The sequence below is a fragment of the Bos indicus x Bos taurus genome, chromosome 12, assembly GCF_003369695.1.
Source record: "Bos indicus x Bos taurus breed Angus x Brahman F1 hybrid chromosome 12, Bos_hybrid_MaternalHap_v2.0, whole genome shotgun sequence".
Taxonomy (NCBI): Eukaryota; Metazoa; Chordata; class Mammalia; order Artiodactyla; family Bovidae; genus Bos; species Bos indicus x Bos taurus.
Window position 1 is genome coordinate 20,282,288 of NC_040087.1, and position 72,089 is coordinate 20,354,376.

Sequence of the window (72,089 nt, forward strand, 5' to 3'; positions counted from 1 at the left end):
AATCACAGCGCCATGGAAACCCAGCGACTGGAGTTCTGCCCCAGGAATACATCCATCGACCTGGCAAGATGCAGCAAGAACATTCCCGATTGTAAGGAATGGGAAGTATTGGTGTGTTTGTGTCTCAGCTCTCCAGTGACACTTTCCCTGGGCCCTGGTCTGAGCCAAGAGCTCCCTTCTTGAGCAGAAGGTAGCTCCCTTCACAGTAGGTGATGTGTTTCCCCAACTTCTGTCAAGAACATTGGTCTTACCCTCTGGCCTGGGCTGCTAGATCATGATTTATTGTGAACTATCTTTGTGTGCTCACACTAAGTCACTTCAGTCATGTCCACCTCTTCATAATCCCATGGACTGAAGCCCATGAGGCTTCTCTGTCCATGGAATTCTCCAGGCAAGAATACTGGAGTGGGTTGCTATGCCCTCCACCATGGGATGTTCCCAACCGAGGGATTGAACCTGTGTCTCCTGCATCTTCTGCATCGCAGGTGGATTCTTTACTGCTTAGCCACAGAGAAAGCCCAAGACCTGCAAACGGCATTGTCTTGGCACGTGTTAAGAACCTAATGCATGGTACTGAACTTGGAACTCAGTGGTCATGGTCTTCTGAAGCAGGTTCCAGCTGCTTCAGAATCTCACGGTCTTGCAATGTACTTGGCTGAGTTGTAGGAGTTACTGCTGGACTTGGGTTTTGTAACGTCTGACCAGATCTGGTGAAGAGAGACTGAACCTGGGAGTCAGAAAGCCAACATTCTTGGCTTGGCTCTTGTGTGGATCGCTAAGGTGTAGTTAGCAATTCAGTTAACGTAGGGGGAAGGAGGCAGGTCAGGGAATGCTTCCCTGAGAAAGGGAGGTTTCATCAAAACTGAGGAATGGGTAGGCAAAGAGGAGCACTCTGGACAGAGAGTTTATGCTTTGAGGCAGCAGAGAGCATCTTGAAGATTGGGGTGAGTACAGAACATTTGAGTTTATCCCAGAACACATCACAGAATCTTGGAATTGGGAGAGGTGAGACATTTCCTAATTGTCGAATTTCCCACCCTACACAACTCAGTTTCCTCTTAACAAGAAGCTCACTGCTCTGCAAGCAATACATTGTGTTCAGAGACTGCTATCTCTGATAGAAGGTTCTTTCTTAGGTTGAGCTAAGACCTACGTCTGAGCCTCATTTTGTTGAGCATCTGCTTTTGGATAGAGATTATTTCTAATCACCCCTTGTCCTACTGAGGAAACTGATGCTCAGAGAGGTCAGTGTCTTGCCGGCATCAGCCAGTTGACAAATGAAGGATCTGGGCTCTGAAGCCCACAGAGCTCCTGCATTTTGCTGTTCCCTGCATATGCCTCCTGCATAGTTCTGCCCTTTGGGGAAAGGCAGACTGGGCTAGTCCCACCTCCAGATCCCAAGCCTTCTGTATTTGAAGATCCTTTCTCACTCCTAAATCTTCCAGTTTTTCCTGGGCTGAACCCTCCTTTCTCTTTCTAGAACTCATTCCTCACTGCAAAATGGAGTAATGATCCTTGTCCCACATTTCTGGCGGGAGTATGTGAAAGTGAAAGTCGCTCAGTCGTGTCCGACTCTTTGCGACCCCAGGGACTAGTCCATGGAATTCTCCAGGCCAGAATACTGGAGTGGTTAGCCTTTCCCTTCTCCAGGAGATCTTCCCAACCCAGGGATTGAACCCAGGTCTCCTGCACTGCAGGCAGATTCTTTATTAGCTGCCCACGAGGGAAGCCCCGCAGGAGTATGGATGAGGATAAATAGGATGAGCAAAGGGAAAAGCCTGGGGGCAATGAGAAGCAGCCTCTCCTGTCGCCAGCAGGGGCTGTGACAGTACTGAGAACACAGAGGTGGTCTGGGACATGGTGGCGGTGGGTGGGAGGGGGCGGCCACTGCAGCAGGGAGGCAGGAAACGTCCCAGGCCCACCCCAACACAAAACGAGCTCTGAGGGAAAATCACTTCCTCCCTCTAGGCCTCCATTTCCTTATCTGTAAAGGTGGTGGTGGGTGAAATCAGTGTTCCTCCGCCTTCTTCTCAATCCACGCTCCTCCGCCTCATACACACACTCATTGGAGATTCTGAGACAGCCCGCGGGGCCCTGTCCCCACGGTTGCTCATCACTGAACCAGAAGCTCCCAGTCTCCCTCTGTTGGTGTATTTTCCCTCTTGGGTCCATGTCGGCACAGGGGTCGCTGAGCATCAGTGGATCCAGCTCTTCCAAGAAGCTGCATAAGGGTCCCCCCAGGGCAGATGGGGGTCTGAGCCACCACCTCTCCCTTAAGTGGGGTGCTCTCTGCCCTATGGCCATCACCCTCCATCCCTGCCTGAGTCTGCCAGCCTCTTCTTTCCTGTAGGCTGAGCTCACGGTGTCAAAGGTGGATGTGGTTTGTGCATATGTTGCATGTTTGTGGAATGCCAGACATGCCCAGACTGAGAGGGTTATTCGGAGATTCTCAGCCTTGTTTATTGATCCCAGAATCTTGCATCTAACACCTCCCCAGAGTCAGTGCACACTGGCATACAGTCATTCGAACTACTTTAGTGAAACAATATGTTCTCCAAGAATTAAAAAAATAACTAATTGATATCTTGCCAATGAGATGACAAAGCCTCTGGTAAGAAGAAGAAAAGAAGAGAGAAATGGCCATTGGAAAACATGCTGATGAGATTGGGGGTTGGAAACATCAATGAAGTAAGAGGTAGATTACCCTGGCTCAAAAAAATGCCAAGCATGTAGGTGGCCACACGGACACATATTCAGGAGTTCCGACAAGTCAGTATTTACCTAAAACAGTCAGCCATTAAGTGTATGTTTCTCTTTAGTTGGTTCCAGCTAGTGACACCCAAAACATCTGGGCAGGAGACTAGGGCTAGGTCGCCTTTCTACAATAGCTTGGGGAGCAAAATAAGCATAGAGATTCCTGGGCCCTGGAGGTGGGGTCTGGAAATTAATATTTTTTTAACCACTTGTCTCCAATGACTCTCCAGTCTTGGACACCACTGCTCAGTAACACTTTCTAGGATTCAACCTGGCAAGGCAAAGAATTACAAGTTATAGATCTTATGTTGTCCGACATGACTAAACTGATGTAATGGTTTCTAAGAGTTCAGAGTGAGCTGTAAAGCCCACAGGAAAAATAAATAGCACTTTGTAGCAAGTTTCAGGCCAAGAAAATGGGATTGGTTCTAAAGCCTGGGAAACCGTTCCTTCAAGAGTTCCCTTATGGCAGGTGGGGAATTCTTATAACAGATTTGAGTGTCACCATGTGACCCAAGGGCTTCCCTGGTGGCTCAGATGGTAAAGAATCTGTCTGCGATGCAGGAAATCCAGGTTTGATCCCTGGATTGGGAAGATCCCCTGGAGAAGGCAATGGCTACCCATTCCACTATTCTTGCTTGGAGAATTCCATGGACAGAGGAGCCTAAAAGTCAGACATGATTCACTGAGAAAGACTTTCTTGCTTCAACTCTGATTCTCTCAAGCTGTATTCCAGAGAACCCCTGTAGGTCCCTAAGATGCTTTATGGGGCCCATGAAGTCAAAACCACTTTCATAATAAAATGAGGATGTTATTTGCCCTTGTCACTGGTTGGTATTTGTGATGATGGTGCAAAAGCATTGGTGGATAAACTGTTGGTGCCTTAGTTTGAATAATAGTGATATCAGTCTGTACTAAATGGTCACTGTATTCTTCACTGCTATATATTCATGGTTTAAAAAAGGAAAAAAAAAAGGCCAGCTTCACTTCAGATTGTTCTTTGTGATGCAGTAAAAAATGTCAGCTTTATTAAATCTTGGCCCTGAGTCTACCTGTTCTGAACCTTCTCCGTGATGCGGTGGGAAGCACAGGCATGCAGAAAGCACTTTGCTGTATACAGAAGTGTAGGGGGCACCTCAGGGAAAAGCACATCTATGACTGCTTTTGTGAGATGAATTAGCCACTTTTTTCATAGGACGTCATTTCTACTTGAAAGAACCACTGACAGACAAATAACGATTACTCAGACTTGGATATTTGGCAGACATTTTCTTAAAAAAAAAATAAAGAACAAAGTTAGCTTGTCATTTCAAGGGAAGTAACTGACAGAATTTGTTGCTAATGATCAAACTCAAGCTTTCAAGTGAAAATTGGAATTTTGGAAAACTTGCATCTGCTACTGTGAGCTCATTAGCTCCCCAATTCTAAGAGGCTCTGGTGGGATTGTGGTGATATTGACAAATGTGATTTTGATATTGTATAATGTACTGTATCATGTCAACATTCATAAGATCTGCATAACTCAGGGAGCTAGTATTTTTCGAATGACTAGTGCATGACAGCTCAAAATGATGGTAAAAGATTTATTTCAAAGGGTAACACAGGCCACGGAACTTTCACTTAATGGAATATGGAAAAAGTCATTGGTGTTTGGTTTCAAGGTCACTGAAACCAAAGTCATTGGTTTCACACTCAATATTGTAACTGTGGGCTTCTGAGGTGGTGCAGTGGTAAAGAATCCTCCTGCCAATGCAGGAGACACAAGAGACGTGAGTTCCGTCTCTGGGTTGGGAAGATCTCCTGGAAGAGGGCATGGCAACCCACTCCAGTATTCTTGCCTGGAGAATCCCATGGACAGAGGAGCCTGGCGGGCTACAGTCCATGGGGTCACAGAGTCAGACACGACTGAGCACTCATGCACACAGATTGTAACTGATCTTTGAGAGACGACCACTGGTGGAGCTTTGGTGAGGTTTAAATGAATCTCCACAATTATCTAAAAAGAGTATTGAAGTACTTCCTCCTATGTTTTCTTCACATCGCTCAACTCAGATCACAACAGACAGGGTGCAGAGGAGAACATTCAACTGTCTTTCAGCAATTCAAACATGAAATCGATTGCAAAAATCTAAAAAGAGTGACACTTTACTCTTTATTTGAAAAATGCAGTTATTTTTCATAAACATAAATGTTATTTGTGCCGACACATAATAAGCTTATTATTACATTATTAATTTAAGTAAATTAAAATTAATTTGCTATTAATTTTAGATGAATTTATAAGCAGCCATTGGTTTCTCAGTTTAAATTTCCAACATGGTAAATACTAATAAATAAACAAAAGTTCTTGGGGTTTTCGATTGTTTTTAAGAGCAAAAAGGTTACCTAACCCACTGTATAATACATGGAACTCTGCTCAATGTTATGTGGCAGCCTGGATGGAAGGGGAGTTTTGAGGGGAAATGGATACATGTGTATGTATGTCTGAGGACCCTGTACTTTTATAGTACTTAGTGCAATCTGAAAGATTTTCATTTCACTTATTTTTTATGTACTTGTTTACAGCCTGCCACCGCACCCTGGAATACACATTCCCAGAGAACAGAGCCCTCAAATGTTTCCGTCATCACCATTCCCAAGGCTGGGAATTCTAGCTGGCACATACTAAGGACCAAATGAATATTGTTGAGTAAATAAACGTGCCCAAGTCAAACAGCTAGTAAACGATCTAGGCAAAAAATAAAAGTTTATATGACTCCAGGGACCTTACTCTTCTTAATCTATTAGTTGCTTCTCACTGTTAAGTCTTGATAAAGGTTTTAGCCAGGAGGTTATGAAAGAGTGGTTCATAATTAGAAATCTATAAATCTAGGGTATATGAGAGAGCAATAAACAATGGAGACAAAGGAGGGGAAACATCTGTTTCTGATTATTTCATACAAAGTAAAATTTATGTCGTAAAGTCTGGAGACATACTTTGTTTTACCTGACCATTGCTTCTTAAAATTTGTCTAGGAATTGATGGGGTTTTCTTTTTTTGCTTTTAAAAGCACCAGGGAACTTGTTATTTAAATGTAGCCTGAAGGAGATCTTTGCACACAAATAATCTTGCCTTAATTTGCACTTGATGAGTTGAGTTTTCTGCACTACAGTTTTGTTTTTTAATGAGTTATAATATGCAATTTTTGTTGGGGGCTGAGCTTGTTAGATAGACTTTTTGCTTTTGGTTTAAAGATGCCTTTCCAATGCGATCACATAGGTGTCTAGTGTTCAAACACATCCTTTGAGACTTCAAGATTAAAGAGGTGAAATCTAGCAACACAAACTCAGGATACGGCCCCACCTGGTTCTCTGTCCCTGGACACATTCCTCTGATTGCCTGGCACCTTTCCCCACCGCTTGTTCAAATATCTCAGTCACCTTGTCTTCCTGTGGATACCAGGGCAGCCTGCTTGTTTGGGATGCTGTGAGGAGTGCCCTTCTGGTGCAGGAAGAGAAAATTTACCATTTATAGTGAGGTCACACCAAAGGTGGAAACTGGGAAAAGCTTGTATAGCATCTGCTTGCTATACATATGAGAAGCTGGTTTTTTCCCTTCTAGATTTACAGAGATACGTTGAATATCTCAACCAATCAAAGTCCTGATATTTAATAGCTGGTCATGCTATATCTGTTCCATACATAGGGGAAGGCACAAGGCATTCCATAGGGGCTTCCCTGGTGGCTCAGTGGTAAAGAATCCACCTGCCAATGCAGGAGACATGGGTTCAATCCTGATCTGAGCAGATTCCACACGCCTCAGAGCAACTAAGCCTGAGCTCCACAACTACCGAGGCTGTGCTCTGAAGCCCGTGAGCCCTAGAGCCCAGGCTCTTACAAGAAAAGCCGCCGCAATGAGAAGCCTTCACACCGAAACTAGAGAGCAGCCCCTACTTGCTGCAACTAGAGAAAAGCCCGTGCAACAGAGACCACCCAGCACAGGCAAAAATAAAGAATTAACAAATAAAAAGAGGCCTTCTCTCAGTAACACCACTCAGCTGCCTGTCACGGGCAGACAACGCCTTGCTGTTTTATCTCCACTGATGTCTAACTGCTCCGGCTATTCCTGGTTATTTTCAGTTATTTCCAGAACCCTGCCCACTCTCCTAGTCAGGATAGATTCTTCTGGGCCAATCAGTCGAACAAAGGCTCAGACGGTACAAGGTTCACAGTCAAAAATCGATCAACAAAAGCTTGTCTTTCCCTCCCTGTCCCGGGCAGGTCATCGGCGAGTATGGGGGTCCTTTGGGCAGGTCTGGACAATGGGGGTCGGGGAGATCAGTCTGGAGACAGAAGCAGAGGCAACGGAGCCAGGTGTCCTCTGGGCAGAGCAGATACCCTAGAAAAATGTCTGCCTCTTCCAGACAGAAGGCAGCGGCAAAGTGGCGCCTGTGAATGCCAAATATAACCTGACCCCAGCGCAGCACCTGGATTCTGGAGGAGCAATCACACCTCCTGGGCACCTATTATGTACTTTGGGGTACCTTAGGAGACCCTAGAAGACAGGGTCTTCACCTTTTATCATGAGTTTCAGAGAAGTGAAATGGCCTGCCCCAAGCAGCAGAAAGTGAATGTGTTAGTCGCTCAGTCGTGTTCGACTCTTTGGGACATTATGGACTGGAGCCCGCCAGGCTTCTCTGTCCATGGGATTCTCCAGGCATGAATACTGGAGTGAGTTGCCATTCCCTTCTCCAGGGGACCTTCACAACCCAGGAATCGAACCCAGGTCTCCTATATTGTAGGCAGATTCTTCACTATCTGAGCTATCAGGGAAGCAGCAGAGCCAGGACTCAGTCCAGTCCAGCAGGAGGCAAACCCTACCTCCCCTAGTCCTCTCCCCAGCCCACCAAGCACCCGTCTCTGGAGCACAGTGAACATCGGCTTCTATCTCTCAGCTTACATCTGTTCAGTGCTCGCCACTAACCAGGCATTCTTTTTCTAAGTGTCTTGCTTGCATTATCTCATTTAACATGTGAAACAACCCCTCTGAGGTTAGCTACTATTTTTTTTTTTTTTTTTGATGTTGAAACACCCAGGTCAGATCCAAGTACATCTGGACTTCAACTCTAAGCATTGTGGCCTCAGAGCCCCTGCTGAAACTGACCTTGACTTTCTGGGACATGCAGCCACACCCTTGAGAGTGCAAACCCCTCTTCCTCGAGTTGGTTCCTACCCACCCCTCCCGGCAATGTCCACCCGATGTTCTCTGTGCTCACCACCTGTCCTAGGACTGACCGTGCCCTGGCAGGCAAAGGGAGCAGGGCTGTGGCGTGTCTACCCCCATTGGCGATGGCAGAGCAAATGATACCAGTTTCTGTCTGCCTTGGGCCTTGGGCAGTAGTCCCCATGTCTGAGGTATACAGGCAATTTCTACACACTACAAAACCATCCAGGCAAAATGGCTTATCTGAGTCATTCATCCTCCGGTGTCTTCCACAGAACCAGGCCTTCTACAGGAGCTCAGGAAAACCAAGTTTAAAGAAATGCCCCTTGCTTTTCACTCAGACAGGTCTTCCCTGGTGGCTCAGCCACTAAAGAATCCACCTGTAATGCAGGAGACACAGGTTTGATACCTGGCTCAGGAAGATCCCCTTGAGAAGGGAATGGCTACTGACTCCAGTATTCTTCCCTGGGAAATCCCATGAACAGAGGAGCCTGGTGGCTCAGTCAGACGTGACTGAGCGACTAACGTTTTCACCCAGACTCTCGTTAGGAACCGAAATCCGTGCTGCCAGTCACTCGCCCTTGCTTCAGGCAGTGTGGCCTGTTAGAAAGGGGAGCTTTCACAGTCACAGGTCTGGGTTTGAGCCCCAGTCCTCGTACTTAACCTGGTGACCTTTGGCAAGTTTCCTTCTGGACGAAATGAGACAAAAACCTGCTTTGTAGTGTTCTTATTGGGCTACTAGGATCAATTATGGTAGGGGTCCAGCCCAAAGCGAGGGTTAATCTAAGACTATTCTTTTCCTTCTCCTTTTTACTGAGTTCACCCTTTACAATGTAACAACATTAAAAAAAAAAAATCTTCAAATGTTTCTGTTCCCAAGACAGGTTAGTGTTACAGTCACTCAGTGGAGTCTGACTCTTTGTGACCTCATGTACTCTAGCCCACCAGAATTCTCCAGGCAAGGCAGCTGAAGGGGCCAAAAGGGAGCACTTCAAGCGTCTGACATTTCATCTTGGCTCTGTTGCCCACTTGCTGCGCTGTCTTGGGCAAATCCCCTAACCTCTCTGGGCCTTAATTTTCTCAGCTGTGAAAATGAAGAGATCTGGGCTAGATGATCTCTGCAGCGTCCTCCAGTTCAAGTATTCTCTGATCATAATTACATAAGTGTTCCTCTCGAAATACTTGGAAATGAGTTTTCTTGGCCTATATAGTCCAGAACGCGAATTACCCCAGGGATGCTATGGAAAATGGCTCAGGCAGCCTTTCCCTAACTGAGGGGGTCAGGGCACACGTGTGAGCAGTGTGTGGTCAGAGGGGCTGAGGCTGTGGGGCCCGCCAGGCCCCTCCTCAATTCAGCCTCCTTTTTGCGAGTCTCCTGAATTCTCAGCTCCATCTAATTATTTCCTTTGTAAAATGTGGGTAGGAGTGAGGAAAGTTTGCACTAAGCATTTTCAATGGTTTTTACGTTACAAAAGCAATGAAAAAATATAGGTATTAGGGAAAAAGTCATAAGGCATTTTATCTTTCTAATTCAATTGGTATGAATAATTCGTTATTTTGTTCTTTTTTCATTTGCATCATTTACTCAGTGGTTATATAAATTTTGTCTTGTTTTGGGGAGGCTTTTTGCTTGTTTATTTGTTGTTTGTTGTTTTTACTTACACTGTTGTAAAGTTGCTTCATGATCTTTGCTTCATGATCACAAGTTGCTTCATGACCTTTGTTATAATCTGAATAATGGTACATGTTTCTTTTGCCATTCCATTTGTTAGTTGGTTTGTTTTTGAACATCTAAAGGATTTTTTTCTTTTATTATTTATAAATGTAAGGCTGTGTTACATATACATGCACACACACGCATATACATGTACATGGGAATCAATTCTCAAGAATAAAATTACTACTTCAAAAGATCTCCTCATTTTCATAGTTTTGGCACATGTTGTCAAACTGCTTTCCCAAAGGATTGCACTAATTTAAAATGCTGTCAGCAATTACCCGGTTTGCTGCATCTTAACCAGAATTGGTTATTATCATTTAAAATTTTTGGCGATTTAATAGGCAGAGCAGTACCTAATTGTTTTCATTTGCATGCCCTTGAGTAACTGAGGAAGCTAATAATTTTTCCAGATTTTTTTCAGTTCTTCCCTCTTCATAAGACCAGGAGATTTCTGAGACCCCATTCAACCCTATCCCCTAATGTTTTAAAGCTGGAGCCTCCAAGAAAGTGGAAGAGCTGCCTAAGATTACAGGAATCAGACAGGAGACTATATGGAGGTGTAAATAACAGTGTTAAGGGCTTAACAGAGAGAGGCAGAGAGGAAAACTGTAACAGTTATCTAAAGAAAAACCTAAGGAGAGATTCTGGCTACAATTAAAAGGGGGTATCCCCTCTTCTGTGGGATTTCAGCAGCTCCATTTATGTGCTATGCGAATAATGTAGATGTTTTATCTTCTGTGATTAAAAACAGCTAACTCATTCATGAAATAAAAGCTAACGCTGAAGCTCCAATACTTTGATGCAAAGAGCCAACTCATTGGAAAAGACCCTGATGCTGGGAAAGACTGAGGGCAAGAGGAGAAGGGGGTGACAGAGGATGAGACGGTTGGATGGCATCACCGACTCGATGCACATGAGTTTGAGCAAGCTCCGGGAGATAGTGAAAGACAGGGAAGGCTGGTGTGCTGCAGTCCATGGAGTCACAAACAGTCTGACACAATTTAGCAACAGAACAACAATAATACAGCAATTATTCACAGGAGAGCCCTATTTTAAGGCTGGTTTGGGGAATTGATAGAGAGACCTTCCTTAAAGACAGATTTGAGATACCAGGCTTCTTCTGTATTTACTTGGTGTGTTCAAGGAGTCTGATCACCCTAGTAACAACCAACTGATTGAGTCAAAAGGTTAGTAAAAGCCTTATAACCTTCAAAACACCAGAGGCTTACCAATTGTACCTGAGAGTTTTCAGTTTTCCTTTCATAGACTTACTTCAGTTTTTCCCATGTCTCTTCACCAAATTTCTCTATCACAAGTGACTGCAGACAGGTGTTGATGAATCCATACTAGAACACAAAATGAAGGAGAAATGTGGTTGATGAAGCATGGAACCCCTGGTGACAGATATCTGAAGGGTCACTTTGAGGAAACACACAATAGCCTCCTCTTGGGGAGATGAGTCGGACCTTTCCCTGTTTCTCATGAGTTGGTTGTGCTCATTCCCAGCTTAGGACAAAGCCATTTCCATAGAGAAAACGTATGAGCTACATTTGAATCGGACTAGAGCTAGAAGATGTTCATTGTAATCATCTCGGAAACAGGGAATCGTTTGGTTAGAACAAAGAGTTCAGAAGCATAAAGGTGGCAAGGGAGTGTTTAGAAGGATGAAGACGGGATCCCACCCACTGTCACATCAAAAAAGCAGTGAGAAGACAATTCTCTTTACAAAAATGAATCTAGGGCTGTGTGTGTGTGTGGCATGTATGCGTGTTCAGCTGCTCAGTCGTGTCTGACTCTTTGCAACCCCACAGACTCCCACTAGGCTCCTAAGCCCACTAGGCTCCTCTGTCCATGAGATTTCTCACGCAAGAACACTGGAGTGGGTTGCCATTTCTTCCTCCAGGGGATCTTCCTGACCTGGGGATTAAACCCATGTCTCCAGTATTACAGGTGGACTCTTTACCCACTGAGCCATCAAGGAAGACAAAAAAAGTGGAGGAAAATAGAGACAGATACCAATAACACAGAGCAAACACTGGAATTAACAAAAAGAATTTTCTACTAGTTTTGCTCTTTCATCTGTGAGATTCCATCTTCCTTCCTTCTTCCTTCTGATTAAAAAAAAATTTTTTTTTTAATAAAAAAGAGAGCCCATGAATGCCTCTGCTGAGTGAAGAGCAATGCAACCCACACAGGTCGCCCCACTGTCCACAACGCGGGGCTCCTAATCTGGGGGCTTGTGGATGAATGGAGTCTGCTTAAAAGCACCAAGCGTGCTCAGTGTTAAAAAAAGCATCTTCACAGAGTGAAGAATTCTCCTGTCTCACAAATATCAGCCTCAAGTCGTCTTATAAGTTTGGATTTTCATCTATGGGGATTTCTTAAAGGGAAAGAGGCCACTGCCACCAGGAAGGAGAGGGCTCTAAACCCTAGCAGAGGACTTCCCTGGTGGTCCAGTGGTTAAGATGCCAGGTTTCCACTGCCAGGGGCGCAGGTTCGATCCCTGGTCAGGGAACTAAGATCCAACAGGCTGCACTATGTGGCCAAAAAGTAAAAAACAGAACAAACCCAGCAGCTCTTTTCTGGGAACAGGTGTGTCCTGACGGCTGCGTTTCCAGCTCCCCACCATGACATGGGCTGATCCCTTTTGTTCATCGTCTCCCAGGCCTGCCCACCCAACTGTGTGTGGCCCATTCACAAGGCACACCCTGGCCTGGCCTTCACAGCACCCTCTAGAACTGTCATTGCCTATTCCTGCGGGCTTAGGCTCACCCCAAATACCTCCTGCTGCTGCTGCTAAGTCGCTTCAGTCGTGTGCGACTCTGTGCGACCCCATAGACGGCAGCCCGCCAGGCTTCCCCGTCCCTGGGATTCTCCAGGCAAAAACACTGGAGTGAGTTGCCATTTCCTTCTCCAATGCATGAAAGTGAAAAGGGAAAGTAAAGTCCCTCAGTCGTATCCGACTCTCCGCAACCCCATGGACTCCAGCCCACCAGGCTCCTCTGTCCATGGGATTTTCCAGGCAAGAGTACTAGAGTGGGGTGCCATTGCCTTCTCCACAAATACCTCCTGCTCTTCCCCAAACAGGCAACCCTTCTCCAATTGTCCTTTCCCCCTTTTGTTCAGACATCTGCGGCAAGTCTCAGCTCCATCGCCATCTCGTCTCTGAGACTGTTCTCACTCCCTGCACTGGCCACTGGCTGGCCTTCCCTGGGTCCTAGGCTCATTGCTCAACCCCCTGCATCCTTGTCACCACGGGGTTGTCTTGTTAAAATATCACATGCACACAACCCACATTTCCTGTCTATCAGCACATGCACCCATGTACACACACAACACATACAATGTTTGTGTACACACACACACACACATATACTATTTTCCCCTCTCCTTTACTAAATTATAAGCTCCTCGGAATCAAAAAGTAGATATAATTTATCTACGTTTCAACTAAAGTGCCAAGACAGTCTATGGCACATAGGAAGTATTTAATAGACACTAAATAAGTAAGTACTGAATTGAAGCCTCAAGTATGATCTCAGGAAAATCATTAAATACCTTTTTTTGTTTGTTTTTAGTTGCTAAGTCGTGTACAACTCTTTTGCAACCCCACGGACTATAGCCTGCCAGGCTCCTCTGTCCATGGGATTCTCCAGCCCAGAACACTGGAGTGGGCTGCCATTTCCTCCTCCAGGCGATCTTCTCGACCCAGGGATTGAACTCACGTTTGCTGCATTGGCAGGCAGACTCTTTACCACTGAGCCACCAGGGAAGCCCTTCGTTAAATACGTTTTAAAAGCATTTAACATCAATCCAACAGTAACAAAGATAGCAACTATTCATTGTAGCCATGTTTCAAAACAAGTTCCGAGTCCAGTGAAAACATCCTCCCTAAGGCTCCTAGTGTATGATGAAGGAAACCCAGACACGGAGAATCCAGCCATCTGCTGCTGGGTTATAACCACATGGGGTAATGTAACTCGGTTTGAAGACTTAGGGTCAGTCCACACTTGGTGTTCAATGGTCCCCAGAGGTAGTATAACTATTCACTGGGGACCCCGAGTATACTGTCTGAGAGCAGCTGCCTCACCCTCTGCTGATTATAAATACACCTTTCTTCTGGGTGTTGAAATCAGGGGACTTCCTCTATCCCTAGAGAGAGCCAAAAAAAAAAAAAGGCCAGTTCTGCAGAATTTGTCCAAGGTATGGGTTAGGTCTTTTGTATTTACTTCTTGCGTACCAGGTCACAGGGCTTCTCCCCCAGACACACTCCTGATACATTTGAGGGCCCCAGTGAAATGGGGAAGAATGACGAACAGCACCCAAGTTTTCAAACACTTGGAACTAGCCCTGATAACAAGTAGATACTCAAGCAGGCAGGTGCTCTCATTGGCTGACAGAATCCAAATCCTTCCGGGACTCTCTGAGCAGTAACCACAGTACCTCTGAGAAACATCAGTATTCGAAAGAAGCCATTTTTTCTGTTCATCTGAAGTCCAGCAAGTGTTAAGTTCTTGCTAAGTCTCCTTTGTACAGTCCATACCCAATTTTGCTCACCATGCCTCTCATCTTTTTTCTGGGGGATGGAGCCCACAATGTAACACAGGTCTGCACAGGGGGTGTGGCCTAGATCAGGGGTCCCCAGCCTCTGAAATCTAGTGTCTGATGATCTGAGCGGGGAGCTGATATAATCATAAGAGAAATAAAGTGCACGATAAATGTAACGCACTTGAATCATCCTGAAACCATCCCCTCACTCACCCTCCCCCCTTCCCAGTTTGTGGAAATACTGTTCTCCATGAAACCGGCCCCTGGTGCCCGAAAGGCTGGGGACCACCGAGAGGAAACAGCTTGGATCCTAGAGCCAGAGTGATTTCTGTCTCTGTGTGGCTTTGGGTAAATTACCTAACCTCTCTGAATCCAGCCTACTTACTCACAGGGTAACCTGGAAAACGGAGTGCTTACTTTTTTGGAGGATTGTTATTTAGGTTTATAGAGAGAGAGTTCTGGAGCTGGGCTATGGGGGTTGGACCCCAGCCCTTCACCAAATCTCACTGGTCTTCAGTTGTTTCATCTGGGAAATAGGAATGAGAATGGTCCCCTCCTACAGGGTTGTGCCTGCAACGTGTGCTAAGCCGCTTCATTTGCGTCCAACTCTGTGTGACCCTATGGGCTTCAGCCTGCCAGGCTCCTCTGTCCATGGGATTCTCGAGGCAGGAATGCTGGAGTGGGCCGCCATGCCCTCCTCCAGGGGGGTCTTCCTGGCCCAAGGATGGAACCCCAGTCTCTTACATTAGGCAGGCAGCTTCTTGACCCCTAGCACCACCTGAGAAGACCCACAGGACTGTAGTCAGGATTAAACAACATAATAGATAAGAGGCACTTGGTGCTTAGCAAGTGCTCAGGAATTTGAGACGTTAGGCTCTTCTTAGATAATACGTCCTGCAATTAATAGCTGCTGGACAAATGGGAGCTGAGGGGGAGTCAGAACAGAGGATGCTGAGAGCTCCTTACCATAGTGACGCTGCGTCTTCAGGTCTGAGCGGTCACCACCGTCCTGTCTGCCCCCAGCGGCTCAGGAGAATCCCAGGCATCTGCAGAGGAAGCCTGTCTTGTAGAGGTCGGGCACCCCCCACCTCCGCCCCCCAGGGAAATCAGAGCTGATCCCCAGCCCCCAGGCCAGGAGCTGACGATGGGGCCCTGACCTGCCGAGGGAGTAAAAAGTAAGGTCACTTCCCTCCCCTGAGCCCAGGCCAGCGTGTGGGACCTGCTCCCAAAGGCTGACCCCTGACTTCTCCCTGAGGGGCCGACAGCACCACTGCGCCTTTCTGCCCATGCAGAGCTCACGGGCTCGAGTCCAGAACAGGAGGCGGCTCTCGTGCATCACCACCCTGGGTGGGAGAAGGCTCGGAGGACCAGTATGTCCAGATCACAGCTGGACACTGGGGTTTCTGGTCGTTTTCCACTTAATCTCACTGCAAATTTAGAAACTCACTTTGATCCCTCTCCCATCAAGTCAATTCCGCCTTAACAAGGTCCACGCAGACTCTCGACAGAAGCCTTGGTTCCTGGATTGGCTTCAGTGCGAGATGAGGATTCCTGGACCATCCGAGGCTTTTTTGCACGCATTTGTCCTTTCCTTGGACACGCTGTTGGTCACCTACCTGCGTGATGATGAGCACCTGGGGAGCGTGGAGGCTGAGGATACGGGCTGCACTCTCAGGTGGCCCCCCATGGCCCCAGAGCAGGGCCTAGAACCTGAACTTGACTTTGAGGATGCCCCTGGGATCCTGCTGGGAGACCGCCTCCTGGATAAGATTGCCTATTGAGAGGTTTTTTTCAGTTCTTCTTTAATTAAGCCTCCTTGGATGTGGTCCAGGAAAGGCCGGCCTTGACCTGAACTTGACTCTATAATGTCATAATGTGAAACTCCCTGGTGCCTTAAAGCTTTACTCCCCCACCCCCAACCCCCATCACGGCTCATTTCAGGCTTCCGCAGCCTATTTGCTAGAAGGTTTTTACATCCTGAATGTTGTGATCAGAGTTGAGAAACGTGGGCACTAACCGTATCGGTGAACGTTGCCTGCAGCAGTTCCTATAGACATGGCAAGCTCTGATGTAAAAGCAAGAGTAAAAATAAATTATTATAATAAAAGCAAAGGCTTAGGTAAGCTCTCCAGGCTGCAGGGCTCTGTGGAGAGACAGGACAGCCACAGGGACTCGGGGTCAAGCCAGCATCTTGTGAACCCAGTGAAGCCAGAGACAACAGGCATCCCCCTGAAATGAATCCCCAGGCATCTGACACGCCCTCTTGATGGTACAAAACAGTTTTATCTTTGTATCCCCAACATGACAGTAAGCTTCCCAACAACGTTAGAAGATGTCTTCCTTCTCACTGGGTACCACATCCCCACCCCCTGTCAGATTCTCCTCCCCTCTGGCCTCCCCCGCCCTCCTGCATCTCCCTTTAGGAACCCCCCTTGCCGCCCCATCCTTTCAGCCTTCTGGGCTCCTTGTCTGCTCCCTCTTGCCCTACTTGCGTTGCTCTCTCCCCAGAGAGACCTAATACTCAGAGAGCCTGGTGCTTGTTTAAGCTCCTTCCTCTTCCTTTCTGAAACAGAGACTTTGCTTATTCTTGAAAGCTGGCCTCCCCATGGGCTGTTCCTATGTAGAAGGAACATGTGGTCAGGAGGAGGAGGAAAAAAAAAAAACGCTCTGGAATAGGTGATTTCCATAATTATGCTTCCCAAGCCTTTGCCACCATTCAGCTGACAGTCTTCTTTCTTCCCTGCCAAGTGGGCTTGCTCTGGCTTGTTCTTATGCAACACCCCCCCCCAAACCCGGCCCCCAGCCCTGCTTTTTTAAACACACCAGCACTCTCACATTTCACAATAAGTAAATGGTTAAAAAAAAAAAAAATCTCCATTTTCTTTCTCATGCAGCAGATGGCAGGTCTCAGGAACTTGGTGGAAATGAGGCTTTCTGATTTTCTAATAAATTTCAGCGTCTCACACAAAAGGCACAAGCTCATTCCGATTCTGATGTTAAGTACCATATGGCATATCTTTCTCAAGCTGTGGCAGCTTCATCCTCAGGGTAACAAGGAAGAGGGGAGAGTCTTTCCTAGAACAACAAGATGGAGCTGGTAGGGACCAATTGGCTGTCTCGGTGAATACCATTTGATAATAATATTGTATATGACAGTGGAGCAATTATCTCTCTTTTATGGTATGTGTTAATTTTCGCTGCCAGTTTTCCTAATTACAACTGCCACCCGGAGGACTACTTGCTGTAAATACTCTGTAAACATTTGAAAAGACACAGGCCGCGGGAGCACCAAGACAAACGTCCTTGGATTTTGAAACTGTCTGGAAAATTGGCTGACATTTTACGTGTTTTTCCACTGCATAGACAGCCTGGTGAGAACTTGGATCACGTGGAAATTTCCTGTCTCTTCCATGACATAAGGGACCTCCTGCACCTACAGGGACTGTGGTTCTTAGGCCATTTCTCACTGCTTCCTGCTTGACGTTCAGTGGGCAATTCCATGAACATTGACAAATATCTACATCCATGTAACTCACACCCTAATAAAAACATAGACTGTCTCCATCATGACATAAAGGTCCTTCCAACCATTTCTCAGCCCACCCCACCACCCCCAAACACTCCTGTTCTAATGGCTTTCTCTATAGATTAGTTTTGCTTGCTCTTGAATTTCATACAAATTGAACCATAGAATGTGTCTGGATTCTTCACTTTTAACCCATGTTTGGTGCATTGAAGGGTTCAAACCTCATTCGCCACCTTAAACATAAGTCTGTAAGCATACAGCCTCATTTGATGCATGATCAGTGACACGTGGTGAGAGCCTACAAGATACCTTCTTGTCTTCCGTGGTCTGTGTCCAACGTCAGTGAGAAACACAAGCCTTTCCTTTCTCACATGACAAGGAGGGGAGGGTGAGCTGTCAGAGGGATGTTCCTGGGGTGAATCTCTAGAGATAGAGGAAAGAAATGAGGAGAGTGCAAGGAAAGAAGATCTGGGGGGGAAAGGCTTTCTCTGATAAAATATAACCACTCTCTAGTTTCATTCGCTTTTGAATTCCTGGGACTAGATCTGTGTTCTTGGTGGGGACCCCCAGTCCACCTCCAGCTCCCTATTAGGGCCTAATGCAGCAGGACCACCAAGTGGGATGTAGGCAGACTCCTGGGTTCCCAGAGGCTCTTATGACCAAAATTATCCCCATCCCATGGGCCTGCCCCAGGTATCTGAAATTCTCATCGCTTTTGGCTACAGCTTTGAAAACTCTGCCAAAATGAGAACCGTCTCTATTCCTTTAGGCTAGTAAGATCAGCTAGCATTCGCCAGACTTGCTAAAAGGGGATGAGATGCAATGTAGGTACATCAGAGAGAAAAGTCTCAATACCAGCCCCAGGTGCAGAGTGCCTGCTTGGAGAGGCAAGGGAGGCTCTGCAGGAGACAGCAAAGGGGGGCCCTGAGCCCCAGAGGTGAGAGTTCAGCTTTCCTCAGAGAACAAGTGGTACCGTGTCAGCCTTGATCTTCGTCCTTGCTGGAACCAACCTTGCTGAAGGCGGGCTTTAGCGAGAAATGGCTTGACTGATAGCATAGCTGTGATATGTAGATGTCCGTCAGGCGTATTTTCCTATCTGGGACTTGAGTCCATGGAAACAGCGGAGTCTCCTACTATTAAGAATCTTCAGGAAAAAATTTCCAGAAGACAAAGCAACTCTTTTCTAAATGTTCACAGTGAGGGCTTGTTGTCCTCCCGTTGTGCTGGCTGTGATAATAACAGCTCACTTCTACCAAGTCTCGCTGCGACTTGGCACAAGAGCCTGTAGGATGAACCACATGAAATTGCTGCCCTTGTGGGTCAAAGACTGTTGGACGTCAGCAATTTCACTTGGCTCCGCTTAATATTAATTCATCCTTACCACAATCCTATAAAATAGAACAGAGGCCTTCCCTCGGTGATTGAACCCAGCTCACCTCTGATCCCCAACAGCCCCTTGCTCTCTGGCAATGGTATCTGTGTTGTTCTGAGAAAGGACACACCTCCTCCCCTTTCTATTTGAATTGCAAATCATCCGTGAGAGAAGCCTCGGAATTGTTAGGCGTGAAGCGCCATCGTGTGGCCAAATGGTCACAAACTCATCGGCTGCTGGGTAATTGATTCCTCCATCAGAGGTGAGGCCACTGTATGTGGCTTTGTTGTTTTTCTTTATTTTATTTTTTAACTTTACAATATTGTATTGGTTTTGCCATATATCAACATGAATCCGCCACAGGTATACACGTGTTCCCCATCCTGAACCCTTCTCCTTCCTCCCTCCCTGTACCATCCCTCTGGGTCGTCCCAGTGCACCAGCCCCAAGCTTCCAGTATCGTGCATCGAACCTGGACTGGTGACCCATTTCATATATGATATTATACATGTTTCAATGCCATTCTCCCAAATCATGTATGTGGCTTTGAATGACCTCAAACAGCTCAGAGGACTGGACTCGGGTTCGAGTCCACATTCTGGGATCCAAGATCTGGATTAATCATGAAAAATCATTCAGTCTTCCCCAACTGGCCGATTTGAGGGCGGGCAATTCCAGAACTGCAAAGAGAACACACATTTGCCTTTGCACCTTACCTACAGAAACCAGGCAAGACTGGAGATGAGGAGTCAAACAATGGCTTGGCACTCCTCTTAAGGTCCTCTTGAGATCAAATTCTGCAACCTTCAAATCTAATCTATGCATGTGTGCTAAGTTACTTGTTATATCCAACTCTGTGTGATCTCATGGACCAGAGCCTGCCAGGCTCCTCTGTCCATATTCCAGGAAAGAATACTGGAGTGGGTTGCCATTTCCTCCTCGAGGGGATCTTCCGGACCCAGGGATCTAACCCATGACTTCCTCATTTCCTGCATGGAAAGATTGGACAGTTATAATCAAACTTAAAAGAAAGTTGGGCCAGATTAATAAGAACCAGAATATCTTGTGATATTTTGTTTTTAGGCTGAATAATAGCCTCCCAAAGATGTCTCCATCCTAAGCTTTGGTCCCTGTGCGTGCTAAGTCGCTTCAGTCATGTCCGACTCTTTGTGACCCTGTGCACTAAAGCCCACCAGGCTCCTCTGTCCATGGGAATCTCCAGGCAAGAATACATGGGCCCTGTGAACATTACCTTATTAGGTAAAAGAGAATTTGCATATTTAGTTAGATGAAGGGGCCGGCGATAGGGGGATGAGTGTGGATCATCCTTATAAGGTGATCCTTATAAGAAGGATCACCTTATAAGATCCCTATATCCTTATAAGAGGATAAGGAAGTCCGTATAAGAAAGTCCTTTTAAGAGGGAAGCAGAAAATCATAGTATTAGAGGCATGATGACAGAAGAAATAGGGTGGGAGCCATGCAAGGAAGGGGTCACAAGCCAAGGAATGCAGGCAGCCTCTGGAGACAGAAAAAGGCAGGGGTACGGATTCTCCTCTGCCCACACCTTGATTTATCCCAGGGAGACTGATTTCGGTTCTCCTAACTGCCAGACACCAAGAGAATAAACTTGTGGTAAGTCCCTAACTGTGTGGTAGTGTGCAACGGGAAACTAACCCATCACGTAAGGGCCACCCGTGATGAGGGGACCGCAGATTCCTGTTGGAATCTAGGCTCTAAGAGTGAGCACCAGGAAGCTGTCCTGGCAGCCATGTTCTCAGTTGCCTAGCAACCAGCCAAAGAGCTGGATGTATATGATTGGAACTAAAGGCTCCTATGTCTCTTTCTCCCTGAAGGCAAAGACATTGGGGGTTTGGAGCTAGAATCCGGGGCTAATGAACAAGCCAGATGTCCGGGACTCTCATCCTCTATTTGAGCATTCTGTCTGGGGATAGGTAGATTTTCATACATCAAAACAGACAGTCCTGGGAAAGCTGGGGCTGCTAACATTGTACCCCAGCAATGAACCAACTGAGTAACTAGTCAACTCAAGGCAGGGAAAGAATCACATGAGTCAATTTTACTGAGTTGACTTTTATTGTCTCAAATGTTACTAATTAAAAGATCCCAGCAGACAGGGTCTCAGGATTCCCCAGGCAGAGCCCAGATCCTGGAGTTTATCACCGATTTCAAAGACCTTATGTTTCTGAAGCATGGAGTTTTTCAGGCAGTCTGTGCATAGTCTCATTAAAGACAAAAAATATACAAAACATGAAGCAAAAGAGAAAACACAGTTTCATGTCCCATAAGCAATAAATGCTAAAAAATAAAAAATTAAGACTCCAATGATCCCTACCTGCCCTGCTCATTTTCCCTTACCTATACAAGCAAAATATATAAAGTGTGTTCACCACTTGATTTCAGGGTCGATCTAGGATCAACTGGAGTTTGATAAGGGCAGATCCTAGAGACCCTCATGCTGAGTCTATCCCGAACAGTGAACTCTCCTTTGTGGGGCTTCAAAATAAGGCCACATTTGGAGAAAAGAAAGATACACAGTGATGTGACTTGGCGTGCATTAATGCAGTTCATAAAACAAATCTCCCAAACATTTACTCTTCAGATAAGCCTCTGGCTCTAGTAGGCTTAGGATGAGCAAAAAAAAAAACAAAACTCCCAAACATTGACATTGGCACTCAAAGAATAAGAAAGGCAAGTATTAAAACGTTTGCTATACATTTTCGTTCTGAAAATGTGTTGATATAAAATTTCTTGCCCCGCACCCCACGCCAGGTTTTCATCAGGTTTAACATTCAAACCTCTAAGTCATAAATTCCCAAAATATGAAACCCAGAACGGCAGAATCAGCATCACCTGAGAACTTTTTAAACATTTTTATTTGAACTAGAAAAAACATTTAAGAATGTCAGGTAATTACTAGTTTTTTTTTTTTTCTTTCTCACAGAAGTTACGAATACTTAGATTCAGAGTCAATAACATAAATAAAAGCTTCTTTCTAATAAAACCTGAACAATAAGAATATCATCACATGGGCCTGGGAGAAGGAAAGCTTTATTCAGTTCACAGAGGGACCTTAGCCTAAAGCAACCGTGGCTTAATTTCAATTATTGATTTTTCCTAGTCCGTTTTCCTCCATGATCACCATTAACACCACTGCACCTCTCCCCCTACCTGGGTGACTTCTTTTTTTCTTACAAGAAAATGTCAGAAGGACTAGGTGAGGCTGGACAAAGCTCAGTGTAGTCTCCAAACCAGCCATTCTCGAACTTGAAGGGGTCAAACCATATGCAAAACGTGTAAAAAAGTACAGGAGAAATGCAAAGAATATGCTACATGTGTAATTCCTTTTTAAAACTGTATTTCTTAAGAGAAGTGTTTTTCATTTTCTTTATTTTTACTTACTGGCCACGCCACGCGGCACATGGGATCCTAGTTCCCCAACCAGGGATGGACCCCAGCCCCCTGCAGTGGAAGCATGGAGTCTGAACCACTGGACCACCAGGGGAGTCCCTGTAATTTGGACAGTTACAGAACTCAAAATCCTTTCTACTCCAGAAGGTTCTGATTGCCCTTGTAACTGGGGGAAGGGAGGGCCCTAGCTTTCATCCACAGGCTGGGTGAGTATCTACTAGGATTTGGGGCCTGAGAATTAGAAACGAAGTATCATTTCATCTTCCTTCAGGCCCAGGCAACTGTCTGTGAGAAGCGGAGCTGAGCTTTGGGGCTGGGGGAGACAGCGTGGTCCCCAGGCAGGGTCCTCACACACTGTGTCCCCCCTCCTGCTGCTAGGATACTGGCCTCATCTTCAGCCTAATCCAGCAGAAATTTCCAGAACACTGTGAAAAGAAGGTGGGGGTGGGGGGGAACCAGCTGCTTCCCAAACAGCATTCTGCAGAGAAGCAATTTCAGTAGGTGACCAGAGGGTTTCTGAACCCTGTGGACAGAGGAGTCGCCTCTCTTTGAAAATTTTGGCTCAGATATGAGTGGATGGGTGCGTTTCTTGGTTTCCAGTACCAAGCGGGATGTTCCCCTGTACCAGGGGAGGCCAGGAGTGAGCCTGGACCTTCCGTTCCCTCTGCTCTTAAAGACCAATAGGGTGGTAACGACTGGCCCACCTGCCCGTGCAGAGAAAGCAGAGCCCCGCCAGTGCCCTATGGCGGGCCCTCCTGGAGGCTGCGCAGATGTCTTTGGCACTGACTGGGCACTGGCAGGCCACGTGTTCAAGGACCTGACTTGACCCATCTTTAACTCTATCACACACCTGCTGCTTTGCTGAAAGCAGACTCCTTCTGGGGGACCCAGCCTGGCCAGGCTGCCAAGCTGAGGCCGTCAGGGCACTGTCCGCTCCCAGAGTTGCTCCCGAAGCAGCCACTGCCCTCGGGGGTTCTCCGTCTCATAGTGGTCCTCCCCCAGGGACGCCGGGGGCTCCGGCGCAAAGAGCTCCGAGTCCCAGTCCGTATCTTCTCCCGAGAAGTTGAAGAGGATCTGTCTGGAGCTCCCGAGGCTGGAAGGGAGGAATGAGGCAGAGGGCTTCGGTTTGGCTTGGTTGGTCTCACAGGGAAAGGATGCTCTGATTTACCCTCCTGATGGAGCCTGTCGGATGCTCCCCTTGTGCTGGGACTCGTGGAGGACAGAGCTGTGTCATCGTAGGGTTGTGGGGGGACCTGACCTTGGAGAGGAAGGATGGGGGATGAGGGCTGAGTCCTGGTTTAATATGTCCAGTACATGGTCCTTTATTATGGAGGAGGCAAAAGGCGATGTAGAAAACCCCTGAACCCATCAGAGTTGGAGGGCTCTTGCAGAGAAACAAAAGAAGACGGGTGGGGGGGGTAGGGTAAGCCAAGACAGGCGCTTCTATTGTGAGAGGCGAGCTCCCTGCAGAGTGGCCTGGGGTGGTCAGAGCAAGTGTGCACGTATTTCTCTGAAGGAGTGAGTCCCAGGGATTTGGGAGTTAGAGATGGAAACTCGTCTTGGGAGAGGAGGATCTGCAGGGAAAAAGGCCAAGAGATGATGACAAGACGGCCAGCACAGACCCGGCCAGGAAGAAGCCCTTCATCCCAGCCTGGTGATGCCTTTCTACGGCAGGACCATCTAATTGGTTCAGGGTTGGTTCCCTCGTGGTGCTATGCCTGCGTCAACCCCAAACTGTCATTAAAAATCTGTAGCACACAGAGTATCAGTGACATCTGGGGGAAAGAGTGAAACAGGATGGACAAAGCATGAGGGCTAAGTGGCCAGAAAGGGAGGCAGACCCAGAGCTAAAGGGACAGTTAAGGCTGGGGACAGAGGTAAACCAAGCTAGAATAGAAGTGTAAGCTATTACAAAAATTTTTAACTAAGACCTCCCTCCCCCCAAATAGGAATAATTTTTCCATGCAGAATGGGGTTCAGGGCACCTAAGAAGCACCCCACAAGAGTCTGGTGGACATGAGAACATCTTGGTTACAGTCCGTGGCCCAAGCACTTACTCTTTTTTGCAGGCTTTGGGCTTAAATTTCAAAGTGCTGAAGGCCCCTTCCACAGCCTTGGGCAAGTAAATGGGGTGCCTCTCAAGTCTCCTCTGCGTGCCGATGGTCCGGCGCTCCGTGCTCCTCCGGAACTGGCCAGCTGTCGTGTGCCCTGCGACGTCCTCGGAGCGCCGTCGGGGCGCCCTGAGGATCCAGTTAGAGTGCAGACTATGCTCCCGGGAGCTGGTGGCCACTGGAAGAGAGAAGCCGGGCCCCGGGAAAGGAGGACTCACCATGGGGAGGAGAGGGGAGCGGAAGGTCACGGAGCCGGCAACTCGGGCTGAGAACTCACAATAAATACACAGGTAAAATGGTAAATGCTTAGGAAGGCCCAGCTTGTGCCAGCGTGCTCATGCTTAGTCACTCAGTCATGTCCGGTCCTCTGCGACCCTATGGACTGAACCCCACCAGTCTCCTCTGTCCGTGGAATTCTTCAGGCAAGAATACTGGAATGGGTTGCCATTTCCTTCTCCAGGGGATCTTCTGACCCAGGGATCGAGCCTGGGTCTCCTGCATTGCAGGAGGATTCTATACCATCTGAGCCACCAAGAAGGCCCAGAGAGCCGAGCAAAGGGAATGATTCAACTCTGCAATTACGGGGCAGGGAGAAAATGCTCAAGCATGTGTCCATTAAAGATAAGCACACAGACCTGTTTTTGGACTTGGAAAGATGCCCTCGATGTATTGTAAATTAAGTGAAAAGAGTGGATGAAAAAATAGGCAAGAGATCTTATTTTTGTTTAAAAAGAATAATAAAGTGAGTCTATGTTTAAACCTTTCTGAAAGAACATACACCAAAACATTAATAGTGATTATTATCTCTGGATGGTAGGATTACAGGCAAAATGCTTTACTTTCTTCCTTATGCTTTAGTATGTTGTTTGACTCACTTGATTCACAATGAACATATGTTATTCTTGTTATCAGAGAAAAACACATAAAGTCATTTCCATTAAAAAATTTTAACTCTGAAGATATCACCTATGTCCTCAATGGGTGTGTGTGCTCAATCGCTTCAGTCACGTCCAATTCTTTGCGACCCCATGGACGGCAGCCTACCAGGCTCCTCTGTCCATGGGATTTCCCAGGCAAGAATACCAGAGGGGGTTGCCATGCCCTCTTCTCTAGGATATCTTCCTGACCCAGGGATTGAAGCTGCATCTCCAGCAAGTCTCCTGCATTTTCAGCAGATTCTTTACCACTGAGCCACCAGTGAAGCCCCAAGAGCCAATCAAAGACTAAAGAAACTGACAGTTGAATCCTGGATGTGGGCTCGACCCCATGAATGTGGTGGAGTTGTCTGCTCTCCATCAGGAGGCAGCCAGTGATACACCTTGGCCAGAAGACGAGCATCACCTTCAACCTTACCCCACCCTCTCCAACAGTCCAAGCTGGGCTTGAGCAAGCACCCTGGCCCTCTCCCGCCCGCCACACCCTTGCAGAGTGGTGGCCGGTGGGGGCCACAAGAGGGAGCACTGGGCGGGGGGGTGGGGAGGGTTAGGGTGCAGAGGGGTGACAAATGGTGACAGATCAGAGTCAGGTCTAGCAAACAGTGCTGTCCAGGGCCAACCTACACAATCAAATATACAGGTTAAAGATAATATATAGGTTAAATATAATTTGTCTATTCCCTTTTCCCTTGTGGCTCAGCTGGTAAAGAATCGGCCCGCGATGCGGGAGACCTGGGTTCAATCCCTGGGTTGGGAAGATCCCCTGGAGAAGGGAAAGGCTACCCACTCCAGGATTCTGGCCTGGAGAATTCCATGGACTGTATATGCCATGGGGTTGCAAAGTCAGACGCAACTGAGCGACTTTCACTTTCACTTTCACTCCCTTTTCTTCTTTTTTCAATTCTGGTAACAGATACATAACGTGTACCCTCTGAGGCATCTTGTAGTGTACATTCAGTCGCGTTGAATATATTCACATCATTGTGTGACAGGTTTCCACAGCTTTGTCATCTTGCAAAACTGATACTCTGTACCCATTTAACAACTCCCCACCTCATCCCTTGCTTGAACTGTTGCCCTATTGCTTTCCCTCATAGAGTCTTAAAAATTCCACCCCACCTCAGCTATGAAAAATGGACCACAGAGAAAGACTCAGTGGTGTTCGATTCTTTGTGACCCCATGGACTATACCTGCGTGCGTGCATGCTCAATCATGTCCAGCTCTTTGCAACCCCAAGGACCATAGCCCACCAGGTTCCTCTATCCATGAAAGAGTTCTCCAGACCAGAATACTGGAGTGGGTAGCCATTCCCTTCTCCAGGGGATCTTCTCCACCAAGTGATGGAACCCAGGTCTCCTGCATTGCTGGCCGATTCTTTACCAGCTGAGTCACCAGGGAAGCCCCACAGAGAAGGAGTTTTTGTCCAAACAGGGCTCCGAGGGTTAAAGGGGGTACCCCAGTGTGGGGGGAGGCCAAAGCCAGAACCCCAAGACATAGAGCGAGCTCAGGGCCAGGCTCTGGCTTGCAAATGAGAGTTGCCCCTTTATCAGGGGAAGTCCAGTCCACAGACCCCATCCACCCCCACCTCCCGCCCCCGGGGATGGCACTCACCATCGAAATCCACGTCTTCATTCTGCAGGTCAACCTCCGCAGCCCGCGGCCGCTTCTCCGTATCCAGCTCTGCGATGATGGAGTCAAAGAAGGCGATGGCCTCCGCCACGTCCGCGCTGAACTGGGAGTACTTCTTAGGGGTGGGTTTCTGCTAGGGGTGAAGGGCAGAGGGAAGGGGCAGAGCTGCGTGAGCCAGCCCAGCTCGGAGCACCCTCCGCAAGGGATGCTGAAAAGGACCAAATGTTGCTTAAACTGAACGTTTAAGAGATGTTGCGGGTTTGCACGTAAATTTGAAGAAGTGCCCCTGAAAGGAAGGTAGATACTCCAGATCCACAGATGCTATAGTTGGTGGATTTTCCGTTATCTCAAGGGGAGGCAGGGGGCGGGAGAGGGATATAAAAGGATGAGTCGATCTGCCTCTGTCTTGATCAGGGACTGTTGTTATCCGCCATTAGGCAAAATAATTTGTCTTTCTTTGGCCTGTCTCCTGCAGATAAGCCCAATTAGGAGATTGTCCAGTTCCCCGGGGCCGGTGATGAGATGCTCACAGCAGAAAAGAGGGGATGAGATATCTTGAAAATAAAACAGTCCAGAAGAGGTTGTCAGTAAGAAAAGTGGCCAACTTCAGGTTCAATCGTGGAATACACTTAAATTGGTATGATTGTTTGAAAAGTTAAAGCAATGATATTAATACAATATAAAGTGTTTAAGAAATCTACTGAAAGTCAGACCAGGTTCCGGGTTCTGTCCTGATCCATTCTCCTTCAGGATATCCTCCTCCTCCTCCCCTTCCTCCTCCCCCTCCTCTTCATCACCATCATCATCTTCACAACAGCCCCCAGTCAGTCACCAGTGACTGGCATCATGGAAGTCCAAGCACTGTGGTGGACTTTGGGGGAGAACTCAGGACAAAAGACACAGAATCAACAGGTGAACTAATAAAAAAAAAACTCCCCAAAGAATGTAGGAAGTGAGAGAACTCAGAGAGGAAAAAGAGACAATAGATGTTAACCTGGGCTCTTTGGACCAAGTATAGTGTTCTTTTATTTTTTGTGCGCATTGTGAAAGTAGTGAAAGTCGATCAGTCGTGTCTGACTCTTTGTGATCCCATGGACTCGTCCATGGAATTCTCCAGGCCAGAATACTGGAGCGGGTAGCCTTTCCCTTCTCCAGGGGATCTTCCCAACCCAGGGATCAAACCCAGGTCTCTTGCATTTCAGGCAGATTCTTTACTAGCTGAGCCACAAAGGAAGCCCAAGAATACTGGAGTGGGTAGCCTATCCCTTCTCCAGGGGATCTTCCTGACCCAGGAATCGAACCGGGGTCTCCCGCATTGCAGGCAGATTCTTTACCAACTGAGCTATCAGGAAAACCCTTTTGAAAGTGGGATGGTATTAAAAATGAAAGTGATTTAATCACAGATTTGCATGTTAGGAAACTAAAGGATGACATCTTTATACACGCATAATATTTTGGTGAAATATATACATTTTTTGAGCAAACTCTGGAAGATAGTAGAGGACAGGGGACCCTGGTGTGCTACAGTCCATGGGGTCACAAAGAGTCAGACATGACTGAGTGACTGAACAACAACAAAAATGCATTTTATACCACTAGGGAACTTTTTTTTTTTTTGGCCATGCCACAGCTTGCAGGATCTTAGTTCCTTGGCCAAGGATCTAACCCATGTCCCCTGCAGTGCAATCACAGAGTCCCAACCACTGGACCACCAGCTAATTCCCAAAAAGCATCTTTAAATAGTGGATTTTTTTTCCTTTTATGAGAAGTATTCTTGGAGAAAAATTTTGAAGTATCTCAAAATATACTGAACCTTTTCTGTTAAAAGTGGAAAACTGTTCATATGTAGTTATCCTGCCCCGTTCAGAGAGCAAATGAAAATGAAAGGGGTGGGGCGGTTAAAACTCAAAGAGAACAAGAGAGAGGTGGTCAGTGAGAGAGATAGCCAAGAGTTCCTGGCAAATGGAATGCAGCTGAAGAGGAGGAATTGCTGGAACAGAGCAGAGGAACTTGCCTTCCAGAGAGCGGCAGCGGGGTGGGCATGGGGCGGGGCACGGGCAGAATTGGAAGCACTTCAGAAGCAGGACAATTTGACCCTTAAAACCAGAAATGTTCCAGACTTGGCAGCGCCAGGGACACCAAGGATGGGGATGGAAAACTAAGGGACTGGTTGACAGTCTGTATGGACTCAGCCAGCCAGGCCACCCTCCCACAGTCGGATGACCGGAAGGCTCATCTCTGGAGGCAGCTCCCTGTGTTTTCGCTTGCTAGTCCCTCTGCCTTGAACGCCTTATCTGACCAGCTCCTATCTGACCATCAGGACGTGGCTGAGACAGCTCTTTCTCCCTCAGATGATGCTAAGCGCCTGCATTTTTGAGCAGGCAGAGGCTTGTACCCTAGCTATGCCTGCACAGAATGACAATTGCTCCCTTTTTTCCTTATTTCTAGTCACTTTTCCCCAAGCTCCCAAAGCCCCAGGCCACCCTGCTTCTTTATCCCATAAATACCTGAGAGCCCCTTGCTTTCCTGGAGGCAGATCTGAATTTGTCCCCCATCTCCTCGCTCGGCTGCCTTGTGGATAAACCTTCTCTTGGCTGCAAACCCTGGCATCTCAGCATTTGGGTTTCATGTGAATTAGGTAGACGAGCCTGGTTTGGTGACACCAAGGCTAATCTGCAAGTCCAGGCTCCCTGGGCCTATTCAAGCCCTTTTTCAAACTCAGGATGACTCTGACTTTCCCCGCCTTTTCTGCAGCTCCCCTGGGCCTTTCTCGCCTCTATTAAGACATTCTCTTGGTCTCCAAGTGAGACCACTAGCACAGGAGCTACATCAACTGAAGCTCAGGGTTTAGGACTCAGGCTAAGATCACAGAAAGTCTACTTTACAAAGCGATGATTGGACAAAATGGGACTTCAGTCACCCGCACCGTTGGGTGAGAGCCAGTTCTCCCTCTCTGAACTCAATACTCTTAAATAAAAGTGGATTGCCTTCCTTCCTTCCTTCCTTCCCATTTTGACTTTTCCTGGCCCAGAATTTTTCGGCTACTTCTTTGGAAAGACTGCGACACACCTGCTTTCTGGGGCACCTGCTCAAGCCTGAGCATCCCAGGGCTCGTGTTCTTTCAGCCCGCGCAGCCCCAGGGCAATGAGCATTCCCTGAGAGCATCTGTATTACGTTGCCAGCTCCACTCAAGTTTGCCTTTCACATTTAACCTTCAGTGGCCTTAAGGTCATCATTTTCCAAGCCTCCCTGTCCGACTCCTTCACAACAAGCCTGGGTCTCAGATTACTTTCCCCAGATGAAACCTTGCACTTTTCCAAACCAAACTCCACTGTATTCCTCACTGTAATGTTTGAGTCCCCCAAGGCAGTGTATTTTTCTGCATTTCACATCCGCTCCCATCCTGCCTGGTCTCACCTGCCCTTTGGGTCCTTCAGCTTCTCTGATCTGTTTACTTTCTTCTGGGATCTGTCAGTGTTTGTCTCCAAGAGGTTTGGATGCTCCAAAACCAACATGCAAGTGTGAGCAGCAACATTTTGTCAGAGGTTAGGGTAGGTTGGATAGGTTCTAAGCCCACCCAAAGCCAAGAGGACCACCACGAAACATCGCGCCGCCTCCTCCCTTCTCGTGCTTGGGGCCCACCCCCCTCACCTCCCCAGGGGCCACCTCACGTGGCACCTCCTCTCTGACGCTTTCACCCTGCAGCAGAGAGACACGGGCACTGCTTTTCTATGTTTGTGTGGACAGCAACATTGTATGAAACCCTCATAGCCGCACACCAGGCCCATGATTCTTGTTGTTTTTGAACCTTTCATTTTGTTTTGGGGTATGGCCGATTAATAACGCTATGATCATTTCAGGTGAACAGCAAAGGGACTCAGTCATACACACACATATCCATTCTCCCCCAAACACCCCTGTCATCCAGGCTGCCACATAACATTGAGCAGAGTTCCATGGGCTATACAATAGGTATAGGTCCTTGTTGGTTATCCATTTTAAATATAGCATATAAATATATATAGTGTGTACCTGACCCTCCTAAACTCCCTATCACTTCCCCCATCCTTCCCCCCAGCAACCACAAGTTTGTTCTCCAAGTCTGTGAGTCTCTTTCTGTTCTGTAAGTAAGTTCATTTGCATCATTTCCTTTTAGATACCACATATAAGGGATGTCATATGACAGACTCGTGATTCTCAACCTTGTCTATGAAATAACTTTGACAAATGACACTCACAGATAGATTGTCTTTGGATAGATACTCAATTCCTTCCCTAGTGGCTCAGTTGGTAAAGAATCTGCCTGCAATGCAGGAGCCCTGGGTTTGAACCTTCATTCGGGAAGATCCCCTGGAGGAGGAAATGGCAACCCACTCCAGTACTCTTGCCTGGAGAATCCCATGGACAGAGGAGCCAGGAAGGCTACAGTCCATGGAATCACAAAGAGTCGGACATGACTGTGCAACTGACTCTCTCTCTCATTGCCAACCACTGCCTACATGACACAGGCTGTAGGATACACCCCGCTTCCAACATTGTTATTCTACCCACTTCTCTTTGAACACATCAGTGTGGTTCAGGCCAGATGCTGAGGTGATGGTGCTTCAGATTATGGGCTATATCAGGGCAGATGTGCTGTCTTTCCATCTATGAATGTTGGGCACCTATTTCAGTGCCTGACACAGAGTAATTTGTTGAACGAATAAATGTATGCTGTATTCAGTTCAGTTCAGTTCAGTTCAGTCGCTCAGTCGTTTCCGACTCTTTGCAACCCCATGAATCGCAGCATGCCAGGCCTCCCTGTCCATCACCAACTCCTGGAATTCACTCAGACTCACATCCATCGAGCCAGTGACGCCATCCAGCCACCTCATCCTCTGTCGTCCCCTTCTCCTCCTGCCCCCAATCCCTCCCAGCATCAGAGTCTTTTCCAATGAGTCAACTCTTTGCATGAGGTGGGCCAAAGTACTGGAGTTTCAGCTTTAGCATCATTCCTTCCAAAGAACACCCAGGGCTGATCTCTTTCAGAATGGACTGGTTGGATCTCCTTGCAGTCCAACGGACTCTCAAGAGTCTTCTCCAACACCACGGTTCAAAAACATGCTATCATCTAATGTTTATATTCTCCAACAGTTTTTATGATGCTAACTTATACCTTTGGATTTAACCTGACAAATTTTGAGAACTCTGTACCCCTTATTTTTATGGAGTATTGATAATACAACCTTGAGCTAAAAACATCTGGAAATCAAAATGTCAATGCATTGAGATGAAATTTACAGGATCAAGTGTGGAACTGGTCTGGCTGGCTTGGGGAGATCATTTTCCCTTGGCTCATTCAGCAGGGTGAAATGAAATGCAAACCAGTTTAAATTTTTCCATAAGCAATGTAATGTTCTCAAAAGCAGCCCTTCAGGATAAACCTTAAAAGCTCAAATATATCCTCTTTGCTTCTGCCATCCTTGGAATGCCATCCTTGTTATTTACGATCAAATCCAACGTTATTCTTATCCCTTTTATATCACAACACCTGGGAAATGTGTACCCATCATTGAAGAGGGGTTTGTGATAAACGAATGGGAGCTTAAGAAACAAGAACTGTATATGGCACAAATGAGCCTATGTGCAAACCACAAACAGACTCACAGACATAAAGAGCAGACGCACGGTTGCCAAGGTGGAAGGAGGTGGGAAGGACTGGGAGTTTGGGATTAGCAGGTGGAAGCTATTAGATACAGGATGGATAAACAACAAGGCCCTATGCTATAGCACCAGGAACTATATTCATTATCCTGTGATAAACCATAATGGAAAAGAATATTATAAAGAATGTGTACAGGTGTATAACTGAGTCACTTTGCTGTACAGCAGAGATGGGCACAACACTGTATGTCAACTATGCTTCAGTAAAAAACAATAAATAAGAACTGTGGATCTGACAAACAACGTGGGGAAAGGTATAATCACTGAAATTTAAATACATACGTGCACACGTCCACATCCACGTTTTCAATAGATAAGCTATTGGTAGACTTGTCCGAGCTAAACAACAACCAAATAGTGATGTAGACAATACAGCTGACAAAAATCAGACCAAAAAGATGAAAAGGAAGGGCAGGGTTTGGCACAAACTATAGGGTAACTAGACCTGGGAATTACCTCTTATAGCTAAGCAGTACAATCATTTTGGAAGCATAGCTGTACCTCTTCTGTGTTTGGTATTAGAGGTTGCAGACTCACGGTCTGACAAGCTGTCTTTTTTCTCCAGCATTATAATCTTAAAACCATTATTTCCTTTGCTAGTACCTGGTACCTTCTCCACTCCTCCCCTTAAAGGTCGCCTAAATGATCCTTTCACTTTAGCAAAACAGTAAGTAAATGTTGTTTGCTCACACTTATGAAACTCTTCGAAGCCTAACTAATAGAACTGAATTAATAGCCTTGAAGCATAGTATAAAACTCTTCACACATGATAAGTGAAACATTACAATCCAATGAGAGAAGGATAGATTTGTCAATAAATGGTGTTGAATCTTTGCTATCTGGGAAAAATTTCAAATAGGATTCTCACTTCCCACTATGTGTAAAAATAAATTGCTGATAGATAAGAGGTCTGGGGTTTTTATGGAACTACTAAAAAAAAAAGGAGGAAAATGGCAAATACGTAACTGACCTTGAGACACACAAGGGATTTCTAAGCATGAAACAAAGAAGTATCAAAGACAAAAGCTGATACGTTTAACTACATAAAAAAACTGGTAATGTTTTTAATGATATATAAAATTGTACTGTCAAGTAAAATTAAACTATATATAAAATTAAGAAAATATTTTTAACCATGTGGCAGACAATGTGCTCACATTCTTGACGTGAATCCATATAAATTTTAAAAAAAGTTTCCTAGAGCCAAAATGTATAAAGACATGAATGGGCAATCCATTAATCAACAGTACACATTGGTTTGATAAAACAAGAGGGTCATTGTTTGCTCAAGCAATAATTCAAAACGAGTACATAAGATAATTCAGTTTATCTATTAAATCAATAGACTTTAAAAATTAATGACACTACTTGGTGTTGATAAAATACAAGAAGAAGAGCCTTCTAATTCACTGTTGATGAAGGCATAAATTATAAAATATTTCTGGAAAACAATATGTAGAAGAACCTTTAAAAATGACTTTTAACCTTTGACCTGTTAATCACACTAAGGAATAACTGTCCAAAAGATGCCTTTATAGACAGAGTAAGATGAATTCATTCACAATGTTGAACAATTGTTTAAAGGGTTGTGAGTTAAATTTTTGCCATTAAAAGTTCAGTTTTCAAAAACAAGTTAATGATAGAAAAGAACCCAAGATATAAGTTATTTAAAAGTATATGGTATATGCCAAATTTAATAAATTTATACATATACATACATAAAGGTTGCCAAATTCAGGAACTAAAAAAACTTAATGGCAGTTAAATTTCAATTCTACATAAGCTATAAATTTTTGGTATTAATATATACCAAATATTGTATGGACATAATTATATTTTTTAAATCCATCATTTATCTGAAATCCAAATTTAAATAGACATCCTCTATTTTATCTGGCAACACTACTATACATATCTATAACCATACAAGAAATAAATGATTGAAAGAAAATATATTTAAACATTTTAGAGTGATTATTCTGGATGATATGCTCTAAGTTATTTCAATTTTCTTCAACTTTTCTGTGTTTTATAAATTTCATTTAATGAGTAAATATACCTTAGAAAAAATGTTTACCCAAAAAAAGTGTCCTTTTGATAGTAAACTCGGATTCATTACACATGAGATGCTTTAATTATTAGGCTATCATTTCATCTGAATACACCCAAATATACTCTACTCTATTAAAAACAAAAGATAATTTTCCACTCACTGAAAACCAAGTCTCCCATAAACCTTTCAGTTTTCTTTTTAAATTACAACTGGGGTTTCTCAGGTTATTTGTTTATTGAGTTACTGTATGCCTGGGGCTTCACTAGAAGCTGGAGATAAAAAGATAAATAAGACATGGTGACTCCATTCAAGGAGATCATGGCCAGTAGCAGACACAGCAAATGAATGACAATTACAGGGCTGCGTGCTGAGTGCTAGGTGCTGGGAGCTAAGTGCTGAGTTAAGGGCCAGACCCAAGGAAGAGAGAAATTCACCGTGGTAGACTGTGGACCTGAGACATGGCTGCCTGGGGCAGTGCTTTCTCTGCTGTCTTAAAAAGACAAGAAGTTAGCCGGGTGAGTGGGGTGTAGTGGAGAGGGAAATGGGAGGGGGAAGTGTTGTTGCTAAGCCGAGCAAGCAGCAGGTGTCTGGAAGATAGATTGGGGATGTAATTACCCATCTTGTGATCTGACTGAGGGGGCTGAGGAATTGGATACTCTGTTATCCGTCATTATTTTACTGTCTGTCATCTTCTGGGGAGCTCTGCCAAGCATAATAGAAATTCTTTGCAGTTCATACTGAATGTTTACTGCCCTTTAACTCTGCCGACCAGATACAGGCCCAGTACTAGAGACCTCCAGTAACTGATGCCCACAGAAAACCTGCACTTTTGTATCACCATGTTTGCAGAAATTCCCCCCAACAGAACTGAAAAATAATTCCCAGGGGTATATGGGAATCCAGGCCCTGCTTCCCCATCCCATATGCCATTTATAGGTGGATATAGGATCTTCTTAGGTGAATTGGATTTAGAGCTTTCTACCATAGAGGAGAAAAAAAAATCTATTTGCTGTTGACATGGTCTTATTTCATGCACCAGGATTGAACGGCCAATGACAGAAAATTTATTCTGAAAGCTATATATTATCAGAGCAAAACTACTTTAAATAAAAATCAATCACATTTGGCAGGCATTCTTCAGAATTCCACTGGCTCTGTTTAAATTATTCTTGTAGCAGTTGAATTTCTTTAGTTGGGGGCTCAGGGGGGAGGGGGGAAGGAGATTGGTGCTGGGAGAGCTGTACATTGAAGAGCTGGTTCATTCATCCAGGCAGACATATCGGGAATCCAAGCTGCTCAGAGCTAGAAGACACACAGAAATAAAGACATTTCTTTGGACTGGGGTAGGTGACCAGGAACCTTAGCTTTGGAAAATACTTCCTCCCAAACCTTCTGGGCAGAGTTTCTTGAGTGCATTGCAGCCAACCCAAAACTGCCTCCCCGGTAGCCCAGACACTGTGGGTGGGTGAGGCTCAGGTCCCCTTGGGTGGCTGAGTTCTCACAGAGGGATGTCGGCTGTTCACCTGTTCATCTGACCCTAAAAATATGGGGAGCAATCCTCAGGGAATTCCCCAAGTGCTGACGAGCACTCCGGACAAAATCCGAGTGTAATCTCAAACTTTGCCTCCTCACCTCCCATCAAAACCCAAGCTCCCTGGTGATTCAGGGGCTAAGACTACACTCTCCCAATGCAGGGGCCCTGGGTTGGCTCCCTGGTCGGGAAACTAGATCCCATGTACTGCAATTAAGAGTCCACAGGGGGGAGGAGCCAAGATGGCGGAGGAGTAGGACGGGGAGAACACTTTCTCCCCCACAAATTCATCAAAAGAGCATTTAAACGTCGAGTAAATTCCACAAAACAACTTCTGAATGCCGGCAGAGGACATCAGGCACCCAGAAAAGCAATCCAACTCTTCGAAAGGAGCGCGACTGAACAAAGAGAAGAAATACAGCTCCATCCATCAGAACACCGACACAAGCTTCCCTAACCAGGAAACCTTGACAAGCCACCTGTACAAACCCACACACAGCGAGGAAAAGCCACAATAAAGAGAACTCCACAAACTGCCAGAATACAGAAAGGACACCCCAAACTCAGCAATTTAAACAAGATGAAGAGACAGAGGAATAGCCAGCAGATAAAGGAACAGGATAAATGCCCACCAAACCAAACAAAAGAGGAAGAGATAGGGAATCTACCTGATAAAGAATTCCAAATAATGATAGTGAAATTGATCCAAAATCTTGAAATTAAAATGGAATCACAGATAAATAGCGTGGAGACAAGGATTGAGAAGATGCAAGAAAGGTTTAACAAGGACCTAGAAGAAATAAAAAAGAGTCAATATATAATGAATAATGCAATAAATGAAATTAAAAACACTCTGGAGGCAACAAATAGTAGAATAACAGAGGCAGAAGATAGGATTAGTGAATTAGAAGATAGAATGGCAGAAATAAATGAATCAGAGAGGATAAAAGAAAAACGAATTAAAAGAAATGAGGACAATCTCAGAGACCTCCAGGACAATATTAAACGCTACAACATTCGAATCATAGGGGTTCCAGAAGAAGAAGACAAAAAGAAAGACCATGAGAAAATACTTGAGGAGATAATAGTTGAAAACTTCCCTAAACTGGGGAAGGAAATAATCACCCAAGTCCAAGAAACCCAGAGAATCCCAAACAGGATAAACCCAAGGCGAAACACCCCAAGACACATATTAATCAAATTAACAAAGATCAAACACAAAGAACAAATATTAAAAGCAGCAAGGGAAAAACAACAAATAACACACAAGGGAATCCCCATAAGGATAACAGCTGATCTTTCAATAGAAACTCTTCAAGCCAGGAGGGAATGGCAAGACATACTTAAAATGATGAAAGAAAATAACCTACAGCCCAGATTGTTGTACCCAGCAAGGATTTCATTCAAGTATGAAGGAGAAATCAAAAGCTTCTCAGACAAGCAAAAGCTGAGAGATTTCTGCACCACCAAACCAGCTCTCCAACAAATACTAAAGGATATTCTCTAGACAGGAAACACAAAAATGGTGTATAAATTCGAACCCAAAACAATACAGTAAATGGCAACAGGATCATACTTATCAGTAATTACCTTAAACGTAAATGGGTTGAATGCCCCAACCAAAAGACAAAGACTGGCTGAATGGATACAAAAACAAGACCCTTACATATGTTGTCTACAGGAGACCCACCTCAAAACAGGGGACACATACAGACTGAAAGTGAAGGGCTGGAAAAAGATTTTCCATGCAAATAGGGACCAAAAAAAAGCAGGAGTAGCAATACTCATATCAGATAAAATAGACTTTAAAACAAAGGCTGTGAAAAGAGACAAAGAAGGTCACTACATAATGATCAAAGGATCAATCCAAGAAGAAGATATAACAATTATAAATATATATGCACCCAACACAGGAGCACCGCAGTATGTAAGACAAATGCTAACAAGTATGAAAGGAGAAATTAACAATAACACAATAATAGTGGGAGACTTTAACACCCCACTCACACCTATGGATAGATCAACTAAACAGAAAATTAACAAGGAAACACAAACTTTAAACGATACAATAGACCAGTTAGACCTAATTGATATCTATAGGACATTTCATCCCAAAACAATGAATTTCACCTTTTTCTCAAGTGCACATGGAACCTTCTCCAGGATAGATCACATCCTGGGCCATAAAGCTAGCCTTGGTAAATTCAAAAAAAATAGAAATCATTCCAAGCATCTTTTCTGACCATAATGCAGTAAGATTAGATCTCAATTACAGGAGAAAAACTATTAAAAATTCCAACATATGGAGGCTGAACAACACGCTGCTGAATAACCAACAAATCACAGAAGAAATCAAAAAAGAAATCAAAATTTGCATAGAAACAAATGAAAATGAAAACACAACAACCCAAAACCTGTGGGACACAGTAAAAGCAGTCCTAAGGGGAAAGTTCATAGCAATACAGGCACACCTCAAGAAACAAGAAAAAAGTCAAATAAATAACCTAACTCTACACCTAAAGCAACTAGAAAAGGAAGAAATGAAGAACCCCAGGGTTAGTAGAAGGAAAGAAATCTTAAAAATTAGAGCAGAAATAAATGCAAAAGAAACAAAAGAGACCATAGCAAAAATCAACAAAGCCAAAAGCTGGTTCTTTGAAAGGATAAATAAAATTGACAAACCATTAGCCAGACTCATCAAGAAACAAAGGGAGAAAAATCAAATCAATAAAATTAGAAACGAAAATGGAGAGATCACAACAGATAACACAGAAATACAAAGGATCATAAGAGACTATTATCAACAATTATATGCCAATAAAATGGACAATGAGGAAGAAATGGACAAATTCTTAGAAAAGTACAACTTTCCAAAACTCGACCAGGAAGAAATAGAAAACCTTAACAGACCCATCACAAGCACGGAAATTGAAACTGTAATAAAAAATCTTCCGGCAAACAAAAGCCCAGGTCCAGACGGCTTCACAGCTGAATTCTACCAAAAATTTAGAGAAGAGCTAACACCTATCCTGCTCAAACTCTTCCAGAAAATTGCAGAGGAAGGTAAACTTCCAAACTCATTCTATGAGGCCACCATCACCCTAATACCAAAACCTGACAAAGATCCCACAAAAAAAGAAAACTACAGGCCAATATCACTGATGAACATAGATGCAAAAATCCTAAACAAAATTCTAGCAATCAGAATCCAACAACACATTAAAAAGATCATACACCATGACCAAGTGGGCTTTATCCCAGGGATGCAAGGATTCTTCAATATCCGCAAATCAACCAATGTAATACACCACATTAACAAATTGAAAAATAAAAACCATATGATTATCTCAATAGATGCAGAGAAAGCCTTTGACAAAATTCAACACCCATTTATGATAAAAACTCTCCAGAAAGCAGGAATAGAAGGAACATACCTCAACATAATAAAAGCTATATATGACAAACCCACAGCAAACATTATCCTCAATGGTGAAAAATTGAAAGCATTTCCTCTAAAGTCAGGAACAAGACAAGGGTGCCCACTTTCACCATTACTATTCAACATAGTTTTGGAAGTTTTGGCCACAGCAATCAGAGCAGAAAAAGAAATAAAAGGAATCCAAATTGGAAAAGAAGAAGTAAAACTCTCACTATTTGCAGATGACATGACCCTCTACATAGAAAACCCTAAAGACTCCACCAGAAAATTACTAGAACTAATCAATGATTATAGTAAAGTTGCAGGATATAAAATCAACACACAGAAATCCCTTGCATTCCTATACACTAATAATGAGAAAACAGAAAGAGAAATTAAGGAAACAATTCCATTCACTATCGCAACGAAAAGAATAAAATACTTAGGAATATATCTACCTAAAGAAACTAAAGACCTATATATAGAAAACTATAAAACACTGGTGAAAGAAATCAAAGAGGACACTAATAGATGGAGAAATATACCATGTTCATGGATTGGAAGAATCAATATAGTGAAAATGAGTATACTACCCAAAGCAATTTATAGATTCAATGCAATCCCTATCAAGCTACCAACAGTATTCTTCACGGAGCTAGAACAAATAATTTCACAATTTGTATGGAAATACAAAAAACCTCGAATAGCCAAAGCGATCTTAAGAAAGAAAAATGGAACTGGAGGAATCAACCTACCTGACTTCAGGCTCTACTACAAAGCCACAGTTATCAAGACAGTATGGTACTGGCACAAAGACAGAAATATAGATCAATGGAACAAAATAGAAAGCCCAGAGATAAATCCACGCACATATGGACACCTTATCTTTGACAAAGGAGGCAAGAATATACAATGGATTAAAGACAATCTCTTTAACAAGTGGTGCTGGGAAATCTGGTCAACCACTTGTAAAAGAATGAAACTAGAACACTTTCTAACACCATATACAAAAATAAACTCAAAATGGATTAAAGATCTCAATGTAAGACCAGAAACTATAAAACTCCTAGAGGAGAACATAGGCAAAACACTCTCTGACATACATCACAGCAGGATCCTCTATGACCCACCTCCCAGAACATTGGAAATAAAAGCAAAAATAAACAAATGGGACCTAATTAAACTTAAAAGCTTTTGCACATCAAAGGAAACTATTAGCAAGGTGAAAAGACAGCCTTCAGAATGGGAGAAAATAATAGCAAATGAAGCAACCGACAAACAACTAATCTCAAAAATATACAAGCAACTCCTACAGCTCAACTCCAGAAAAATAAATGACCCAATCAAAAAATGGGCCAAAGATCTAAATAGACATTTCTCCAAAGAAGACATACAGATGGCTAACAAACACATGAAAAGATGCTCAACATCACTCATTATCAGAGAAATGCAAATCAAAACCACTATGAGGTACCATTTCACACCAGTCAGAATGGCTGCGATCCAAAAGTCTACAAATAATAAATGCTGGAGAGGGTGTGGAGAAAAGGGAACCCTCTTACACTGTTGGTGGGAATGCAAACTAGTACAGCCACTATGGAGAACAGTGTGGAGATTCCTTAAAAAACTGGAAATAGAACTGCCTTATGATCCAGCAATCCCACTGCTGGGCATACACACTGAGGAAACCAGAAGGGAAAGAGACACGTGTACCCCAATGTTCATCGCAGCACTGTTTATAATAGCCAGGACATGGAAGCAACCTAGATGTCCATCAGCAGATGAATGGATAAGAAAGCAGTGGTACATATACACAATGGAGTATTACTCAGCCATTAAAAAGAATACATTTGAATCAGTTCTAATGAGGTGGATGAAACTGGAGCCTATTATACAGAGTGAAGTAAGCCAGAAGGAAAAACACCAATACAGTATACTAACGCATATATATGGAATTTAGAAAGATGGTAACGATAATCCTGTATACGAGACAGCAAAAGAGACACTGATGTATAGAACAGTCTTATGGACTCTGTGGGAGAGGGAGAGGGTGGGAAGATTTGGGAGAATGGCATTGAAACATGTAAAATATCATGTATGAAACGAGATGCCAGTCCAGGTTCAATGCACGATACTGGATGCTTGGGGCTGGTGCACTGGGACGACCCAGAGGGATGGCGTGGGGAGGGAGGAGGGAGGGGGGTTCAGGATGGGGAACACATGTATACCCGTGGTGGATTCATTTTGATGTTTGGCAGAACTAATACAATTATGTAAAGTTTGAGAATAGAATAAAATTAATTAAAAAAAAAAAAATACTGTCAGGTACGGAGAAATGGAGTCTAAAGGTAACATTTCATGAGTGATGACCAAAGAACTTTACCTTCTGTCACTTTAGAAGTCTTTTTTGTGACCATTTTTTAAAACCAGGAGTCATCAAATAAAGTCATGGCTTGTGACCAGCATTTTTCAAAGAAACAGAGTGCAAATAGAATACATCAAATAAAAAGAAAATTTTGAGTCCACAGACTCAAAAAAAAAAAGAGTCCACAGACCACAGCTAAAGATCCCGCATGCTGCAATGAAGACCTGGTGCAGCCAGATAAATAAATCAAAATAAATATTTGAAAAAGCCCAAGCTCATGGACTGTTAAAAAGGAAGGAGGTTCTGAGAACGTGGATGAACCTTGAAAACACTATGCTAAGAGAAAGAAGCCAGTCACAGACAGACAAGCACTGTGCGATTCCATTTATATGAAGTTCCTGAAGGCAATGGCACCCCACTCCAGTACTCTTGCCTGGAAAATCCCATGGATGGAGGAGCCTGGTGGGCTGCTGTCCATGGAGTCGCACAGAGTCGGACACGACTGAAGCAACTTAGCAGCAGCAGAGGCAAATTCATAGAGACAGAAAGGAGAATACAGAAGTCTAGGGGAAAGGGAAAATGCGGAGTCACTGCTTAATGGACCCAGACTTTGTGTCTGGGCTGATGAAAATTTTCTGGGAATGGATAGTAGTGGGCTCCACAGCATTACGCTTAATGCCAGGGAATTAACCACACACTTAAAAATGGTTCAAATGGTAACTTTCAATTTTTTTTTGGAATTTTTTAATTTTTTAAAGAATTTTAAAGAGAGTTATATTTTAAGAAATAAAAGATAGTTGTCAAACATTTTATAAAAACATTCTCCTAATTTCTAAATGAAGTATTTTTAGAGCCTCCATAACCTCTTAAAGGAATGCATTTTCTAGTTTCTACTAATTTACTTTCGAAAAGCATTCTAAAAAGATGTTAATTAGGGCTTACTGTCTTTGGGCTGAATTATCATGGGTCTATATAACTGATCATTTGGAAAAGCTTACAGAAAGCTCTGGGGTAAAGAGCTCTGATTTCTGTCTGGCAGTTAACCATTTGATAGTACACAGGGTTGCACATTTTTCTTTAAAAGAAATGTATATTATATCAAAGAAAAGCACTTAATTTCATAATTCATTGACTGATAGACTTCATTACCCATAATCTGAGGATACTGAAAAGCGCTCATTTAAGGTGCTATGAAATGCCACGGTGAAAATGGTAAATACTGTGTTATCCTTATTTTACCACCCCCTCCAAAAAAAGAGAGCCAAGCTTGAGAGAAAGCGATGTGTTGAGGGGGAGTGAAAAGAGAGAAGGGAAGTAACCCAGAGACCTCTGGCAGCTTGAAGACATTACCATGGGAACGAGGTGAGGGGAGAAACACGCCAGGGCTGAGGACAGCCTCGTCCCAGACCAGACCCCAAAGCAGGCTTGAAGGAGAGCAATTCGCTTTCCAAAGTGCTGGGATGAGGCGGGAAATAGCAAGAAACACGGCAGGACAGCTTTAACTTCTCACGGGCTTTTTTCTCTCAGAAGCTGCACCACATCTTTAGGGGACTTTGACAGAGATTTTGGAAGGGTATGTGGTTCCCCGCCTAAGCCCCGTGCCTCTGGCATCTGAATCCTCCACTGGGTCCAAAAGACCTGCAGGAGTTACACAGCCAGGTCCCTTCCCTAGTTCCTCACTAGGATACGTGCCTCGTGCGACTTGGTGGCCACCCGCCAGGGCTCTGAGAAATCACCTCCAGAAATCTGACTCCTGGGTCACTGCCTGCCTTTCCCACAAGAATGATCACCCATGAGAGTGATCTTTGGCTCGTTTAGCAGCATCTTGGAGAGTTCCTGACACATAGTATGTGCTCAATAAGTATGTGTTAAGTGAAGGAAGGAAAGAAGGAATGATACACATGTTGATGAATTGTTACTAAAATATCAGTGAGGGTGTTACAAATGACGTCACCCATGGTTCCCGGTATCAGATCCTCTATGAGAAAGTTTAGAATTTAAACCTGGGAAAAATTTGGATTCCTGTAAACAATAGGTATGGTTCTTCCTCTTAGTCCGAATTTTGAAATAAGTCCTGCTCTTTTTACATTGCAGCGCCCAGGAAGCGCAAAGCCAAACCCAGCTGTAGGATTTGCGTGTTTTCTTGAGCTGTCTTGATTTTCTGTGGATGCTTTTTCTCTCCCAGCTTTCCAATGTCTGTTGCCACCTCATGCTGCTGGTATATGAATCCTCTCAGACCCTCTGTAGAATGATTAGGAAGTAAGGAAGTATTTCCGCTGAAATGATTTGAAGGCACGGTACCTATTCATTATGAAGATCCTTTTATAGCTGGGCTCACACTCTGTCCCCAGCTTTCTCCCTAGCACACAAGTTGACAGAACAAACTCAATATTCAAGGCTACAGAGACCACAGGGCTTCTCAAGTGGTGCTAGTGAACCCACCTGCCAATGCAAGAGACCCAAAAGACGTGGCTTCGGTCCCAGGGTCAGAAAGAGCCCCTGGAGGAGGGCATGGAAACTCACTCTAGTATTCTTGCCTGGAGAATCCCATGGACAGAGGAGCCTAGCAGACTACAGTCCAGGGGGTTGCAAAGAATCGGACACGACTGAAGCAACCTAGCACACACGCATGCACAAAGTGTCTGGAGCGAATCTAACTGGAGCTGAGAACCCCAGGATAGTCAAGCTGGAGAGGAGTCCAGAAGCCATGGTGACCCCCTCTGTCATTGGAGGTGACCACAAAGGAGGAGGTGGCCCTGAAGGAGGAGGTGGCCCCGAAGGAGGGGTGTCAGGCCCCCAAATCTACAACTGGCTGGCTGCAGGATCAGTACCCATACCTGAGAGCAGGATACTTCCATGGGCCCCAACACTGACCTACTTTGAGAGTTCAAATGGTTATTTACACTGCTCCCACATGGGATAAAGTGCAGACAGTTGAAACCAGTTGGGTGAGGCCAAGCCCTAGAGATCTGATAACAGACCAATTGGTCAGTGTTAATGGGACTTGCAGGCCTGCAGGACACTCTGGGGAGGCAGCCAGGATGGGGTAGGGGGTGAGAGGGCAGAAAGGCCCGCTCTGAACACCTTAGAGCTCAGGAGAATGATTGATGGGGATTTGAAACAGCCTCAAACTTCAGACATAAAAAAAATAATAATAATTTAGGGAACAAAGGAACGAGAAACAGTGAGATTTGGGTCTTAGCAAAATCTGGTCACCGAGCCTCAGCTTGTCCTTCTGTGATCCCAAAGGACTTTCTCCCTGCTTCTCTTCTGGCATTACTGGAATTACCTCCAAAAAACATAATGTGTACAAACGCTGTGATCAGTACAAGTGAAAGTGTTAGTCACTCAGTCACGTCTGACGCTTGCGACCCCATGGACTGCTGTCCATCAAGCTCCTCTGTCCATGGAGTTCTCCAGGCAAGAACACTGGAATGGGTAGCTATTCCCTTCTCCAGGGGATCTTCCCTACCCAGGGACCGAACCCAGGTCTTCTTCATTGCAGGCAGATTCTTTACCGTCTGAGCCACCAGGGAAACCATAAAATGCAGGTCCTTCCCTTCACTGATTTCCTGCTTGGTCTGCCTGGGCAGGGAGACCCAGTGCCCAGCAAAGTTGTCATTCAGTCTCCTAGAGTCACAGACTCTCTCTCAGGCTGTGACTGAGTCCCCTGAGAACCTGAGCACCTCACACAGACAGAGCAAATCCTCCCAGTGTTTGCTTTGCACTGGGACTGTCAGATGTGATTGTATTAATAAAAGTAACAATAACTTGTTGAGAAGTGATGTGTTGAAGTGATGAGCTGTCATGCAAATGTCATAAAAGCCTCCTCTCACCTGGGAAGTGGGCAGTAAGGGACAGGCAAACTGTTGGCCTGAAGACTGAGCCCAAGCCCTCCTCGTGGGCTGCTCTGGGGATGCCAGAAACTGTCCCTCCCCCTGGGCCTCCACCCAAAAACTCCACATGGGACAAGCCACCCTTCCCAGGCCGGGGAAATGGCCATGGAGACTCTCTGAGGTCTTGGAGCTGGTGCCCAGAACACGCAGGTTAATTAAGCTGTGCTTGGACAAACCAAGATTCCCACTTGCCTCTCAGAAAAATGCTCTTGTCCATAGTATTTCCTGGGGGCACTTGAAAGAAAGTGAAAAAGTGTTAGTTGTTCAGTCATGTCCAGCTGATCCCATGAACTATAGCCCGCCAGGCACCTCTGTCCATGGGATTCTCCAGGCAAGAATACTGGAGTGGGCTGTCATTTCCTCCTCCAGGGCATTATCCGGACCCAGGGATCGAACCCAGGTCTCCTGCATTGCAGGCAATTTCTTTATCATCTGAGCCACCAGGGAAGTCCACGGTGGCACTTACCTTCATTTCTTTGGCGGCAGACTTCTTTACGCCCCTGGAGGATTTTGAGGAGGTGGAGGAGACGCCTGGGGCGCGGCTGGGCTTCAGGTCGTTGAGGCTGCTAAGGTACTTCTTGCGCAAGGCCAGCAGCTCCTGTAAGTACTGCAGGCAGTCCTGGGTGCGCGAGAGCATCCACGCGCGGTCCCCCTCCTGCTGCAGGTAGTACAGGCTGGGGTCCATGCTGCCGGCGCTCCGGTATTTCTTTAAGGACTCGCTGAACTTCTCGCCGTGGTCCCCGACCACGTACACGGAGCTGCTGCGGATCAGCCTGACGGCGGAGCTGGGGCCGTGGTAGTAAGGGCTCTCCGCCACCTCTGCCTTCCTGTGCGGGCCGGAGTGAAGGATGGAGTGGAGCTTTCTGAGCATGGTGCTGGGTTTCTCTCTGTGGGTGCCTTCCAGCTGCCTGCGCGGCGCCACTTGATCTAGCTGGGGGCGCGGGAGCCAACCTGCGGAACTGCCCCCATCTGCCTTCCCGGGGGCCCCTGAGTCCCGGAATCCCAGCGAGTGTGGGCTCGGTCAGGCGGGCAACCCGGGCATCTCTCATAGGGGAAACTTTCACATCCAATAACCGAGATGCCATAAACCACCTGAGGACGTGAGAGAGCGCACCCTGAGCCTTAAAAGCAAGTTCCCTGGCTGGCTTGAAGCACCCCGGGGGACAAATACCTTCCTCGATGTTCCATCAAAGGTCCCAGCTGGATGGGGAACGTGTGACGCTGCGTTTCCCTGCTCAGCTATTTTCTCTCCTTTTCCTTTTGCATTTCTGGATGTGTTCTCACTCGGTTTGACTGGATCTTGCTGTGGGTTTTTATGTTTCCACTTCTGTTGAGCTGGCCCTGGTCCTGAATTCCCCCTCACCAAAACGCCTGAAATCCTACTTTGCAAAGACAGCGCTAAGCCAAAAATAGCATGTTGCTGGAGGTAAAATCCAGTCCTCCTGAGATGCGCCTGGGTGGACACAGCCAGGACCTTTGGCAGGAGGCTCTCAGATCCCTGATAAGCTGGACTCTGAGTAGCATCCCAGTGACCTGGAGGTGCCTCACCCTGGGGTAAGGAGACCTCGCTGCTGTTACCGGATAGCAGGCTATTGTGGAGACAGGAGGATTCAGATATCTTACCACAACTTTCTGCACAAAAGCCTCAGAGAGCTGAGGGTGGCCACATGTATGGAGAAAATCCCTTTCTTTAGTTTGAACACATTTTCATTTAAATAAGACTCACTATGTATGTGTGCTCAGATGTGTCTGACTCTTTGCCACCCCATGGACTGGAGCCCAACAGGATCTTCTGTCCATAGAATTTTCCAGGCAAAAATACTAGAGTGGGTTGTCATTTCCTACTCCAGGACATCTTCCCAACCCAGGGATGGAAATGTGTCTCTTGGGTCTCCTGCACTGGCAGGCACATTCTTTACCGCTACCAACAATCTCAGGGAGATTCCCTCTAGAATTTTTCCCAGCCAAATGCTACATATCATTATTGTATTCATTTTTCTACACAGTCTATTTCTGTCCCAAACTTCAGAGAACTGAAGCCTGAAAATCTCCAGCACAGGCATTTTCTTAAGCTGAGATGGGCGTCAGAGGAAACTATGAGCCCCTTGATATTGTAGTAAATGTTATGGGATATACACTTTAGCATGGTTTAGTTTGCTGTGGGAGGGGGATTGTTTTTTTTCTTTCTTTCTTTCTTTTTGAGGAAGAAAATGTTCATGGCTTTATCAGATGTTCAAAGAGATCTGTGATACAAAAAATGTTTAATGTTGATATCCTGTTCTAGAAAAATAACCATGACTTTTAAAATGTAACCAGGAAAAGACATTATAAATGTATTCTTCTTGAGCGCATCCTCTGCCTGTGACATTCTGCCAGGCACGGTGGTGAGACGGTCTCGAATATGTAGGCACATCTACACTTTACATCTGTGGAGTGCTGATGAAACAGTTCCCCAGATGTTAATTGATGGCATCCTTGTGGCTTCCTCAAGAAAGAAGCATCCTTTCCACCAACATCATTATGGGTTCTCAATTCACAAATGAGAAGGTGGGCCTGGAGGGGTCAGGAGACTTGGTGAAGGTCTGATCAGGCAAGTGAGAATAGTCCTTAAACCCGGCGCCCCAGCTTCGAACGCAGAGTGCTGGTCCCCTGCTGTTTGGTTCTCAGAGCCCTAAAGGCATGCACTCCAAGGTCTCCTGGGTGTGCGTGTCGGGGGTCTCTACCTATCCCACGTCTCTGGCTTTACACAGGCACAGTATCCAAGTATCCAGGATGGACAGGAGCTGACAGAATTCCTTCTCTGAGAAATCCAGGGTCTATGACCCCACTGCCTTTCTCGGTAGCTTGTTCCAGTGGGCTTTATGATGATACTCAATCCACATGGATTGAGACAAAGTTTAAATAGATAAACAATGAAGTCTAGAGACTTCCCTGGTGGCCCAGTGGTTAAGACTCTGTGCTTCGACTGCAGGAGCACAGGTTCGATATATCTGGTCAGAGATCAATCCCAAATGCCGCTCAGCAAGGCCTAAACAATTTTTTAAATGAAATCTAATCTCTATTATACTCAGAATGTCATAAGAACCTAACCTCTATCTTCATGTATATTCTCCCCCACTGTACCCCTGCCTCCCGGATGGATTCTTCCTGAAGTCCAGACTTGGGAGGAAAATGGAGAGACTATTAAAGCGACATCACTTGGCAAGCACTTCATGAATACCAGGGGCAGATGGAAGAAGCAGCATGACCCAGCCAGCTGACTGTCCCACCTCCTGCCCTACACCAGCCACCTTCTCACCGGAGCTCCCACTGAGGGGGTCGAGGAGGGAATGCTCTCTCCCTGCAAACGCACTTGTCATCTCTGCTCAAGAAAATTCATCCCAAGAGGCAACTGCTTTTACATCACATTCAATTTCTCATGGCCTCACTAGAAGGAATGGATGGCCTTGTAAAGAGAGTTTTGAGATCTGAAACTAGGCATCACAGGCAGAACACTGGGCATGCACCTAGGTGGAGAACGGGGAAGGGCCTGCATCCACACCCCCAGCCCAGCCCCTCCACACCAGCCCCACTGTGGACTGGGAAACAGCCCACTGTTCTTGGAAACCAAACCTGCTCTCTGTGCAGCTAGCAAGAGCCTTGAGGCTTGGCCAGGGCCCCAGAGACTCAGCATAAGGCAACTTGTTATAAGAAACGTTGCTTTATTCCAGAATTCCTCAAACCCAAAGGGCAGCATCTCAGCACAGGGCAGATCAGTCCAGAAGGACCTGCTCTGTAGCATTGCTGAGAGATGGCAGCTGTGGGCAGGAAGGGTGTAGGAGGATGATTAAGCTTCTCTCTGCTCCCAGGGGAGCCTCATTTGTGCTGCTGGGCAATGCTCTCAGCCTGGTGGGCAGGGCAGGGAGGTAGGGAAGAATGAGAGCATGGGCCTCGCTCAGATGTGATCTGACTCCCAGATCTGCCACTGACCAGCTTGGAAACATTACTTCAACTCTGAGCTTCAGTGTTCTCATCTTCATGACACAGGTTAAGTAGACATTACCAATGTCATGGAGTTTTTGGTCATGATTAAATGAGGTAATACAGAAGAGCACTTAACAGGGAATATTTGCTCAATCAAAAGTAGCAATTAAAACTTTTATAATAAAAGTATGATTACTACTACTTCTATTTTATAGCACCCAGGTGCCAAACTATTGTTCCAGGGCAAATATTTTGCATTCAGGCCTATCATCCTTCAATATTTGTAGAGATCAAAGGCCCAGATGGACCACCCTTAATAATGATGAGCTTAGAAATCGGCAGGTTAGTCTGCTTCCCTGAATGATGCTGAGCTTCGCTTCCTGAGAGGCTAGTTGTCCCGAGCAACCTGCCTGCACAGGGCCAAGCATCCCATCCCCTCCGAGTGAGTCCTTAATCCCTTCCCTCCCCGACAGGGGGCTCCTTGGCTATTGTCAGGGTAGGATCAGGGTTGATCCCAGTGGGACTCGCATCTCAAAGTGGTTGATTCTTCAGCCCCACCAGGCAACTGTGATTTCTCTAAAGAATCCAGAGTGAAAGAAAACACTCTGTATGCTCGCCCCGCGCCTGGAGATCCCCTTGGCTGTATCCTCGACAGGAAAGCCATTCTGAATGGGCATTTCCCAAAAGGCTAAAACAAAAAGTGGAAAAGAGGCAGGAGGGGGAGGGGATGGAGAGGAAGAAGGGAGAAACTGAGAAAAGGAAGAGATCGAATCGTCTGTGCTGAATATTTAATAGAGGGTAAGATTACAAAGTTCGACAACATGTATCCCGTGTCATGCCGGTCCATTTGCACAGCCTGCTGGAACATTCTGCATTCTGGTTGTGCTGTGAATTGTGAGGGAAAGAATTTCCCCAGGAGACCAGCTCCTCTGGCTCATGCAGTGCCTCTGGGCCTGTGTCCAGTGGAACACAACCCTCCGGGGGTCAGAGCCCGTCCTGTCCCGCTGGGCTCGGTCCTCTACCTATGGAGACAGACACAAAATGCCAACAGGTGGCTTCACTGTTCCTTCTTACTTTAACATGCTTGGCAATCCTTTAAAAGTGTGCCTGTAAGTAAAAAGAAATGGCAACCCACTGCAGTATTCTTGCCTGGAGGATTACATAGACAGAGGAGCCTGGCAGGCAACAGTCCATGGGGTCGCAAAGAGTCGGACACGACTTAGCGACTGAGCATGCAAGTAAACATCAGCTCCTCCGAAGTTCACAAGACTAAAAGAAAGTGACATGGTGCCTAAGGCCACGGAGGGTTGGTAGCTGTACTTGTGTCCCACCCTGAAAGGCACAGCCTCAACTTGGAAACTGCCATTAATGGAAAGCAGAGCGGGCACGTCTGCGGGAGGCTGGAAGGGGGACTCAGCTGGATTAAGACTACGGGCAAGTAGTGAGAAATAGGGCTGGAGAAAGCTGGAGTGGGGAGTGAAGCTGGCATCAGGCACTTAAAGGAAACTTGGAGGCCACACCATCTTTTGGGTTTAATTTTGGGTTTAATTCAACAGAATATTCTTTGTCAGAGTCTCCCTTACACGACTTAGAAAGACTGCCCTCTCTAGGCCCGGCCAGCAGTCCTTACTGGCTCCCTTGGCCGGATCCCCTGGAGCAGTGCACAACCCCTACAACTGTATATGACAACCCTGACTGGATAAGAACTTAGAGTGGAAGATGGTGTGGTAAAAGGGATTTTCAGAAAATTCCATTTAGAAACCTTAAGTAGGAGCTCTGTCAGATTTAGGAAAAGTGAGGGCTTCCCTTCTCTCTTACCATGTATAATTCACCCTGAGACTTAGTGGTTTAAACTCAGCAATCATTTTATTTGCTCACAATTCTACAATTCATCTGGACTGGTGATGGGCATGGCGGTGGTACTCCCATGCCTGCATTCAGCCGTGGGCAGGCTGGGACTGGGTTCAGCTGGGGAGCTGGGACACACAAGCCTCTCCTCCACATGGTCCCTCCAGCAGAGTGGCCAGAATTCTGCCTCAGTTTCTCAGGGCTTCCAATAAAGCAAAGGCAGAAACTGCCAAGCCTAACGGCTTAAGACGGGAAAGAGCACCATGTTCTCCTGCTTCTTCATACTGTTAATTAAGTCAATCACAGGACCAGCTCAGCAGGTAGTATGAGAACCAGTAAGCATGGCTCACTGGGGCCACCAGTGGGACAGGCTGCCATGGTCTGCTGGGGAGCTGTGGTGACCATCCTTGTAGAAGGATGAGGCTCTCATCGGAGGGCAGCCAGTGAAAGGGTTCTCTATAAGAGCAACCCCCGAATCATTTATATTTGGCTCAGGGTGTATTATATATCCCCAGGGGCCCAACCAGACCCAAGGTCCACAGTGTTTTCTAGGCTTCTTGGCAAATATCAGATTGGGTGAGAGACTTCCCAGAGATTCTTGAGAATTGTAGCAACTTCTTACCAACCTTTATAGAAAAACCACCCCTTAGGGGTTTCAAGCTGTCCTTCCAGATCTTTCTGTAACCTCCCACCTGCTTTCCCTCCCCCAGTTTCTTTTCATGGCGTATAAACCCCCAAACCCTGTATTAAGCCTCTATTCCTCTGAACAGAGCCTTCCTTTCCCTTTTCCTAAGAGTTAAATGGAAATTCTTGCTTTTATTCATACTCCAAAGAAACCTGTTACCTCAGCTCACAGGAAAACCCTCTCTGTGAGATTTGCTATCTTTGTCCTCCTCAAGTCTTGGCTGGAAAGAGGGGTGACGTATCGCTTCAGGCTCTGAAGAGAGCCTGGTCTCTACTCAGTGACAGCCTCTCTCCTGGGCAGAGGTGCTGGTCTGTCTTTGTGACAGCTAAAGGAGGAACAGGTGTAGCTAGAGGCAGTCCGTCTTTCAAGGTTTGCCAAGACGATGGGCCAACCTTCCAGAGTGCCTGTCCATCCTGACCTGTATTTGCTGACTAAATTCTCAGCTCCCGGACCTGCCCCTTCCAGCAAAGCATATTATTTCCCTCTGCATGGAATCAGAGCAAAACTGCTACTGTGCATCAGATATGGGATGCCAGGTTGAATCAAGGTCCCAGGGCAGAGACTGCACTGTTCAAGAATGCATGTTTCATCTCTAAACCCTTTAACTCCCTTTGAGTAGAAAATGGCTGTAACCCAAACAGCTGATGGAGAGGAGCCTCACATCTCTGCCACAGGGCTGGGTGGATTAAGTGATGACAAGAAGTGAATATTGAAAAATGTCCAGATTCAGCAGGATTCTCGGTGTTTGTATGGAACTGGGTCACTTCAATTGCTGTTACAGAATCCCAGTCTATCTACATACAGCCTTCAGGCTTATCTTTTTAATCAATCAACAAATATTTACTGGAGGTAACTTGGTACTCATCACTGTAGACTCTATGGGGGTTTTCCTGTGGCTGCTCCTTCTCTGTGTCCTTCATGATTTCCTCTTTCTCTGTCAGTCATTAAATAAGTACAACCACACAGTGCGATTAACTAATGCTTACTGAGCTCTTGAAAGGTGGAAACTGGGATTTCTTTCATTCTGCTGAGCATGCAAGTCTTAAAAGTTCCACTAGAGGGCAGCACCTACACACACGCGCCCAGATCTGGGCAGTACAGACAGCAAAGCGAAAATGATTCACACTGATGTACGCTGATGTAATAAAGGTGAGCGAAAGTTAGACGGAAAGGAAACCTGTCTGAATGAGTGAGTGCGTCCAAATTTTCTGTCTGTGCCTGTATAAGTGGATGGAGCTACATGTGTTTATTTACATCTTGTAAATTTCGACAAAGGCATAGTCACCTACCTTATGCCAGAAATTGTGCCTCTTACTTTTTTCTAATTTTTTTTTCTTTTAATAAGGAATAATTTGTACTTTATATAAAGACCAGGAGAAGGCAATGGTATCCCACTCCAGTACTCTTGCCTGGAAAACCCCATGGACGGAGGAGCCTGGTGAGCTGCAGTCCATGGGGTCGCTAAGAGTCGGACACGGCTAAGCGGCTTCACTTTCACTTTTTACTTTCATGCATTGGAGAAGGAAATGGCAACCCACTCCAGTGTTCTTGCCTGGAGAATCCCATGGACGGAGGACCCTGGTGGGCTGCCGTCTATGGGGTCCCACAGAGTCGGACACGACTGAAGCGACTTAGCAGCATATAAAGACCAGTGCCTGAAATGCATGTGTCTTCACACATAAATGGGCTTCCACAGGTGGCGCTAGTGGTAAAGAACCCGCTGGCCAATGCCAGAGACGAAAGAGTCACAGGTTTGATCCCTAAGTTGGGAAGATCCCCTGGAGGAGGGCATGGCAACCCACTCCAGTATTCTTGCCTGGAGAATCCCCTTGACAGAGGAACCTGGTGGGCTAAAGTCCATAGGATCACAGAGTCAGATACAACTGAAGCGACTTAGCACACATAAGCATTTCCCTCTAATTTTATTAACCCCACTGAATTGGCTAAAGCATCCTTCCTGTTAAAAAATAACATAACATAAAAATAACATAAAAAATAGAGTAATTGTATTCAGGGAAAAATTCGAATAATCTGGTGATGAGAGGAGGACAAGGGAGAGGATGTTCAAATTACTTATTGAAGTTAAGACAGTTCTGAATTGAGCTACAGTTTTTTAAAGCCCTACGACTGAGCGGCTTCACGTTCACTTTTCATTTTCATGCATTGGGGAAGGAAATGGCAACCCACTCCAGTGTTCTTGCCTGGATAATCTCAGAAACGGGGGAGCCTGGTGGGCTGCTGTCTATGGGAGCAGACACGGAGTCGGACATGAGTGAACCAACTTAGCAGCAGCAGCAGCTTTTAATCCATTTGTTAAATTGTCCACATGCACCCAAGATTCTCTGCTGCTTTACTTGCAAAGAGCAATGTATTTGCAAATGGGGCCTGGGGACGGTGCTGGAAGCTCTTTGCAAGGTTTAAAACTGAGCCTTGTAAGAGGGTTGGCTTCACTGTCCTGGCCTGGGAAGTGGTCTCTAGGGTGCAGAGGGCCAGAGAGGACAAGAGGAGACTGCCAAGGGGGTTCTGGCCCAAGATTGGGGTGGGCCGTTGCTGGTATTGTTTGATAGACAAAGACCGAGGCCATATTGTTGTGACTAAGGAGGAATCTGGTGGGGACAGAGTGCTAGGTGCCTGGCGGGGCGGGGTGGTTTACAAGATAAGAGGGGGCAGGAAAAGGAGGCAGGTGGGAAATTGTAGACACCTCCTGAAGGAATAACAGGCAACGGCTAGAGAGTTCAAACCATGTGCCAGGCATCGGTCTAGGAAATGCATGGAGTCACTTACTCCTGACAGCAGCGATAAGGTAGATATGAACTCCTGAAAGTGCCACTAGAGGCCTCCTCCGTTTGGCCTCCCTGTTTTCAGCCCGGTAACCTAGGCAGGAAACCAGCCACCTTCCGTCTTGGGGCTCAGCCCCCAGGACAGCGGGAAGGGAGGCAGTGATGTGGAGGGGGTGGGCGGGAAGCCCAGGCCAGTGCCGGGGCCACAGTGGTCCCTGCCCCAGACGACACACAGACCGAGCCGGCCCCACCGTCCAGGGCGGAGGGGAGGGGATGGGAAATGTGCTACTGCCTCGCCCACATCCATACCCCTGCAGCAGCCTCAGCCAACTCATTTGCAAACCTCTAAGCCCTCCTTCCTAGGATCCTTCCCTCTCTGCTTGGCCAGATCCCCAGGTGATGGAAGAGTCCAGAAGTCTAGCCCCTGACTCTGGGGCAAACCAGAGATGAGCTTTAACGCAGATGCCTCCACTTCCAAAGTCGCCCGAGGTGGGGAGACCTGTGTTCTGGGAACCTGGGCCAGGGTTGCGAGCTGGAGGAGATGGGCTTCTGGCCCACCAGTGCCCCTGGCCAGGGCAAAGGTCCCACTTCCCCTCCCCCAGCCCACTGGTGCCCCAGGGCCTGGCTGGCTCACCCCGCCCCCACCCCCTCGGGGTCAGCCCCATCCATAGCCCCTTTTCTTCCATCTCATGTGGCCGCACAACCACCCTGGGTGTATTTTGTTCCTTCGACTGATAGGAAGACGTAGATGACACTGCAGCGCGCTCCCCGATAAACGGCGAGGGGAACCCAGATCATTTTGAACCCAGAACCCGGGCAGGATGTGCCCTCCAGAGACCCAAGTGCTTCTGTTATCTTTGCATTTGCAGACCAGAACCCAGGGCTCGATACACAGTTAATGAACTCCTCAGATTCTGAGTCATAAGCATTGGGAGTGAGGGATTGGGTCAGTGTTCTTCCTAAGGGCTGTCAGCATGCAGCAGCGTGTATGCTCAGTCATGTCCAACTCTGTGATGCCTCTGTCCGCGGGATTCTCCAGGCAAGAAAACTGGAGTGGGTTGCCATTTCCTCCTCCAGGGGATCTTCCCCACCCAGGGATCGAACCCAGGTCTCCTGCATCTCCTGCGCTGGCAGGCGGATTCCTGACCACTGAGCCACCTGGGAAGCCCCAAGAGCTGTCAACTAAAGCACAGCCGTGACACGCGGCTTCCCAGAAGGCTGCCTGCTGCAGAAGGCGCTGGTGATGAAGTGGGTCCAGGGCCTCACCCCAGGGCCTTTGACAGGCTCCCCAAACCCCCAAATGAACCTCAGGCAGCCCAGAGTTGGTACCCACCAGGGGAGAGGACCACCTCGAGAGTATAGGGCACACAGAGACAGACTCCTCACTGGTCCAGGGGTGGGTGGGATGGGGAGGTCTGGAGGGGTGTGAGGCCAAGGGTGACCCACCCAGGGGCGGGTCCCCAGGGCTCAAGAGCCAGGCAGCTGAGAGTGCATTCTTGCCATCTTCCTTCACCCAGAAAATGAGCAGCAAACTTCCACTGCCCAGGTCCTTGCTGCCCCCAACTCCTCCTTTGAGGGCAGCCCAGTGGCAAAGAGGACCCCTCAGGGGCTTGATGTGGGGGGAGGGAGGAGAGCAGCAAGAGCCAGGCCCCAGGGCCCGTAAGAGAGAAGATGTGAGTGTGTGTCTGTGTGTCTGTATGTGTGTGTCTGTGCATACGTAACACAGCCTCGTTCACTCATGGCCCTTGGTTATCCTGAAAACTAAATGGAGTGTGTGTGGAAATCAAATGAACAAATTATTTAAGGATCAATCATAAATGGTATATGTGCTTATATAGATTGGTTAGCCAAAATTATGCCTCAAATTAAACTTCCCTTTTAACAGTTACATAGTACTCTGAGCCACAGATGTATCAGGACTTATGTAATCAACAGTGTCCTCAACTGCCCCCCGTACCCCTAGGTCCCCCTCCTCCCTGCTCTCTGCCCCTCATTCTCAGGGAATGTAAGTAGACTGAGGGCAGGCCGTGGAGGGGAGCAAAGGCAGGGACCCTTGACTCAAACTTCATGTTCACAAAGGGTCTTGGAAAAAAAGCCCCTGATAGGACTCTCAAAAGCTGTAAGGCACCCAGTGCTACAGCCTGAATTGTGTCCCCCCTCCCCAAATCCATATGCTAAAACCTGAGACCCCTGTGTGAAGGTATTAGGAGGTGGGGCCGTTGGGAGACAATTGGTTCAGAGGTTGGAGCCCTCCGGACGGGATTAGTGTCCTCTAAGAAGAGACACAAGAGATCTGTCTCTCTCCTTTATGCGAGGACTCAAGTCTGCAAGCCTGGAAGAACACTATCATCAGGAACCAGGTTCGCCAGCACTTTGTTGCGGGATTTCCAGAACTCTGAGAATCGAATGTCTGTTCAAGTCACTCGGTCAGTGTTGTTCTGTCTTAGCAGCCCGAGCTAAGAGGCCCACCGATAAAGCGACACCCACACAACAGAAAGATGCTCACTACACAACTTGATTCTTGTGGCCCATTGTCAGACACCGCCTAAACGCCAATACCCCTAAACAGTGTGTTATGATTCCACACTCTTAGAAACCCTGTTATTATCTTGTAAACAGCATGATCATCTTGCATCACACACCTGGGTGTGTGTTTGAAAGCATTCATTTGTTAAATCCAAACATGTAAAAGGCACCCTGATTTCTTCATTCGTTTTAGAATGTCTAAATTGTGTAAGAGGTCTTCCTCTTTTGACACCCAGGGCATCTAACAAGTGAATGTCTGCAGAAGCAAGACCTCTGAGACCCCCCACCACCACTTGAGACAACACAGGACCCTGGTGTGCATCAGAGGATTTCCCACTTTTTTTACATTTGTGAGCTATGTTCCATCTGAACAAAACAAGCCACGTGTGTGCCCTCAGGTATAAACTGAAGTGCCCCTTGCCGAGGTTTCTGGGTCTCTCCTTAACCTCAGCGTACGCCTTGCCGTAAGCGTCACCTGAACAGATCTCTCCGCTTGCAGTGGTCCACTCTGACCTCCTGCCTGCGTGAAAGGCCACGGTATTTGCTTGGCTTGTATCCGTCTCAGAACGTCTCGCTGGAAGCAGTGAAACACGGTGGCAGCTGCCGCAGGTGGTGGGGGGACCCTGAGGAGCTTTGTCACAGACGTGGACACCCTTTCTTATCTGAAATGCGAGAGAGGGGCCTCAGATTCAGCACTGCTATGGAGCAAACTCAGTCCCGCTAGGGGATGTCCATGGCCCGGCTCTGCCCTGTGCCCCATGAGAGGGAGCAGGGCTGCGAGGTCAGTACCGTTATATGCCTGGCCTCTACTTACTCATCTGTAAGCCTGGGGACGGGGCGGGTAGAAGGGGCCGGGTCCCCAGCCTCAGGTGCACCATGGGATCCCTGGAGAGCTGTCTGCCCCCTCTATCTGTGCCTCCTCTTGGACCAATTAAATCAGAACCTCTGGGGTGAGGTCTGGGCCAAGGCTCCGAACTAAGCGCACACAGGCTCAAGGATACCCCACCCCCGCCACCATCACTGATGACGGCGATCCCTGTGTGGCCCTGAACTCTGGGAGAAGCTGGGCCCTCCTCTGCCTCCTGCCTCTTCTCTCCTAATAACGGGGTCCCGGAAAGCAGACGGGCTTGCAGTAAATGGAACCAAGCGCATGGAAATAAACAGCACTTGAGAACGCTGTGCACTGGCAGAGTGCCTTGGCCCCACTACGATCTCCGTAACCCCCCGTGGTAGACTTTGCGGCTCTTATGACTTCTAGTGGGGTGGCCACACCAGGGGCCCGCAGACAGGAGTCTTCACTGGCCTTTTCCACTGCCCCCTCCCAGCCCTTGGGCTCAGGCCTCTCCCTCCTCGATGCAAAGGTTGGAGCTCCTCTTTCAGGGGGACGCCATACCAGACGCCAACCCTGCCCAGGGGAGAGAAGACAGACATGGAAACCTACTGCATCAGAGCACATGAGCTGAGCACTGGGAAGCCAGCCTGCAGGCTGCCAGGAAGATAGAGAACAATGCTGTAGGTTGCAGGTAAAGGCTTCTAAAAATCTCAGTACAAGTCAGGGCAGGAGACATTTAAGCTGAGAGCTAGAAGCTAAGAGCGGGCAGGCCCGTGAAGCTCCGGGAGACTCACAAATGGACAACGGGCTGCATGGATTCACCACGGGTCTTGCTTTGCTGTTGTTCAGTCGCTCAGTCGTATCTGACTCTTTGCGAACCCCATGCACTGCAGCGCATCAGACTCCCCTGTCCTTCACCATCTCCTGGAGTTTGCTCGGTATCCCTCATGAAGAGAGATACAAAACTCTGTAACAAAATACTAGGCAGTAAAACACAATACTATATGAAAAGATCAGGTAGAGTTTATCCCAAGAACGTAAAGTTCAACGTTCAAAAATCAAACATTGTATTTCACAAACATTCAAAAATCAAACATTGTATTTCACATATTGAAAGATGTTGCTCAGTTGTTAAGTTGTATCTGACTCTTTGCAACCCCATGGACTGCAGCACATCAGACTTCCCTGTCCTTCACTATCTCCCAGAGTTTGCTCAGTCTCATGACCATTGGGTCAGTGATGCTATAGAACCATCTCATCCTCTGTCGCCCCCTTCTCCTCCTGCCTTCAATCTTTCCCAGCATCAGGATCTTTTCCAGTGAATCGGCTCTTCGTATCAGGTGGCCAAGGTCTCGGAGGTTCAGCTTCAGCATCAGTCTTTCCGATGAATATCAAGGGTTGATCTCCTTTAGGATTGACTGGTTTGATCTCCTTGCTGTCCAGTGGATTCTCTCCATGGGCCCCATTAGGATATAAGATGGCCACCCACAGACTTGGTCTGTGGTGTATGTGTGTGTGAGCTCAGTCGTGTCCAATTCTGCAACCCCATGGACTGTAGCCCACCAGACTCCTCTGTCCCTGGGATTTTTCCAGGCAAGAATACTGGAGTGGGTTGCCACTTCCTCCTCTGGGGATCTTCCTGACCCAGGGATCGAACCCGTGTCTCCTGCATTGGCAGATGGATTCTTTACCACTGAGCCACCAGGGAAGCCCACTGTGGCATATGAGAAGGAAAGAAAGATTTCTTTCCTGCCACATGGTGGGGCTTCTGGCTTACTGACAGGAATCCCACTCCCACAGGGGAGGACCTGCCTTAGGAAACAGGAGAGTAAAAACCCTTCTCCAGCTGAGGGTACAAATTCCCCGTAGACCTCAGGTGCCAGGGCTCCATTTAAGTGGGCTCCTCCCCTGGCGCTCTGGCCAGACCAGCCCTGACTGTCCCTGGCTGGCACAGCCATGCTATAGCTTTCCAAGGCTGAGGCTCCTGGGTTTCCAGAATCTTCCAGACTTCTCTGCAGGCTGACTACTCCTGACTCCTTTTATCTGGGAGAAGGCACAGCAAGCATCTTCCACACCCCACAAAGGAAGCTTCTTTCCTTTCCTTTGACAAAGAAGTTTCTAACTGTTCCTGCCCCCCCCCTTTCCCCCACCCCCACCCCCACACATAGATTTACAGAGAAAGGCCAATATCTTGAAGCTTTTGAATTGAGGCCTCCTTGGGCCCCACAGGAAGAGCTGGGCAGGAATTTCCACTAGGCAGCAGATTTCATTCAATAGCTGCAGTGGCAGCCTCCTGCTTTCCCACTAGATGGCGCCCTTGGTCTCTACAGCTCCGTTCCCATCATTTCATTTGGCTCTGAAACCTGCTCAGAAATTTTTTTTTACCTAGCAGAAAGCTTCTTTTACAGGAAGTGGCCATGGGCGAAAATCAGAGAAGCCTTTGCAACACTGGTTTCATCTGTATCTTCCTTAATTATCAAATATGATAAAGGTGAAATGTGCTCAGTCATGTGCAACTCTTTTGTGACCCCATGGACTGTAGCCCACCAGGCTCCTCTGTCCACAGGATTCTCCAGGCAAGAATACTGGAGTGCCATGCCCTCCTCCAGGGGACCTTCCTGACCCAGGGATCGAACCTACACCTCATGTCTCTTGCATTGGCAGGCGGGTCGTTTACCACCAGCACCACCTGGAAGCCAAATAAGGGTGAAAAAAGGAAGTGAAGTCGCTCAGTCGTGTCCCACTCTTCGCGACCCCATGGACTGCAGCCTACCAGGCTCCTCTGTCCATGGGGTTTTCCAGGCAAGAGTACTGGAGTGGGGTGCCATTTCCTTCTCCAGGAGATAGATCTTCCCGACCCAGGGGTTGAGTCCATGTCTCCTGCTTTACTGTCTGAACCACCAGGGAAGCCAGGTGTTTGCAAAAAAACCTAGCAAATCTGAAATAGAGATACTTGTGCAGTCAGCTAGAAATTGACTCCTCTAAATAGAGAGCCATTGGGAAAATGCCCCTGCCGGCTCTGCCCCTCAAGACAGCCCAGAAGCATTAACTCTGGACAATCAGGCTGAAAAAATCCTCTGGGTTGGTCACTGTCCCCATTTTGCTTGGTCAATGGCAGCCTGCTTCTGACTGACCAACCCCAGGTCACAGACAGGCAAATGAATAAGACCAGGGAAAAACAAGGTAGTGAATCTTCTCAGACATTTTGGGGCAGAATTGAGGTGGTGTTAGGCATAACAAGAACAAAAGAGAGTCTGCATTTGGGATTTCTCTATTGGTTCAGTGTTTAAGATTTTGCCATCCAACGCAGGAGATATAGGTTCAATTCCTGGTTGGGGAGCTAAGATCCTACATGCCTCATGGCCAAAGAGCCAAAACATAAAACAGAAACGATATAGTAACAAATTCAATAAAGACTTTAAAATACCTAAAAAAAAAACTTTTAAAAAGTCTACATTTTTGCACAAGAAACAGAACTCTCCAGAATACAGTACAATATTGATATTTTAACATCGTTTTAGAACTTTGCCTGTATAAGCAGAGCCCTTAACAAGCAAAATCAAAATTTTGAAGTGTAATGTTTTCCTAGATACATGACAGTTTTAAAGAAACTTAAAAAAAAAAATTGGAAGCTAATTACTTTACAATATTGTGGTGGTTTTTGGCACACATCGACATGAATCAGCCACAGGTGCACATGTATCCCCCCCACCTCCCTCCCGACCCCATCCTTCTGGGTTGTTCCAGAGCGCCAGCTTTGAGTGCCCTGCTTCATGCGTCGAACTTGCACTGATCATCTATTTTACATATGGTAATATACATGAAAGTGAAAGTCAATTAGTCATGTCCGACTTTTTGCAACCCCATGGACTATACAGTCCATGGAACTCTCTAGGCCAGAATACTGGAGTGGATAGCCTTTCCCTTCTCCAGGGGATCTTCCCAACCCAGGGATTGAACCCAGGTCTCCCGAATTGTAGGCAGATTTTTTACCAGCTGAGTCAGGAAGAAAGCTTTTTGAAACGCTTTCACGGGGCGCCACAAGAGGTGTCATTGGCATGCTTTGAAAAGGATGGCTGGACAAAAGCACAGGCTAAACCTTGACTGATAAGCTTTTTATTTATTGGAAACCTGCCTGCAGGGACCGCTTACATTTCCCAGGGATGCAGGGCATTTTTACTAAGAACAAGTGGCCTTTGGGCACTTGGCCATTGGGAACACAAGCTCTTGGGATACTTGATCATCATATTTCACCATTTTTACTCACAGTTTACAGCCATAGGCGTCCTATCGCCTACTGGAAAAACTGAGGAGAACAGATATTGGGCTTTGTTTTCATTACGTGCTGGGAGCAAGCTGAAGATAGTTTCTTAGGAAGTAAAATTAGAACTTCAGCCATTTGGGAAGGGGCTTTAAGTAAAGTGTTTGCTGAGGGATCTGGGGATGGATGGTGATGATGGTGGCAGGACAATATGAATGTGCTTAATGCTGCCCAACTGTGCATTGAAAAGTGGTGAAGGTGGTAAATGTTATGTGTATTTGCCCACACCTAAAATATTTCCATTAAATTTCTTAAAATGTACTTTCTTTAACACATTTCTCTGTCCTGATCACAAAGCATGCACGTGTGCATGCTTAGTCGCTTTTAGTCGTGTCCGGCTCTTTGTGACCCCGTGGACTATAGCCCGCCAGGTTCCTCTGTTCATGGGATTCTCCAGGCAAGAATACTGGAGTGGGTTGCCATTTCCTCCTCCAGGGGATCTTTCTGACCCAGGGTTCAAACCCGTGTCTCTTGCATCTCCTGCACTAGTAGGCAGATTCTTATCACTGAGCCAGCTGGGAAGCCCTCTAAGTGCTGTACTACTTAACTCACAACCCCACAATATATATCTGCCAATACTACCCCCATTTCTGCAGGTGCGGGAATTAGGCACAGAGAGGTCGAGGTGCTCACCTAAGGATACACAGGTAGGCAAAGCAGAGCTGGAACTGAAAACCCAGTCGCTCGGCAGAGCTTACGCTCCTTGGCCAAAAAGCCAGACAGACCAGGGTTAAAATCTTGCCTCACTACTTACTGTTATAAGATTTCTCTGAAAGTGAAGTGAAAGTTGCTTAGTTGTGTCTGACACTTTGCAACCCACGGACTATACAGTCCTTGGAATTCTCCAGGCCAGAATCCTGGAGTGGGTAGCCTTTCCCTTCTCCAGGGGACCTTCCCAACCCAGGGATCGAACCCAGGTCTCCCGCATTGCAGGCGGATACTTTACCAGCTGAGCCACAAGGGTTTTCTCTAACCTACAAATTCACTTATAAAATGGAACAAAAGATACTCACCTTATAAGGTGATTGGAAAAGCTGGAGAAAAAAATATACATATCTATAGTTAGCTCAAAACAGGTACTTGATCAAAGGTAGTTACCACATTTGTTTGAAAACAAGAGAGAATCTGAAAGCCGTTCAGTTCCTTTGTCCGTACATCTGGTGACGGGGTATGTTCCAGTTTTCCAGTGTTACTGCCTCCCTGGACCAACTCTCATTCAGACTGGTTCACTCCACTGTGAGGGAATGACTTATCTGTTACCTGGTGCCATAGGTGGGTGAGGGCAGTTTACAGCTTTCTGTGAGTATAAGAGGGGCCTTCTGCACAATTACAATTTCAATTCTCCTTAACTCTGGTGGAGCCCATGGACAGTACAGGGCACCATCATAGCCATACAGCTCAAATGTCCAGATCCGGGTAGAAAAGATTTCCAGCACCCCAAAGGCTTCCACTTCTTCTTCCCCATCAATTCCCACTGGCCCCCAAGAAGTGGCCACTGGTCTGACTTCTACTGTCTTAAGATAGTTTTGCCTATTCTTGAACTTCATGGAAGTGGGGTTTCCGAGCTTTCACTTCAGCATTTTCATGGATCTTCTCCAGGCAAGTGAATGAGAAACCTGAGGGCACTTTAAAATGTTGAATGAATAGAGTAGGCTTAGTAGAAGCCTCTGTGGGTCATCTAGTGAGAAATGTTCACTAAAATTCAGAAGTAGGCAATTAAACATTGACACCCAAACAAAGACCTTGCCAAGGGTTTGTAAGTGGCAAGGACGGGAAAAGAGGAAGGCTTATAGCCATAATAGTTTAAGAAATCTCAAGTCACTACTTTTTTTAATTTTATTTTTTTGGGGGCCACATCTTCTGACATGTGGGATCTTAGTTCCCTGACCAGGGATCAAACTGGGTCTCCTGCAGTGGAAGTGCAGAGTCTTAACCACTGGACCAGCAGGGCAGTCTCTCATATCACTACTCTTAATGATATTACTAAGAATAACGGTTAAGGAAAACCCCAGCCTTTTCTACATTTACAATACCCCAGGCCTACAATGGACTTGGTGTATACTTTGCTTCAGTGAATAGGTTTTATTCCCACCCGTGTTGCAGACTGCTGTTCACTTGCAAAGTAGTATCTGACTCTTTGCGACCCCGTAACCTGCAGCATGCCAGGCTTCCCTGTCCTTCACTATCTCCCGGAGTTTGCTCAAATTCATGTCCATTGAGTCAGCGATGCCACCCAATCTTTTCCTCTGTCACCCCATCCTCTTCTTGCCCTCAATCTTTCCTAGCATCAGAGTCTTTTCCAAAGAGTCAGTTCTTCGCATCAGGTGGCCAAAGTATTGGAGCTACCGCATAAGTCCTTCCGATGAGTATTCAGGGTTGATTTCCTTTAGGATTGACTGGTTCGATCTCCCTGCTGTCAAGAGTCTTCTCCATTACCACAGTTTGAAAGCATCAATTCTTTGGTGCTCAGCCTTCTTTGTGGTCCAGCTCTCACATTGTACATCACTACTGGAAAACCCATAGCTTAGACTCTACGGACATTTGTTCACAAAGTGATGTCTCTGCTTTTTAATACACTCTCTATGTTTGTCATAGCTTTTCTTCCAAGGAGCAAGTGTCTTTTAATTTTGTGGCTGCAGTCACCATAAGCAGTGCTCTTGGAGCCCCCCAAAATAAAATCTGTCACGGATGGAAAAGCAGAAATTCAGGAAAGTTATGTAAGTTTCACAAGGTCCCCCAGGAAGGGCCAGGATTTGAACCCATCTCTGTCAGGTTCCAGAATCTGTTCTCAGCCATCAAGCTATCCAGAGATACGAGGCCAGTGGGATCCTGCCAAGAATGTCAGCTTTGACGATGAAAAGGGGTGGGTTTGAAGGCTGCCTCTTCCTCTCACTGCTGGCTAGCCAAGTAAATGACCTCTCCAAAAATCTCATGCAAGAAAAGAGCAGGGAGGGGTGACAATTCCTACCTTGCTGGTTTGTTGAAAGTCAAGTAATAATGTCTGTAAAGGGCCCACACAGAAGGCGTTCCACAAAGGTGGCTGTTACGGTGATTCACCATTCACCAGAGGCGATTTGCCCATGGTGATGCTCGTGGCTGCATATGACAGCAAGGTCAGCCCAGCCAAAGAAGCACCCGCTGCCCACGGTGAGCCTGGTGTTCACCTTCTGGTAGGGTCTGCCTTGGCCTGAAGTTCCCCTGTGACACTTTGCAGGCACGGCAGCAACTGAGCACACCAGCCAACAGATGGATCTGAAGAGCCTGAAGTAACCCGTCAATCCAATGAAACAACTGCTATTGATTTCTGGCTTTTCTTCCCTCCCCACTGGTTGTTTAACTGAATTGATGGGTGTTGGGTGGAATTGCACCAGCCAGTCCTTGTCGTGGTGTGCTGGAGACAAAACGATAGTGCTCCCCAGAAAATGAATGAACCTGGAGAATGTTCAAGCAAATGAATGTTGCCTGTGACAGTAGCTTTCCTCCCTGGCTCCTTCTGCAAAGGGAATTAGGAAGCATTTCAGGGGGCCCTCATTGCAAGTCGATATGCTGATAAGCTGACTCCCTTCCCATTTTCTTACTATTCCCAGGGACTGATTAGATGCCAAAACGAACCCACCCATCTCTCTCTCCCCACACCCAGACTTTTGCGGGTGCTGAGTTCCTGAAACCCTTGTGTTTTATATATCCCACCCCTGCCCCTACCCCGAATCATACAGATGAAGGCTGATTTTCAGCATTCAGTGAAAAATACAGGCTCTTGTGCAAGTCAACAGCATGCCAGCTCTTGGGGGTGATGATTCACACACCTATGATTGATATTTTCTTCCCCGGAGGTTGCTCTTTGTGGGTTTCAGACAGCACCATGCTTGTTTTCACTGACAGTGATGAAAAAAACAGATGTCAGGACGAGGATTGGAAGGGCGATGGGGGTGGGCTTAGGGGGTGTAGAATGACAAGAATGGAAAGAGAGCCGAGTCCAGAGAATTCTGAAACCTTTTTTTTTTGAGTCGCTGAGCTCTTAAGCTTCTTCCAGCCTCAGGGAGGGATCAGCTAGGTGACCCCCTCCCCTTTCAGGAAATAGATTATAGTTGCATTTTTATTGACTTAAAAAAAATCGATTTCTCTCTCTCTCTCTGAGTCTTTGCTGCTGTCATTAATCCCATTGTGATGCTGAGATCTCTGGGTTCTTGTAATTAGCAGCACAACTGAAATTCTCACATATAATGAAAGAGAAAAAGACCCTGAGGACCCGGGGTCTCGCTCTCGGTACAGCACCATAAGTCAGCTTGGAATTTGCAATATATCTTTTGCATTTTTATGGATTTTATACAGCCTGGATATCTCATTCCTGGTAACTCACACGTAATACAGCGTGACAAGAAGACTGGCTCGACACAATGCCAATTTTTAAGAATTTGATTTGCTCCTCCATATTGACATACTTCACAGTGAACAAAAGATAAGGCAGGAACTAAGCCCCTCTCACTAACGAGGAATTGTGAATTCAACTGTGAGACTGGAAAGCAGATTATTTCTTAGTGGTGTTAGAAGACCATCTCTTAAAATAGCAAGTGGGAAATGAATGCGAATATCCATAAGTGACTTTGAAAGAATAAAAAAGAACCTCTGAGCGAACTATTAATAGAAATAGAAAATTGCTTAATTTTTTAAAGTAGCTACTAAAGTGCTGCAGAGTGATACTCATATTGGTAGTCACCAAAGGTACTCTTTCTGAAATAAGGCAGAGGGCAAGAAAAGCTGTGGGCAACACTTTTAGGCAACATTGAAGATCCTGCCAGCATAGTAAGATAAAGGAAGTCTGCAAGGACTGGGCATAAAGACACAAACTGGCAGCTTTCTCAGTTAATATGATTGTCCAAAAGCAAAATTCAAAAGAGATAACTTATAAATAAGTGGACTTAATAAGCAAGTTCAAAGAAACAAAGAACAAACCGGCCGTTTTCACAGTTAATATGATTATCCGGAAAGAAAACTCAAGACACAACTTATAAGTGGACTTAATAACCAAGTTCCACACTGCTCTCCAATATCAAAATCCATATGCCAGTATCTGTTAGCTTCCTATATTCAATTCATTTAGCCAGCAGATACTTACTGAACACCTACTATGTGCTCCAGTGCCATGAATCAAACACAAAGAGCCCTGCCTTCTTGAGCTCACCAGTCACTGAAACAATGAAATTGACATGAAGACTAGATGGTCAGTGAAGCTGGGGTGGGGAGCCTTGTAAACATCCGGGTCCTGATCTCTGGGGTTCCCTGCATTCAATGAAATTTAGCAAGGTGTACACCTGCTCTTGGATAACAGAGACCCAGTGGAGTAGACAGAACTCAGACCAGCACAAGAGCCAAGTGTGACCTTTGTCTAGCAGACAAAATGATAAAAAAAAAAAAAATCACACCCCTAAAACTTAATATGGTCTCAGTAATATTCAACTATTAAGCAATCCATATTTAGGTTTCCCTAAATGTCCTAATAAAAGTTCTTTATAGCTGCTTTGAAAAAATCTAGGATTCCGTTAACACTCTAATTCATTTGCTTGTCACATTGTCTTGGTCTCGAATCTAGATGACAGGATGGAGGAGTGAATAGGTTCACCTATGGGGACTGTACGTCTTTGTGACACGAAATGACAGGAAAGTGACAAACGGCCTTTAAATTTTATTTTCACGATTAGAAAAGTCTCAGTGTTCCATTTATTTATTTTTCATCTTGTGGGTGGATATCTATTTTATATAAGCATAAATGCCTGATTGGGCCTCAACTAATCAACTCTAGGGTGTTCTGATTTCACCTGGGTATGTTGGATGAAATCATACTTTTTCTAATTTGATCACTAGGCTTTGGGTGTACTGTACATCCTGATGTCTTATGGCTTTTAATTTTTTTGTCTCTGAAAACTCTATACACTCAGAGAAGCTTTCAAAATCATTTATCTTAAGCTCCCCAGCTGCTGCCTCTGAGTATGTGTGTCCAACTAGACGATGAAATTCCTAAGAACAAATCAAATCTGAGTTCTAAACCTTCACCTGGCTATATAATTCAGCCTTCTGATAGAATTTCCAGAGTGAAATGGGAAAATGGGACCCTTCATTGTGACCACCTACTATGTGTCGGATGCTCTGACACCTTATAAACATTAACTCCCATTTGTTATCTCTATTTCATAAACAGGAAAACACATTTGTGGGAGGTCCAGTTACTGATAGTAGGAGGCAAAGATAAGTTGTGTTTAGATTATTAGTGACTTAGATGAGCCATTTCTCAATGACTGGTAAAGTTTTATATGCCAGAAATTCCTAATTATCCCCCGGCAATCATCCTCCTTTCTCTCTCAATTTTAGTGAAACAAATGGTTTCCCCAAATCAAGGTTACATTTCCCAGCCTTCCTTTCAGTGCAGTGTAGTCATGTAACAAATTTCTGATGAATGAGAAGTAGAAGTGACGTGAGCTTCTTCTACTTTGCTCCATTGAAAGAAAACAGCTTTCCATTGGTCTATAGATCTTTTATTCCTGTTTGGATTACTGCAACTTTATAATATATTTTAAAATCAGGAAGTGTTATGCCTCCAACTTTGTTCTTCTTTCTTAGGATTGATTTGGCTATTTATGGTCTTTTGTGGTTCCACATGAGTTGTGGAATTTGTTTTCTATTTCTGTAAAAAAAAAACAAACAACCCTTTGGAATTTTTGTAGGGATTGCATTGAATTTGTAGATTGCTTTGTGTAGTATGAATGTTTAAACAATGCTGAGTCTTCCGATCCATGAACACAGATGGCTTCCCATGTGTTGCTCTTAATTTTTTCATCAATGTTTTATATTGTTTAGTATATAAATTTTTACCTCCTTCGTTTATTCCTAAAGAACAACACATAGAGCCCAGAAATAGATTCACATGTATACGGTCAGTTAATTTTCAACAAGAGAGTCAAGAATGTACAATAGGGAAAGGATAGTCTCTTCAATAAATGTTGGAAAAACTGGATATCCACAAGTAACACAATGAAATTGGACCCCGACCCATTTTTATATATATATATACATCATAACCCATATCATATACCATAAAATCAACTTGAAATAACTTAAAGACTTAAATGTGAGACCTGAAACGATAAAATTCCTAGAAGAAAATATGGAAGGGAAGTTTCATAATATTGGTTTGGCAATGATTTCATAGATAGGATACCAAAAGTACAGGGAAAAAAATGAATATAAACAAGGGTATGAACGTGAAAGTCGTGTCTGACTCTTGAGACCCCACGGACTGTGGAATTCTCCAGGCCAGAATACTGCAGTGGGTAGCCTTTCCCTTCTCCAGGGGATCTTCCCAACCCAGGGATCGAACCCAGGTCTCCCACATTGCAGGCGGATTCTTTACCAGCTGAGCCACAACAAGGGAGACTACATTAAACTAAAAAGCTTTTGCACAGCAAAGGAAACAGTCAACACAGTGACAAGGCAACCCATAGAATGGGAGAAAGTATTTGCAAATGATAGCTCAGATAGGAGTTAATGCCCAAAATACATAAAGAATCTGTACAGCTCAACAGCAAAACAAAACCAAACAATCCAGTTTAAAATCATTCCCATCACTAATCCATATTGTTCATGGTCCTATCCTGAATTTTGATCAGGCTCTACATGTTAGCACCCTCAGAATTCTACAACTCCTACAAAACGACGCTCCAGCTTTGATTTCTTAATTAGCTTCCGGGTGATAAGCTGAGTCTTAGCGGTTTCCTCGGGTCCACTGCTTGCTCCCTTGCTGAAAGCAAACAATGAGAGTGCAGTCCTAGGGATCGAAGCTTTCTCAGCACGGATGAAAAAGAAACACAACATTAGGAAAACGTTGCTTCTGATCTAATTACCCTTGCTTTGTCCTGATCACTTCTTTGTGATATCATCAGAATCCCCCAAGTTATTTCTAGATAGAAACGTGCACCTTTGGCTGAGGCAGCCTTTGATTTACTGAGTTCCTTCACCTGGCCAAGCAGCACACAGACTACAGAGCCCACAGGTTGATTAAAACACAATGGACCCACATCAGGAATAACCAAGGCACACATCAACATCCTGAAGTCACACAGCTGTGTGTTGTGTCTGAAGGCGAGTGGCCTTCTCCACCACTTTTCCAGTGCTCCCTTCACAAGCTGTGAACTTAAGCCCCTAGAACTGAATTTCCATGCCTTGAATGATGGGCTTCCCTGGTGGTGCAACAGCAAAGAATCTGCCTGCAATGCAGGAAAAGCGGGTTCGATCCCTGGGTTAGGAAGACCCCCTGGAGGAGGGCATGGCAACCCACTCCAGTATTCTTGCCTGGAGAATCCCTTGGACAGAGGTGCCTGGCAGGCTACAGTCCATAGTGTTGCAAAGAGTCAGACATGACAGAAGTGACTTTGCAAGCACACACTCCTTGAATGATGCTGGACTTTCTAAATTCCTTGCACACTCTGCCTCCACAAGGCCAACCATCTGTCTCGGCTGGGAAATTCTACCTTCACAAGAGATACATTAAGCTCTGGGCATTCTGTTTCCAGGTCCTACTTCCCAACCCAGCGATCAATCCCAGGTCTTCTGCATTGCAGGCGGATTCTTTGCCATCTGAGCCACAAGGGAAGCCCAAGAATACTGGAATGGGCAGCCTATCCCTTCTCCAGGGGATCTTCCCAACCCAGGAATCAACCCGGGGTCTCCTACAGGCGGATTCTTTACCAGCTGAGCTATCAGAGAAGCTCCACAGTATCTCATACTTGATATACATTCAACAAATAGAGCTTAGTATTATTTATCCCAACAGAATACAGAAGTGGTTAAAAACTTGAGCTTTTGTATCAGACATGAATTAGTATTCACATCAGTTCTGTGATTTGGGAAAACATGTTTAACTTCCTAAATTTGTTTCTGTGACTA

The 72,089-nt window shown here is 45.9% G+C and overlaps 1 protein-coding gene across 1 annotated transcript; it reads right to left on the minus strand.

The window, feature by feature from the left end:
- Positions 1–23,473: 23,473 nt before the first annotated feature.
- C12H13orf42 (chromosome 12 C13orf42 homolog) lies at positions 23,474–47,068 on the minus strand. Its single transcript, XM_027557096.1, has 4 exons — positions 46,664–47,068; positions 27,214–27,361; positions 24,613–24,844; positions 23,474–23,648 (listed from the first exon to the last, which is right to left on the minus strand). Exons 1-4 carry the CDS (start codon positions 47,066–47,068, stop codon positions 23,474–23,476), a joined length of 960 nt encoding a protein of 319 aa, XP_027412897.1.
- Between the last annotated feature and the right edge of the window lie 25,021 nt (positions 47,069–72,089).

Excerpts from the sequence above, each read along its gene's own strand:
- C12H13orf42 (XM_027557096.1), bottom strand. The coding sequence starts at position 47,068 with ATGCTCAGAAAGCTCCACTCCATCCTTCACTCCGGCCCGCACAGGAAG. Across the intron at positions 24,845-27,213 it reads TGAAGACGTGGATTTCGATG|TGGCCACCAGCTCCCGGGAG; the intron begins GTGAGTGCCATC and ends TCTCTCTTCCAG. Across the intron at positions 23,649-24,612 it reads CCCAAAGCCTGCAAAAAAGA|CCTCGGGAGCTCCAGACAGA; the intron begins GTAAGTGCTTGG and ends CCTCCCTTCCAG.